The sequence below is a fragment of the Lepidochelys kempii genome, chromosome 1 (assembly GCF_965140285.1).
Source record: "Lepidochelys kempii isolate rLepKem1 chromosome 1, rLepKem1.hap1, whole genome shotgun sequence".
NCBI lineage: Eukaryota > Metazoa > Chordata > Testudines > Cheloniidae > Lepidochelys > Lepidochelys kempii.
In genome coordinates, this window is record NC_136380.1 from 156,314,825 (window position 1) to 156,386,913 (window position 72,089).

At 43.3% G+C, this 72,089-nt stretch overlaps 1 protein-coding gene and 1 long non-coding RNA gene across 4 annotated transcripts; one reads left to right on the top strand and one right to left on the bottom strand.

The window, feature by feature from the left end:
- Positions 1-25,547: 25,547 nt before the first annotated feature.
- DIPK2B (divergent protein kinase domain 2B) lies at positions 25,548-48,705 on the bottom strand. 3 transcript variants are annotated; one of them, XM_073359062.1, is made up of 5 exons: positions 48,240-48,705; positions 39,355-39,565; positions 31,061-31,234; positions 27,700-27,988; positions 25,548-26,489 (listed from the first exon to the last, which is right to left on the bottom strand). In XM_073359062.1, the coding sequence occupies exons 1-5, from the start codon at positions 48,464-48,466 to the stop codon at positions 26,149-26,151; spliced, it is 1,242 nt and encodes a 413-aa protein (XP_073215163.1). In that variant the 5' UTR covers positions 48,467-48,705; the 3' UTR covers positions 25,548-26,148. The 3 variants fall into 3 exon arrangements, with proteins under 3 accessions (XP_073215163.1, XP_073215153.1, XP_073215172.1); XM_073359052.1 differs by having other exon boundaries at positions 39,355-39,619; XM_073359071.1 differs by lacking the exon at positions 31,061-31,234 and having other exon boundaries at positions 39,355-39,619.
- On the top strand, positions 48,259-56,530 carry LOC140917069 (uncharacterized). The gene is made up of 3 exons (XR_012160708.2): positions 48,259-48,445; positions 53,501-53,957; positions 56,235-56,530. It is a non-coding gene; the product is annotated as an uncharacterized LOC140917069 (long non-coding RNA).
- Positions 56,531-72,089: the final 15,559 nt, after the last annotated feature.

Consider the following 72,089-nt stretch of genomic DNA (forward strand, 5'->3'; position numbering starts at 1 on the left):
GCCAGTCTCTGCTCCACCGGCACCATTCACCCTCCCATCAGTCGTCCTCTCAGCGCAGATCTCAGTTGCCTGCCCATGGGAGCGCTCTCCGTCGTGGGTAGGTAATCATTTTTTCTCTCTAGTGAGAGAGATTTCTTTAGCTGATGCTTCCCTAAAGGCCTGGCATTTTTCACTCAGAATGATGTCCTCTAGTTCTGTATCTAGACACTGTATATGGCTTCACCCTTAGAAAGCTGAGAGTTATTCAGATCTGTGCTTTTCCAAATTCATTAGTCTAGGATTTTTCAAGAAAACCTCAGGAAAAATTCATTGTGGATAATACCAGCAAAACAAAGCCCTCGGTGCTGGCTCTACATATGGCCCATGAAACTAAATTCAAACAATTATACTGCTCAGAACAGTACTTTAGGGTCCAGCCCTCCACAAAGACATCTTCCAACTCTAAAAGATTCCAGCTGCCACAAGTACTGGAGAAATCACCCAGCTGCAATGCATCAAACACCCCCAGGGCCTTAGTTTGACAACAAGAGGATGGTCTCGGGCCAGAGCTGTGGCTTCCTGTCAACTTCTTCCAGCAGTGGCAGGCCTCCATGACAGACAAGAAGGTCCTGGAAATACGTTAGCTGTTCTGCTGTCAGCTGCATTAGGGGCTGCCATAGAAACAGAGAAATAAGTCAGGTGGTTCCAAGCAGCTTCCCACAATATCAGATGTATGTCCACACAAGGGAACAGAATGCCTTTGGAGTCGTATAGCTTTTCATCTTGCTCTTTACTCTGCCTGTGTACCCTCTCTACTCTCCAGTCCATCCAGTGTCTTCTCTTCCTGCCCATCTAGTTAAATCTGGTTTTTATAACCGTTTAGAAACCGTTCGTCTGGTAAAATCCCTCAGGCACATGGGTGCTGGAGTACAATGTCCTGTTTGGAGACTCACTGCTCACATATTCCAGCTACATCAAGCACCGTAAAAAGCAGTTCTGCTGACTCTTTGTGCTCTGTTTCACTTTGGCTTTTATCGTATTTTCTGAGACTTCCTGATCATCCACTGTTTATGGTTTGGGCTCCCTTTAAGGAAAAATAATCCCTTTCACTGGAATTTACCAGTGTTTTAAGATTGGTGTTTTTCATCTGGAACCCTCTTCTCTTCTGTTCCTCCTTCCCAAAATTAAAGAATGGGGAATTTGTTTGAGATTCATTTTTTAACAATGGGAGTTCTTTTTTGGTTCAGTTGGGTCTGGTGCTTCCTTTGACAACTCAGTGCCTGTTACACTTTTCAGGTAACAAAGATGAAGGTTTAAGCCGGACGTAGGTACAGTTAACTTTCCACATCTTCTGTAGTGAAGACATGCAAAGAAACTATTTGGCTTCTGTGCAATGTCTCTTGGTCTTTTAACTCCCTGATGGTTCAATGGACACACTAACTACACCGTCTGTGTCCTGGTTTTGGCATACTGAAATAAAGATTTGTTTGTCTTCAGCTATTTGCTCTTCCAGGTCTTTCTTAGCCCTCCTAATTTCCACCTTACATTTTATGTGCAGTAATTTATGCTCCTTGATATGGCTTCATTGGGACTGGATTCTGTTTTCTGAAGGGTACCTGTTTAACTCAAATAACCTACTTGAACCTTGCCATTTTACTGTACTGTGGGGTGTTTTTCTTGCCTTCCAGCTTCCTGGTTTTAGAGGTTTCTGTGCCTTCTTGTCTCGTTTATGGTATGCTTCAATAGTCTCCTCACTAAGTCAGGGAGAGATGGAGAGTTGCAAGCCACCAATCCATACCAAAAGTAGTCCCGGGTATAGCCGGCTGAAATTCAGAATTGCCGCTCGGCAGGATATTTGGATGTTTTGAACTTTGGAACGAAATATATATATATATATATATATATATATATATATATATATATATATATATATATATATATATATAATTTTAATTTCCCACAAACTGGAAATTCTGCAAAATGTTCCAAAACAAAATATGCCCCCCAGGTCCCTGGCAGTCACTGGCTGACATTGACATAGTTGGTGTCAGCTTTGCTGCTACCACCCACCACTGAAGAGCAGCTGGGAAACTGGCAATAATCATATCAGTTTCAGTCAACAGCTGCCAGAGGTCCCAGTGTCTGCAATTCTGAGGCACCCCATTATGCGGGCTGCCCTGGAGCTGAGGACACGCAGAGCAGCTGGTTTACCAGGCTATGGGAGTCAAGCAGTCGGAGGAACCATCTGTCCCAGGCGTCTGTAAATCCGAAGGTCCCTGGGACAATCCGCCAGGTGGGGCAGCCCAAGGGGTTGTGAACCCTGGAAGCCTGCAATCTCTAGCAGCCCATCAGGCAAGCTGGCAGGAAACCAGGCAGGGTTCCATTAGAGGCCCACCTGAGGTTTGTTGACAGTTCAATGAACTGATACATTTCTGCAAAACATTTCAGGTTTGACAAATCAACGTTTTCCAAAGAAATTCTTTTTGTCAGAAAATTTCTGACCAGCTCTGGTTCTGGGGCCCCTTCTGGAGAGGGGGTTAGAATATTCAAATCTATGCAACAGAACTCAACATTTTCAGTTTAAGAAGCTTGTGTGAATCAAACATGGTGAGCTTTGCACAGCCCAACATTCTATGCCCAAATTCCCAAGAAGAAAAAAAGGTGGGTGAATGGGCTGTGAGTATCGTGTGTGTATTTTTGTACAGGGAAGCAATTTTCACAAGTTCAGCTCCTGGGTTTACCCAATGCCTGCTTATAAATCGTATTTTAGGCTGTGTTTCCAAAGCTAGCACCAAACTGGTGGTGTGTGAAGGCAAATCTTTTTCACATCTGAACAAAGATGAAAACAAAGAGCAAGCTGTGAATGTACGTTACTTTGTGTACAGTATTTTTAATCATGCAAAATGAAATAATACTTGGCTCTCAGGAGTCCTGTTCATCTGTAAAGCTTAGTATGTTAAGGTAACAGGACTTTTTTCTTAAATGAACATTTTGTTTGACCTAATATTCTGTTGTCTGGTACTCTAAACAGTTATGTCATTTGCTCAAGAAAACAGGTTAAATGTCTTCGGAAGTTCCTTTGACATTCTTAAACTATTTTGGCTATAGAATTCTGCTATGTTTTATTCAGGTTTATGGATTTGTAAAAAATATTCTTCTGCTTCTGGAATTCACAATTACGGCTTTCTTGTGAAGTTATATCTGTTCACTGCTTTGCAGGGGGGGGACTTGGGTGGAGTGGGTCTTATTAAAATTTTGCTGTTTTGCTGCTTAGCAAACTCTGCCTCGATGGGAGTTTCTGTGAGACTGTGCCGAGGAGGAGGATGAATGTATTCCTAGGGCACAAGGAAGTGTAATTTGGCTTCTTTACCTTGTCTGCCTCCTTAGCACAGGGAGACTCAGACTTGGAAGCTGGGTCTTATTAAATATTTGACACCCAATCCTATTTGTTGCTGGAATTTTTAGTAGATAGTGTTGCAGACATATGCATATGTGGTTTTGGAGAGTATGAATGTAAAATTAAAATTAACCGTTTATGTGGATTTTCACTGGGACTAGATCTGTGAATGTTCCCTTCTGTTGGGATTCTTTTCTTTGATTCTTTTTCATTGTTGTTGCTTTAAGTGAGATGTGTACTGTATTTGTGACAGGGATTTACCACAGTGTACGCCCAACACAGTCTTGGTGTGTGCTACTCAGGCCCTTGAATCTGTCTAGATTTTCCAGAACTTTAAACGCTATATTTCTGGATACCGAAAGGTTAATACAGAGGCATTTCTAGGAGTGAGAATTTTAACTAGTAAATAATTAGTCTTTTGGGGTTTGGGCAACTGTTTTAATTCCTTGCCCACCTGCTGCAGGAATTTTCAATTTAACCCATTATAAAGGATGCAGTTTGCTGCATTAAGTGGACATTTTGCCCCCTTTAAATGACTGCTTAAATACTTGTAATAGTTAACACATAATAACTAGGAGATTATGTTTGATACAACTGCTATACCTGATGGCACAGTTCTTCCAGTGGGCAACAGCTGCTTCCTCTCTTCTCCTGTCCCTAAGCAATCATCTCCTTGCTTTGTTTCGTTAGCAGATACAGTTCCATACATTTAATGTTGTTTTCTTTTAAATGTATCCACCCTGTAGAAAATTGATGGGGGAGGGAGAATAATGCTTAAATTTGTGGCTGCATGTTTTATCCAGAGCAGAGTGAATGCCCAAAGGTGAATTTGCTTCTTATTCTTCATATATACAAGTGTACACAAATAATAGCAGTGTGGGAGGCTCCAATCCTGTAAGAGCAGCTCTGGTCATTCCTACTGGTCTGATGATTTTTCACAGAATTTAAAAAGCAGGTCAAGTGCATTTTAAGGTATTGCTAGAGAAATTAAATTGACGTGCCTTTATCAGATTGCATGTTTAAGTCTGAAAATAAATATTAAAATGTTGGCATGACTGACGATCCTTTTTAAAACACGCAATGCACCGAATTTTATATGACGTGTCTGTGGGTGTTAGTCATAGAAGCTATCTTCATATGTAATGTAGCAAATGAACGATGTGAGGCAAGGGTTGTAGTTATGTGCATTGTTGCTCAGTAGTAGTGTAGGATTGTAAAACCTGCCTCACATGTTCCCATAAAAGCTGTGTTGCCCCTGGGAATATACTGACGTATTCACTTTCTCTTTTAAACAACTGCAAAAGTCTTGGCCTTTTCTAAAAATCACAGTTGCAGTTTATACTTTGTCACAAAAAGAATTTAATGCTTATGACACTGGCTAATCCTGAGAAGTTTTAAATTCAGAACTGACCAGTTTCTAAGGGCTCAGTGAGGCCTGTGTGGGCGTTATCAAGAAGGGTTTGTGACTGGAGGAGATGGAGTCAGGTCAGTTCTCTTGAGCAAAGCTAAGCTTATGTCATCTCTCCCTGATAAGGAAAACTTTTCTTTCCTAGTTCCCATGGTTCCACTGGTCCTGCTGATTACTCCTGGGGCCAATGTGAGTCATTAAAACCCTCCAACCTCGCTGCTAGAGTGGTAATTAAAAAACAACCCACTGTATTTCAGCATTTCTCTGGTAGCAAGCGTGGCCCCCAGGAGTAAAGAATATAATTGGTAGAGGTTAAATTATCTGGGAATAAAGATTTCCTCAGCACAAAGTAAAGCCCTGTGGACAAAAAAAACTTCCTCAAACTCTGCTCCAGAAGTGGAGGAACAAAAAGACAGCAAGAAAAATCAAACTATAGGAACAGGTATTCTTTTCTAGACAGAAAATTTGTTTACTCAGACTGTCCCTTTTCCTCTTATAGCATTTCTGTGGGCATATATATTCAATATTTTCCCCTCATTCATCCACAAGAGAGCATTCTTCCATCCCATTGCATTCTCTTTTAGGAGGCTCTCTCTTTTTTCATGATGAAAGGTGTGGTCTGCTTTGGTGGTTGGATTGAATGTAACCCACTCAAGCCATGGCTAAGAGCCAACCCTTCTGGGCAGTTCTGTAGTTATCTTGTCCCATTTTCTAAAACATGATAGACTGGACATTGAGTTCTCAATGGAAGCAGTCATTGGGTGTGGTTGTTTTCATCTAATTCTCCTGCTCCCTGAAATTCATTTTAGTTAGTTTGTTTTTCACTTGGGGATTGCTACAGAGATCCCATCAGTTTTGAATTAGTCACTGAGGGGATAAAAATAGCAAAAATTACCAGTTAATCGAATTCATGCATCTAAGTGAACAAGTTCAAAATCATGCAGTGTTGCCAACTCTCCTGATTTTATCATAAATTTTATGTTAGTCTTAAGGCCCTACTTTCCAGATTCATATGACTGTGAGAATCTCAGCTCTTTCTTTCTTTCTTTCTTTCTTTCTTTCTTTCTTTCTTTCTTTCTTTCTTTCTTTCTTTCTTTCTTTCTTTCTTTCTTTCTTTCTTTCTTTCTTTCTTTCTTTCTTTCTTTCTTTCTTTCTTTCTTTCTTTCTTTCTTTCTTTCTTTCTTTCTTTCTTTCTTTCTTTCTTTCTTTCTTTCTTTCTTTCTTTCTTTCTTTCTTTCTTTCTTTCACTCCTGGTTACGGGCAATAGCTTGCAAACATGACCCAAATACATCCAGAAGGCAAATAAAAAGCATCTACAGTTTATTATTGATAAAAATCTCATGATATTTTGGGTCTGATTTAGGATTTTATAACTCCTGGGGGTTGAGAACTCTGAGAATATCCCATTCTGCAGAGAACTAAGTAAAGATGCAAATATTTTGAAAGAAGTGGTTTTGCTGTATGTTAGGTTTTCCTTAAATTTAAATGGCTCTTTTTGTTTCCCATGATATTTGTGACCTTGAGGGGAAAGGCTTATAGCCTGTATGACTATTATTGCTTCCATTATGGGGAAAAATAGAATTGCTTTTGACAGATGTACTTGTTGCACAAGTATGGAAGGTTAAACTGGTGACGAGAGCAGGATATGGTGAAAGAAACTCTAGAGGGCTGACAAACTTTTATTCTAACTTGTCCAAATAAAGAAGGAAGAACAATCGATCATTTCTGAATTAGTCATTCAGTGAGAGATACAGAAATCTAATTTACAGGTTAAAAATGTAATTCTTTCTGAATAATTTTAAGCACTTCCTTGCATGCAAATAACTCAAAAACAGATTCAGTTCTAGGAGACCCAAATGTAGCATGTATTTTAGTACTAAATGAGTTCCGGTTGCTTTGCCTAATTTTGGAGAAGAAAAAACTTTCAGATGTGTAAAGTTTACTTGCAGATGATGATGTCACCATGTGCATCACTCCATCTTAGTAATATTCAGACTGATATTCTAGATTAAAGGTCTAGAAAACATGACCTATGAGGGAAGATTGAAAAAATTGGGTTTGTTTAGTCTGGAGAAGAGAAGACTGAGGGGGCACATAACGTTTTTCAAGTACATAAAAAGTTGTTACAAGGAGGAGGGAGAAAAATTGTTCTCCTTAATGTCTGAGGCTAGGACAAGAAGCAATGGGCCTAAATTGTGGCAAGGGTGATTTAGGTTGGACATTAGGGAAAACTTCCTAACTGTCAGGGTGGTTAAGCACTGGAATAAATTGCCTAGGGAGGTTGTGGAATCTCTGTCATTGGAGATTTTTAAGAGCAGGTTAGACAAACACCAGTCAAGGATGGTCTAGATAATACTTAGTCCTGCCATGAGTGCAGGAGACTAGACTAGAAGTCCTCTTGAGGTCCCTTCCAGTCCTATGATTCTATGATAATACATAGCATATCTCAAAGCCCTTTGCAAGAACCCAGGATACACAGAAATACTTGGCAAGGAGGATTTTTCAGAGCCAGCTGATATCATCAAGGACTACATTTTATGAGCACAGTAATATTTATATTACCTCCTGCACATAAGCCAACCTCAGAAGTCAATCCTAATGTCTTTCCTCCCCTAAATGTTGGCTATGTTTGAATGGAAAAATTAACCTGAAGAGTGGGAGCAGTAGGACTGAACATTATTTCAACTCTCTATAATTGAAAATTAAACTTGCGTATCTAGGTGATGGGAATATTGCATGGTTCATAATGGAAGTTATCAGGCTTGTTTTACTATGTGTACTATTGTATATCTTCAGTACTGAAAGACAGATTCCAAAAATATTTGCATGATGCACATTTTAAAAACTATATAAACAGAGGAAAGCCATTCAAAATACTAATACTGTTTTATTCTACTTCTTTCCCTTTCCCTCTCTCCTTCCCCATCCAGGGACTGACAGTCAGAGAGACATAGGCATCAACTTTCCGTTATGCCAGGAGTGCTCAACCCCAGGCCCTGTCCCAACTCCACCCCTTCCCTCAAGGCCACAACCCCGCCCCACCTCTTCACACCCTGCCCTGCCTCTTCCCGCCCCGTTCCGCCCCCTCCCCTGACCATGTTGCATCCTCGCTCCTCCCCCCCAGCTTCCTGCACGCTGCAAAACAGCTGACTGAGGTGGGCAGGAGGCACAGGGAGGGAGGGGGAGGCGCTGATCGGGGGACTGTCAGTGGGTGCTACGCACCCACCATTTTTTCCCCGTGGGTGCTCCAGCCCCGGAGCACCAATGGAGTTGGTGCCTATGCAGAGAGAGATCATATTTCCACTTCTGGAAACCATTTTACACTGGTAATTGTTGGTCCAACAGAAAACAAATCCATTGCATTACTTAATGGAAGTGTGTCTTCTTTAACACAATAAATGAATAAGTTACAGTACAATATACTATAACAGGGGCAGGCAAACTTTTTGGCCTGAGGGCCACATCGGGTTTCCAAAATTGTATGGAGGGCCAGTTAAGGGAGGCTGTGTCTCCCCAAACAGCCAGGCGTGGCCTGGCCCCCACTTCCTATCCGACACGCCCCCTCCCCGCTTCTCACCCTCTGATGGCTCCCCCGGGACTCCTGCCCCATCCAACCCCCATGTCCCCTGACGGCCCGCCCAGGACTCCTACCCCATCCACCACCCCTGGCTCCCTGTCCCCTGACCACCCCTGGACCCCCCCACCCCTGACTTCCCCCTGCCGCCCCATCCAATCCCCCCTCTCATTCCTGACTTGCCCCCCGGGACCCCTGCCCCATCCAACCACCCCTTCTCCCTGTCCCCTGACCACCCCCAGAACCCCTGCCCCTGACAGCCCCCTGCCATCCCATCCAACCCCCCCTCTCCTTCCTGACTGCCCCCCGGGACCCCTGCCCCATCCAACCCCCCTGTTCCCCACCTTCTGACCACCCCACCCCCTATGCACACCCCTGCCCACCACCCCCAACCCCTCCTGCCCCCTTACCGCACTGCCCAGAGCACCGGGTCAGGCTGCAGCTCTGCAACTGCGCTGCCCGGCTGCCCAGAGCGCTGCGCTGGTGGTGCACTGATGCTGCGGGGGAGGGGCCGAGGCTAGCCTCCCGGGCCAGGAGCTAAGGGGCTGGGCAGGAGGGTCCCGCGAGCCAGATGTGGCCCATGGGCCATAGTTTGCCCACCCCTGTGTTATAACATGCTCCATTCAAAGACCCACTTGAACAAATGCTGTTAGCATATGCTGTCCATTCAGCAAAAGAATGGTCTATAAAAGACCATTGTACATTAGTGGCTGGGACATTGCATTGGTAACTATCTTTATCTTAAAGAGTTGGTAGTGGGGGTAAATGGGTAACTAGCTTAACAGTAAGAACATCATTGAAAGAACCCACAAGAGAAGAGGCAATTATTGATTTAGTCCTAAGTGGAACACAGGATCTGGTCCAAGCGGTAACTATAGCTGAACCACTCAGTAGTAGTGACAATAATTTAATTAAATTTAACATCCTTGTAGGGAGGATAATGTGTGTGTGTGTGTGTGTGTGTGTGTGTGCGCACCCTCCACCCCCCAAAACCCAAACCCATCACAGTAACATTTAATTTAAAAGGGGGAACTTCCCAAAAATGGGGACACTTGTTAGATGCAAATTAAAAGGAGCTGCCACAAGGGTTAAATGCCTGCAAGCAATATGGAGACTATTTAAAAACAGCATAATGGAGGCTCAGACTAAGTATATACCCCCTGTGACATTCTGTACCTCAGGGGAACATCCTACACCCCCACGTTCATCCTTGTAATATGATTGTGTGGTAGCCAATGCAAAGTTTGTCATGTTGGGTGTCTTTGGAAGGCTCATGATGCACTGAGCATTTTTGTTATAGGTTGTAACTTTGTGTATCTAGTTATAAGGCTGAAAAGGCTGAAAAAGATAGCTTAAAACAAGCCCAGGCAAATACTCTCCAAGAGCAGTGGGGCAGTTCACACCTCATCAGAGCATGTATGGGACAAACCCAGCCCAGCCTCACAGGAACAAAGGACACTGGCCTAGACAGCAACAAAGGATCTGTTGGACTCTTGAGTGAGTCACCCCCATCCTTTGGTCAGTTTGGGACTGTGATGAGGTAATGCTCACCTGACTCTGAAAGGGGGGGTGCAAAGCCAAGAGGGAAGAAATGACATGATAAAAGGGAGAGACTTTTGACATGCTCTTCCTCTGTCTTCCACCTCCATCTACAGACATCACCACCAAGCGACTGAAGTGCTGATCAAAGGGGAGAGCCTGGCTGAAGGGAAACCAGCCAGCTTGTGGTGAGAAGCATCTAAGTTTGTAAGGGCACTGAAAGTGTTAAGAGCAGCTTAGAATGCATTTTGCTTTTATTTCATTTGACCAAATCTGACTTGTTGTGCTTTGACTTATAATCACTTAAAATCTATCTTTGTAGTTAATAAATTTGTTTGTTTATTCTACCTGAAGCAGTGCATTTGGTTTGAAGTGTGCACGAGACTCCCCTGGGGATAACAAGTCTGGTAGATATCCATTTCTTTGTTAAATTGATGAACTCATATAAGCTTGCAGCGGCGAACGGGCAAAACTGGACATTGCAAGGCAGAGTTTCCTAGGTTTGTGTCTGGGACTGGAGATATTGGCTAGTGTCATTTGGTTACACAGTCAAGCAGCTTACATGCCAGAGGCTGTGTGTGGACAGCTCAGGTGTGGGGGTTCTCACAGCAGAGCAGGGTAAGCCTGGCCCCCAGAGTTGAGGATTGGAGTGACTAGCAGATCACTGGTCCAGATAACACCAGGGGAACGACACACCCCTCAAATCAGAAAAGACGGTAAGAGGACCAGAAGAATACCACCATGACTAAATAGCAGAGTAATGGAGGCCATTGGGGGCAAAAAGGCAACCTTTCAAAATTTTGAAGTCAAATCCTAGTGAGAATAATAGGAAGGTGTGCAGATCTTTTACACTTCACCAGTAAAGATGCAAAAAGCAGGCCAAGAAAGAATTTGAGAAGGCACTAGCTAAAGACGACAAAAAATAGTAGTAAGAATTTTCTTAAAGCACATCAGAAGCAGAAAGCCTGCCAAACAGGTAGTGGGGCTGGCTGCTAGATGACTAAGGTGTTAAAGGTTTCAGAGTAGCAGCCGTGTTCGTCTGTATCCACAAAAAGAAAAGGAGGACTTCTGGCACAATGCGTCCGATGAAGTGAGCTGTAGCTCATGAAAGCTTATGCTCAAATAAATTTGTTAGTCTCTAAGGTGCCACAAGTCCTCCATTTCTTTCTATTGCAGAAAAGCTAAATGAATTCTTTACATTGGTCTTCACTACAGAGGATGAGGGGAGAGCCCCTCATCTGAGCCATACTTTTTAGGAACTGTCCCAGATTGAGGTGTCAATAGAAGTGGTTTTGGAACAAATTGATAAATAGTAATAAGTGACCAGGACCAGATGGCATTCACCCAAGAGTTGTGAAGGAACTCAAATATGAAACTGCAGAATTACTAACTCTGGTATGTAGCCTATTGCTGAAACAAGCCACTGTAGCAGATGACTGGAAGGGAGGTAATGTAACACCAATTTTTAAAAAGGGCACCAGATGAGATCACAGCAATTACAGACCAGTGAGCCAACCTTCCGTACCAGGCAAATTGGTAGAAACTATAGCAAAGTGTAGAATTATCAGACACACAGATAAACATGATTTGTTGGGAAGAGTGAACAAGGGTTTTGTAAAGGTAAGTCATTTCTTGTCAATCTAGTGGAATTCTCTATGGATGTCAGCAAGCATGTGGATAAGGGTGATGCAGTCAATATAGTGTACTTGGATTTTTAAAAGCCTTTTGACAAGGTCCCTCACCAAAGTCTCTTAAGGAAACTAAGTAGTAATGCGGTAACAGAGAAAGTTCTCTTCAGAATCAGTAACTGGTTAAAAGGCAGGAACCAAATGGTTGGAATAAATGGTCAGTTTTCACAATGGAGAGAAGTAAACAGTGGCCATATACTGGGACCTGTACGGTTCAATGATCTGGAAAAGGGTATAAATAGGGAAGTGGCAAAGTTTGCATATGAGACAAAATTATTCAAGATAGTTAAGTCTAAATCTGACTGCGAAGAGTTAAAAGGGGATCTCATAAAACTGGGTGACTGAGCAACAAAATGGCAATTGAAATACAACATTGATAAGTTCAAAGTAATGCACATTGGAAGAAATAATCCCAATTTTACACACATGGCGATGGGTTTTAAATTAGCTGTTCCACTCAATAAAGAGATCTTAGAATCGCTGTGTATAGTTCTTTGCAAACGTCAGCTCAATGTGCAGCAGCAATCAAAAAGGCTAAGAATGTTTTGAACGATTAGGAAAGGGATAGAAAATAAGACAGAAAATAATATAATGCCACTGTATAAATCTGTGGTGCATCCACATCTTGAATAATATGTCCAGTTCTGATCACCCCATCTCAAAAAGAATATAGCATGTGACAAAGTTCCTCCTCTACCTTGGTGGGTCTTCACTTATTGGCGGATTTGCTCGCCTCCGAGCTTCATGGCAGCCCTCAGTTTGGCCATTTTCGTGAACCCACAGTCCAGGTCAACTCCTCCTGTGTCTGACCAGGAGTTGGGAGGTTTGGGGGGAACCCGGGCCCACCCTCTACTCCGGGTTCCAGCCAAGGACTCTGTGGAATGCAGCTGTCTAAAGTGCCTCCTGGAACAGCTGTGCGACAGCTACAACTCCCTGGGCTACTTCCCCATGGCCTCCTCCCAACACCTTCTTTATCCTCACCAACTTCCTCCTGGTGTCTGATAATGCTTATACTCCTCAGTCCTCCAACAGTATGCGTTCTCACTCTCAGCTCCCAGCTCCTTACATGTGCACCACAAACTGAAGTGAGCTCCTTTTTAAACCCAGGTGCCCTGATTAGCCTGCTTTAATTGATTCTAGCAGCTTCTTGATTGGCTGCAAGTGTTCTAATCAGCCTGTCTGTCTTAATTGTCTCCAGAAGGTTCCTGATTGTTCTGGAACCTTCCCTATTGCCTTACCCAGGGAAAAGGGACCTTCTTAACCTGGGGCTAATATATCTGTCTTCTATTACTCTCCTGTAGCCATCTGGCCCGACCCGGTCACATATTGCCCCCCTCTCTCCCGCTCAACACTACGGGATTGGGCAACTTGGGACATCAGGCAGTGTACTCGTGACAAGCCATCTGCATTGCCATGGTGGCTTCCAGCCTGGTGTTGTATGGTGAATTGAAAAGGTTGTAGGGACAGGAACCATCTGGTCACCCTTGCGTTCTTCTCTTTATTTCGCTGCATCCAATGGAGGGGTGCATGGTTGGTCACAAGGGTAAACTATCGTCCCAGAAGGTGGTAATGTAGTGTTTCCATGGCCCATTTCACAGCTAGGCACTCTCTTTGAACCACAGCATACTTCTGCTATCTCTGGAGGAGTTTCCTGCTGAGGTAGAGGATTGGGTGTTCTTCATCTCTGACCAGCTGCGATAGGATAGCTCCCAATCCTACTTCAGATGCATCTGTTTGTAAAATGAATTCTTTGTTGAAGTCTGGGGCTATAAGCACAGGGTTACTGCAGAGGGCTGTCCGTAGATCCATGAATGCTTTCTCTGCAGCATCTGTCCACTTCACCATGTCTGGACCCTGGGCTTTTATCATGTCTGTCAGGGGATTTGCTCTGGTAGCAAAATGGGGAATAAATTGTTGGTAGTACCCCACCACACCCAGGAATGCCCGGACTTGCTTTTTCCAATTTGGCCGGGGCCAATTTTGGATAGCCTTTAGTTGGGGCTTGACCATGCCCCTTCCTACAATGTAGCCAAGGTATTTAGCCTCGGCTAGTCCTATAGCAAGGGTGGCTGTGAGGCCATCCTGTCTTAGCGTGTCCAGAACCGCTTCCACCTTTCCTAAGTGGGTTTCCCAGTCAGGAGTGTGAATAATCACATCATCCAGGTATGGTGCTGCATAAATGGGGCCATAGGAGCTTGTCCATAAGATGCTGGAATGTGGCAGGTGCCCCATGCAGTCCAAAAGGAAGAAAAGTATATTGAAACAGACCCTCTGATGTAGAGAATGCTGTCTTTTCTTTAGCATCTTTGGCAAGGGGAATCTGCCAGTATCCCTTTTTTAAATCAAGGGTGGTCAAAAATCAGGCATTGTCCAGGCAATCAACTAACTCATTGATACGGGGTATGGGGTATGCATCAAATTTGGATATCTCATTCAGCCAGCAAAAGTCATTACAAAACCTAGTAGTGCCATCGGGTTTGGGCACCAACACAATCGGGCTTGACCACTGACTGTGGGACTCTTCGATGACTCCCAGCTCCAACATCCTTTTTACCTCTTCCTTGATCTCCTCCCTTTTTGCCACTGGGACCCGATAGGGCCTTAAAGTTACCTTTGCCCCAGGGTCTGTGATAATGTGGTGATATGCTTTGGTGGTCTGACCTGGTTTGGTTGAAAACATGTCCTAGTATTGGTTGACCATCTCAGTTACCTCCTTCTTCTGGTTTGGTGTCAGATCAGTGGATATCCTGATCTGCTCCTGCATGTTATTTCCCTGGATTGGGGTCTCTTGGGCCACTACACACGCCTCTTGTTGGTGCCAAGGCTTTAAGAGGTTAATGTGATAAATTTGTTCTTGTTTCCGGCATCCTGGCTGCCGCACCTTGTAGGTTACTTCCCCCACGGGTTCAACCACCTCATAGGGCCCCTGCCATTGGGCCAAAAGCTTGCTTTCTGCTGTGGGTACCAACACCATCACCCGATCCCCTGGTTGGAACTATCAGACTTTTGCCTGGCGAATGTAATGGGTTCACTGGGCCGCCTGCACCTTTTCCAAATGTTTCCGTACAATAGGGGTGACCCGGGCTGTCCATTCTCACATCTGCAACACATGGTCAATTCTATTTCTCCCTTTACTGGGTTCCTCTTCCCAGATTTCTTTTGCGATATCTAGTATGCCATGGGGGTGGCGTCTGTATAATAATGCAAAGGGGAAAACCCAGTTGAGGCCTGAGGTACCTCCTGGATTGCAAACATAAGGTAGGGTAGTAGGGTCCCGACTTACCACTTTCCTTATCATTGCCTTGAGGGTTCGGTTAAACCTTTCTACTAGCCCATCAGTCTGCGGATGATAGACTGAAGTTCTCAGGGTATGTATATGGAGCAGCGTACAGAGGTCCTTCATTAGCTTCGACATAAATGGGATACCTTGGTCTGTTAATATCTCCTTTGGTAGCCCCACTCGGGCAAAGATCTCCACCAACTGTTTAGCTATTGTTTTAAAGGCCGAGTTCCGCAGGGAGACGGCTTCTGGGTAGCAAGTAGCATAATCCAGAATGACAAGTATATATTGGTGGCTCCGGGCTGTCTTCTCCAGGGGTCCCACTAGGTCCATGGCTATTTGCTCGAAGGGGACCTCTACGATGGGAAGGGGTACTAAAGGTGCCCTCAAGTGGGGACGGGGACTGTGCAGCTGACACTCCAGGCAGGACGCACAGTACTTCCACACTTCTTCATGTACTCTGGGCCAGAAGAATCGTCACAGGACTCATGCCAGGGTCTTCTCTACCCCCAAATACCACCCAAAAAGATGACTATGGGCCAGACTTAATACAGCACTCTGGTGTTTTTGAGGTACTAGGATCTGCTGTAACTTCTGCCCCTGTAGTGGTGCAACCCGGTGTAAGAGATTCTTCTTCATTATGAAGTAGGGTCCTGGTCCCTGGGTTTTCCCTTCCACGGGGACCCCATCTATTTCGGTCACCTCCTTCCTAATGTTGTCGTACCTTGGTCTTCAGCCTGGTCCCGTCCAAAATGTCCTCTCCCGGGGCTAATCTGCCCGACATCTAGGGGGCCAGTCTCTGTTGCCTCTACTGGTTCAGAGGCGTTAGGATGTGGGTCAGACTCGGGTGCTTCTCCCTCCTGGGTGGCCTCCTTTTCAGCTGCTTGGGTCCACCTACCTACGAGAGCGACCCTCTGGCTTTGGACCAGTATTCAGGTTCCCAAGGCCTTAGCTGCCCTTCTTTCCCTTTTCGTCTTTCTACGCTGTCTGGGAGTGGAGAACAAATCTGGGGACATTTCAGAGTAGGCTGGGGGTTGACAGTCTACTGTGGATGCCTCATTACTTTCAGGGCTTCCCCCTTTCTCCAATTCCCCTACCGGGAGTAAGTCTTCAAACCCTGGGAAGTCCCTCCCTATGAGCACCGGGTATGGGAGTTTAGGGACTACACCTGCTGCTACCTCAGTAGTGTTCCCCTGAATCTCAATTTTTACTGGGATGGTGCGGTAATAACTAACTGTCCCATGGATGCATGTTATCCCCATATGCTTAGCCCACAACAGCTGACTACGCTTCATGAGCTTCCCTGAGACAAGCATAATAGCACTCCCCAAATCAACCAGTGCTGTGGTTTCTAACCCATTTAGCTTCACTGGTCTGGTGTACATATATGGGGTTAGTGAGACCCCCACAAGGTGGATTAGGGAGCATGGGTCTGCCCAGTTCCCCAGGTTACACTGCATAGGCTCCTCGGCATTGGAACTCTGTGCAGCTATGTGTCCCCACTCCCCACAGGCATAACATCTATATGGAGCCCTAGGTGTTCCTTGGTCTCTTGGTTTGGGCAGTCTCACATCACAATCCTCTTCCCCCTCAGTGCTCCAACTCTTGGTGGCTTCTGGTGGGCCTTCAGCCCCTCTCTTTTTCCACCTGGGCTCTCCTGGTGGCCCAGTCACCCGAGCTCTAGGGCTTGATGCTGCAGGTTTAACCCGGGGTGCTTCTTCCTTAACTGGTCGGGTCAGCTCCATCGCCGTCCTTCGCCTTTCTACCAGCGCGACAACCTCGTCGTAGGTGGAGGGTTCGTTCTGGCTTACCCAGGTGCAAAGGTCTGGCCGTAGTACTCTCATGTACCGGTCGATGATAAGAACCTCTAGTATCTCCTCCGGACTCCAGGACTCAGTTCGTAACCACTTTCGTGCGAGATGGATGAGGTCATATAATTGGGACCGCGGGGTTTTGTTTTCCTGGTACCTCCACTCATGATATTGCTGGGCCCGCGCTGTGGTCATTACTCCAGATCTGGCCAGGATCTCTCTTTCAGCTGGGGGTAGTCTGCTGCAGCCTCTTCAGGCAAATCATAGTAGGCCTTCTGGGCCTCCCCACACAGGAATGGAATGAGGATGCCAGACCACTGTTCTCGGGGCCAAGCCTCCTGCAGGGCTGTCCTCTCAAAGGCCAGGAGGTATGCCTCTACATCATCCTCCCACATCATTTTCTGCAGCCAATTGCTGGCCAGCATTATCTGCATCCCGTCATGGCCGCAGTTCAGCTCTGTAAGGGTCTTTATCTGATTTACCAGTTTCCACAACATAGCCCAGTCTTGAGCAGCCTGGTCCATCTGCAGGCGATTAGTCTCTTGTTGCAGCCACGCTGCCTCCTGTTGGGCAGCTGCCTGGACACGGATAGCCTCCTGCTGGGCAGCCGTGGTTTGCATCAGTGCCCGCACTATGTCCTCCACTGTGGTGGAAAAAAAATAAACCCTCTCCCTTCCCCCGCCCAACACCCTCTGTCTTCCACCGCGCTGTGCACACCAGATCCCACTTCTCACACCAGTTGTGACAAAGTTCCTCCTCTACCTTGGTGGGTCTTGCACTTATTGGCAGATTTGCTCACCTTGGAGCCTCACAGCAGCCCTCACTTTGGCGGTTTTCGTGAACCCACAGTCCAGGTCAACTCCTCCTGTGTCTGACCAGGAGTTGGGAGGTTTGGGGGGAACCCAGGCCCGCTCTCTACTCCAGGTTCCAGCCCAGGGCCCTGTGGAATGCAGCTGTCTAGAGTGCCTTCTGGAACAGCTGTGCGACAGCTACAACTCCCTGGGCTACTTCCCCATGGCCTCCTCCCAACACCTTCTTTATCCTCACCATAGGACCTTCCTCCTGGTGTCTGATAATGCTTGTACTCCTCAGTCCTCCAAGAGTCCACGTTCTCACTCTCAGCTCCTAGCGCCTCTTGCGCTCAGCTCCTCTCACGCGCACCACAAACTGAAGTGAGCTCCTGTTTAAACCCAGGTGCCCTGATTAGCCTGCCTTAATTGATTCTAGCAGCTTCTTGATTGGCTGCAGGTGTTCTAATCAGCCTGTCTTAATTGTCTCCAGAAGGTTCCTGATTGTTCTGGAACCTCCCCTGTTACCTTATCCAGGGAAAAGGGACCTACCTAACCTGGGGCTAATACATCTGCCTTCTATTACTCTCCTGTAGCCATCTGGCTCAACCCTGTCACAAGTGGGACTGGAAAAGTTTCAGAGAAGGGCAACAAAGATTATCAAGGATATGGAACAGCTTTCATACAAGGAGAAACTAAAAAGGTCAGAGCTGTTCAGCTGACAAAAAGAGACAACGAAGGGTGCATATGATCGAGGTCTATAAAATCATGAATAGTGTGGAAAAAATGCATACAGAATTGTTTTTACCCTTTCCCACAGTATGAAATCCAGGGGTCATCTGATGAAATTAAGAGGCAGATAGTTTAATACGAAAAAAAAAAAAGGAAGTACTTTTTCATACAGTGCATGATTAACCTGTGAAACTCATTGTCATGAGATGTCCAAAAGTGTAACTGGGTTCAAAAAAGAACTACATAAAGTCATGGAGGATAGACCCATCAATGGCTATTAGCCAAGATGATCATGCAACTCCATGCTCTGGGTGACCCTAAATGTCTGACTGCCAGAAGCCGGAAGGGTGGGAGTGGGGGATGTTGGATGGCTCACTCCAACTGGATGCTCCCCTGAAAGCTCTGGTAGTGGCCACTGTCAGAGAAAGGCTAGTGGGCTTAGCTGGACCATTGGTCGGACCCAGTATGGCTGATCTTATGTAACTGAGTGAAATTTGGAAGAACAAGTTAACGGTTTAGGAGAGCAGTGAAGGAAACCAGTCAGCTAGGGTGGATGAAAAAAGGGGAACATCACTTGCTAAAGGTTTGTATACCCAAGTGCTGTCCCAGAGAGACATGAGCTTATTGGAATATGCCATTAAAAAAAGCTGTACCAGGAAAGCTGTATTTGTATAGGTAGGCTCTGTTACCCCAAAGCCCGCTTTTAACCCAAAAACTGGGACAAAGTACAGTGAGAAAGTCTCCAGTAGAGCTAAGACTCAGGGTTTCTGCTTCCGGGGTAAATCTCAATATTTCACAGTTTGGCTCCATTCTGAGTCAGAACTAAATCTCATTTTTCAAAATTTCTCACAAACGGGAAATCCTGAAAAACAAATCCATTTCAGAAACACTGACACATGCTACAGATCCTGGAAGCTGTCCCAGGCCCTTCTGGCAGGGGGCCTGGAAGCCCTGAGAGCACTGGCTTGAGCACTTCCCTGCTGCTGAGCCAGAGCTCTCAGGGCTTTTGGACTCCCAGCTCTGCAGCAGGTTGCTTCAGAGTCTCAGATCCTGGAAGTCCAGGGTCCTCTGCCTGAGGGCAGTCCACAGAGAGTTGCAAAATGTAGGTGCCTGTGTATAAAGGAAGGATTCTGAAGGAATGCCAAGTTACCGCAAAAGTTGTTGCATTTATTAGCCCGATCTGGAGACAACAGCTGCTGCTTATCAGACAAAGAGTATTTAAAGTAATGTCAGGAACAGTGTGTAAGACTAGCACAAACTCGCTGTCAGAAACAACTCCACTTTGAGGAAAAAGTCACTTGAGAGAGAACTTTTAGGAGGGGTTAGGTTTAAAATAATTGCCATATAAATGAATTTCACAACCTTTTGGAGCCTGGCTTACTAACACTTCAAGGCCCAATTGACTCGGTTTCTAAAGGGTGGGCAGTGATTCCCAGGTCTGACTGCCAAAAAAAAATTTGGCAGTGTCAAAAGAACAAAGAAACACTCTTCAGAGATTCAGTTTAGGACAGTGATTGCTCTCAAAGCCATAAACTAATTTTGGTGGCTGGCACATCACAGCCCTACTCTTATGTGAGTACAATCTTCCTAAGTCACCACACTTGAAGAAAAACTTATTGGGACCAAAGCTCTAATTCCTTTTTTTTAATCAACTGCTTTGTTACATTTCCCATTTATATTGAGGCAAATCAAGGAAAGCTTTTATGCGTCTGAACCAAAACCCACTGAAGTCAATGGAAAGACTCCTATTTACTTTAATGGACTTGGATCAGGCCCTGTAAGAACAGATGCTGTATGTCTAAAAGCTTCTCTTAGCTTAAAGTTTGTCTTGTGCATCTGGCAATGCAGGACTATTGCAGTTTTCATTTTTGTGTATCATATTTTAGGATACTGTGTTAGCTGGGCTGGTATCTGGGGACCTGATCCTCCTCTCACTGAGCAAATGGAAAAACTCCCAACTATGTCAGTGGATGCAGGATTTGGACCTGAAATAAGTAGATTCCTTTTTGTGACTTATTGTGCAGTACGTGCATGTTATGCAATTTCAATATGACTCACTTGATGTCTGTGAGGTATGCTGCTGATCACAAAACTTCTGAAAGACACTCTCACATCAACATAGAAAATTTAATGTCAAATATTTTTGAAAAGAAAATCTATTTGGAGAAAAAAATAAGGGTACACGAGGGTGGGTGAAGCCAGTGTCTGGCACTCCCAGCTGCTGTTCCTGGTTTGAAAGTAGGGCAAGGAATTGCCAAGGAAGAAAGAGATTTTGCAAGTGTTATGGTGCTGCTGGCCACAGGCTAAGGCTGCGTTATACCATGGCACCAAGTGATTTCTCAAAGAACTTGCCACAGTTCTATGGCTTGGAAATTCTCTGGCTGAGCTCACATGACCTAGCCAAGATCTTTTGCTCACCTCTTCCTTGACATTTTGTAGCCTGCCTTACTCTGTTGAATTGTATTAAACACTTACTTCCACTGCTGATTGGAAATCAGTTTACTACTGATCCTAGAGTTACCTTCACTGCGAACAATTAATTATTTTCTGATAAAACTACATACAAGATTTTGTTCCTCTTTTTAAATGCATTGTTCCCTGAATACAAGATGGCAAGGCAGTTCCCCCTTTACTAGAAAAAAGAACGAGGAGTACTTGTGGCACCTTAGAGACTAACACATTTTTTTGAGCATAAGCTTTTGTGGGCTAAAACCCACTTCATCGGATGCATGCAGTGGAAAATACAGTAGGATGAGATATAAATATGCACCCAGAAAACATGAAACAATGCGTGTTGCCATACACACTATAACAAGAGTGATCAGTTAAGGTGGGCTATTAGCAGCAGGAGAAAAAAAACCTTTTGTAGTGATAATCAGGATGGCCCATTTCCAGCTGTTGACAAGAAGGTGAGTGTAACGGGGGGTGGGGGAAATAAACAAGGGGAAATAGTTTTACTTTGTGTAATGACCCATCCACTCCCAGTCTTTATTCAAGCCTAATTTAATGGTGTCTAGTTTGAAAATTAATTCCAATTCAGCAGTCTCTCATTGGAATCTGTTTTTGAAGTTTTTTTGTTGTAATATTGCAACTTTTAGGTCTGTAATCGAGTGACCAGAGAGATTGAAGTGTTCTCCAACTGAGCATTGCTGGCACATGATGGCATGTATCACATTCGTAGCTGTGCAGGTGAACAAGCCTCTGATAGTGTGGCTGATGTGATTAGGTCCTATGATGGTGTCCCCTGAATAGAGATGTGGACACAGTTGGCAACAGGCTTTGTTGCAAGGATAGGTTCCTGGGTTAGTGTTTTCTTTCTGTGGTGTGTGGTTGCTGGTGAGTATTTGCTTCAGGTTTGGGGGCTGTCTGTAAGCAAGGACTGGCCTGTCTCCCAAGATCTGTGAGAGTGAGGGATTGTCCTTCAGGATAGGTTGTAGATCCTTGATGATGCACTGGAGAGGTTTTAGTTGGGGGCTGAAGGTGATGGCTAGTGGCATTCTGTTGGGCCTGTCCTGTAGTAGGTGACTTCTGGGTACTCTTCTGGCTCTGTCAATCTGTTTCTTCACTTCAGCAGGTGGGTATTGTAGTTGTAATAACACTTGATAGACATCTTGTAGGTCTTTGTCTCTGTCTGAGGGGTTGGAGCAAATGCCGTTGTATCTTAGAGCTTGGCTGTAGACAATGGATCGTGTGGTGTGGTCTGGATGAAAGATGGAAGGAATGTAGTTAAGTTTAGCCGTCAAGAGGTTTCCGGTATAGGGTGGTGTTTATGTGACCATCGCTTATTAGCACTAATAATACTGAAAACCTACTGACCGCTATACTTACCTACATGCCTCCAGCTTTCAGCCCCAACTAAAACCTCTCCAGCACATCATCAAGGATCTACAACCTATCCTGAAGGATGACCCCTCATTCTCACAGATCTTGGGAGACAGGCCAGTCTGTCCATATATCTGTTCAGGGGACACCATCATAGGACCTAATCACATCAACCACGCTATCAGAGGCTCGTTCACCTGCACATCTACCAATGTGATATATGCCATCATGTGCCAGCAATGCCCCTCTGCCATGTACATTGGTCAAACTGGACAGTCTCTACGTAAAAGAATAAATGGACACAAATCAGATGTCAAGAATTATAACATTCAAAAACCAGTTGGGGAACACTTCAATCTCCCTGGTCACTCGATTACAGACCTAAAAGTTGCAATATTACAACAAAAAAACTTCAAAAACAGACTCCAATGAGAGACTACTGAATTGGAATTAATTTTCAAACTAGACACCATTAAATTAGGCTTGAATAAAGACTGGGAGTGGATGGGTCATTACACAAAGTAAAACTATTTCCCCATGTTTATTTCCTCTCTCCCCCCCCGCCACCACTGTTACTCTCACCTTCTTGTCAACTGTTGGAAATGTGCCATCCTGATTATGACTACAAAAGGTTTTTTTCTCCTGCTGCTAATAGCCCACCTTTATTGATCACTCTCATTATAGTGTGTATGGCAACAGCCATTTTTTCATGTTCTCTGTGTGTATATATCTATCTTCCTACTGTATTTTCCACAGTATGCATCCGATGAAGTGAGCTGTAGCTTACAAAAGCTTATGCTCAAATAAATTTTAGTCTCTGAGGTGCCACAAGTACTCCTCATTCTTTTTGCTAATACAGACTAACACGGCTACCACTCTGAAACCTGTCCCCTTTGCTTGAGAAATTTTTGCTGCTGATGGTGGGGGGCAAATGTATTTAATTTGTTGTATAATTATCAAGTAGAATCACAGGCTAAAATTTTTTTAGATAGAAATGGGTTAAAGAAAAACTGTTGGAAACAGATTGCTAATCAGCCTTATGGGTCTAGGAGAACAGTACTTTCTCCTTACTAGAACACAGCCATGGTATAGAAATAGACTGAAGTCATAGAAGAGGGCTGCAACAATTGCTTTTACTGTATATTAAAACATTTCTGCAGTGATAACATCTGGGCCTACAGCTAAATTTGCCTTCAGATTATTTAAAAATGTTTCCACTTCTTAACAGTGAAAAGGTGCACTTACTATTTTGTGTCAGGAGTGATAATGGGAAAGAGAATTCAATGTCATGGGTCTGATTTTCATTAGATCAGGCCTGTAACTCAACATGCAAAAATGGGAGTATATTTGCATGTCTAATTTATGCCTATAATACCCTATTTTAATCTACAGTCATGGTAATCTGTGCACACAATTCATGTTATATGCATTCCTGCTTATTTTCAAACACAGATTTCTGACTCATGGGTAACTTTGCATGAAAATTAGATGTGTAAATGCACTCTGTTTTTCGTACGCATGTAGATGACTGGTCTTTTTCAAACCTTAGCTAGAGGAGGGATGTTCTTGTGGTTAAGACACTGAACTGGGAGTAGGAAGACGTGGGTTTTGTTTCTAGCTCTATCATAGGCTTCTTGCCTAGAGCTGTATGAAATTTTTCAGGCAAAATTCTTTTTCACTGAAAAATGCAGGTTCAGGCTGACTGTGGCATTTTGTGAATTTGTATCAATTTTGGCAAATTGTTGTGGTGGAAACAAACAAGCCATTTCAGAAGTGCCAGAACTGTTCACATAGATTTTTTCAGCCCAGAATCACAAGGTGATTTTGTTACCAGTCACCAAATGGCGGTGGTGCTCTTATACCCAGTGGTTAGGGCACTCACCTGGGATGTGGGAAATCCAAGTTCAAATCCCTGCTCTGGAGTACGGACTTGAACCCTGGTCTCCCTCCTCCCATCTGAGTGTCCTAACCCCAGGTTATTGGCTATTCTGGCTATCCCAGGGGAATGCCCTAGCCAGAGAGAGCCACCCACACACTCAGACCTCTCCTTCCCTTCCCCCGCTCTGTCTCTCCCTGAACAATTCCTGACAAGTTCTACGGCTTGTATTGGCAATTTGTGCAGGTGCTATGCTGTTCCTCCACATACCAGTGGCCGGCATCCAGCCCTCCTGCGGTGGGATCCGACATGGCTCAGGCCTTACCTATGTTTTGACCATGCCTACTGAACTGGACCCACTTATATAGGATAGGCATCCCCAGCCTCGTCTGAGAATCTTGCCTCAGGGCCTGCAGGGCTCCAGCTGGAGTGCGGGCATGGAGCTGCTCACTAGCCCTGGGGTGGCAGCAGTGCTTAGGCAACTTTGCAAATGCCAGCTGGTGAAAGCTTAGGCACAGATGGGCTTAGGTGGCAGCTGAGTTTTGAGACCATCAGTGGTGCCTAAATCAGGTGGATGTAGGCACTTACTTCTCCTTATGGATCTGGCCCTAACTCTATAGATGCCTCATTTTCCCCTTTGGTAGAACTGAGATAATAATACTTCCTCACCGCGCACGGGTGTTGTGAGGACAAGTTAATCATCTATCTACACATCTGCCAAGGTACAAATGCCTTGAGTTAAACCAGAGGTGGCCACCCTGTGGCTCCGGAGCCGCACATGGCTCTTCAGAGGTTAATAAGTGGCTCCTTGCGTAGGTGCTGTCTCCGAGGCTGGAGCTACAGATGCTAACTTTCCAGTGTGCTGTGGCGTGCTCACTGCTCAACCCCCTGCTCTGCCCCAGGCCCTGCCCCCACTCCACCCCTTCCCCCTAGACCCTTGCCCCTTCCCCTGAGCCTGCCATGCCCTCGCTCCTCCCCCCTCCCCACCAGAGCCTCCTGCGCACTGGAAAACAGCTGATTGATGTGGGAGGGAGAGAGGGGGAGGCGCTGATTGGCGGGGCTGCCAGTGGTTGGGAGGTGGCGGATGCGGGGCTGCTGACGTATTACTGTGGCTCTTTGGCAAAGTTCATTGGTAAATTCTGGCTCCTTCTCGGGCTCAGGCTGGCCACCCCTGAATTGAACCATAATTTCCAAAGGAAAAGAGATTTTTCAATGCAAACATGAGGATTTAACTAAATGGAGATTTACCTGAAGCCAGATGGCGTCTGCCTTCAACAGAGTTGCAAGTGAAATACAAGTATTTTGACTGTTTTGAAAATTGTACTGGGATTGTATTGGGGGAAAAGTGAAAAATAAACATTAGGTGAATCAGATCTGAGGGCTTTTCTGTCTTAAAAAAAAATATATATACATTTGTTAGAAAGAGGACTATGGTAATGCAACCTTAGGTGCCTTTTCGTTTGCGCCAGCAGCGTACCCACAGGGCAGTTAGACGGCAGGTCTTTGGTGTGCTCTGCAATTCACACCTGTGTCGTGCACTACAATGCAGTGTAGACACAGCCTTACATGCCAGTTACCATCGCGCAACCCAGCAAAGATTAAAAGTTGTGCTATGCACCTGGGAGTTAGAGAAATGAAGACATAAAAGAAACGGGAGCTTTCAGCTCTTTAATGCTATCTATTGCCTCTTTCCATCCCATATAACATCAAATTAATTGGCAATCATAATAGTAACATACTGATAGCAAACTGATCAGATAGTTCAAGTCAGAGAAGATAATTTTATGGCATTAATATAGCCCCGCAAGGACAGTATTAAATGTTTCCATTCATCTCATATTATTTGTATAGTCTTTATCAGCAGGGTCTGTGTTATCTGCCAGTATGCTACTCCACCTAGTAGTGACCAAGATGGCTTAGTATTTAATTTTTCTTTATGGCTACCATGGAAAATTCCTCTAAGACCAAAATGCATTAATAAGTTTTATTCATCTCTTAACACAGGTCATTCATGAAATGTTATAACACTTAAATAAAGACTTCACATCATACCAAACACACCAATGTGATAAGTGTGTCTGAGTCAGATGGAAACCTCGGGTGTGTTATGTTGCCTCTCTCTGTTATCCTACTAGAAAGCCAGGGTTTCTATGAATCCCCCTTTCATCTCCATCCTGCAACCTCTTCGCTTTCTGTGAGAGCTGAGCTGTGTACACAGCACTCCAGTCTTTCAGGAAAAGCTTTCTCTCAGCTGTTAGTATTTGTCACTGTATTTGCAGTCAGGGTAGCGGTAGGCAAAATGGGAATCGCAAGATTGCAAAGATTTCAAGAGCTCTATCAACTTTCCAGCGGCATCACTGACTTCCTGGTCTGCTCTGAAGCTGTCTGCACAGAGCCTTAGGAACCTGTCTATTTTCTCCTGAACAGGTTGGAGGAATTTTCCCTTTAGGAGCTTAGGCAGAAGCTCTTGACACACCATGACGAGGCTCTGCTTCTCTCTGACTGAATTACAGTTGGGAAATGCAGACTGGCAGTCCGAAGCCAAACAGCTAAATATGTCTTTATACTCTTGTTGCCCATCAGTCATCTGGAGACCTAATAAAGGCAATAAAAACATTTGTTAGAAATGTACAAATCTTTTATAATCATACATGTTTGCAATTTTGGTAAGAAAATGTCATTTAAAATAGTGTATACCTATGTGAATAATAACCTAGGTTAATTTAGCACCTTTCGTCCCAAAGCACTTTGTAGGCTGTATGTATAGGGTCATTTTCCACACTTCTGAAATGCATCTATGTCTCTGAAAGGATGAGGTGAAAAGAACTCAGTGCTACCCCGCCGTGTTTTATAGACGGGGGATAAGAATAATGCATTCGATTAAAATAGCAGAAGAACTCCGGTACAACATAAATACTGAGCTGAACTTTGAAGTTCCTATAGAAATTGCCACAAGTACTTAAGGCCTCAATTTTCCATTTCATCCAAAACCAGTAAGACTCAACAAGAGATGACCTGGTTGGAAGTGGACCAATAATACAAAAGATACATAACTGAATGCTTCACTAGAAGATTTTCACAAAATCAGTATAGATTTGTGAATACTTGAGAATTATTCAGATGACTGCATAAACGGAATGAATTTTTTTAAGTGTGGGAAAAAAAGTGAAATGTGTTAAGTTTATTAGAGGAATGCTATTTGCCCAGCTCTAGTTTTGGTGCTGTATTACGTCACCGTTTGCTTGGTGAAAGGCAGAGCTTGAACTGAGGACAAACTGACAAAAAGGGGTTTTCCTTTGTTGTTAATTCTAAAGTCAATGGGATAAAATGGCCTGGAAGGATCTAAATATTTGCCCAAATATTTAAAACTCTGATAGGCCTGTAAAGTTTGTCTGCAACTTAATATTTTGTGATTCCAGTTTTTAAGGAAAGAAGTGGAAGCTGTTGAATATTAGCATTCAAATATTGCTGTGTCTACTGTTGCTAGTCACAGATATTACCAGTGTCTCGCTGTGTAGTGACAAAAACTGTTCCAATGCTCTTTAATCGTAGTGTTAGTCACAGCGCCATTTACAGTACCAGTGAAAGGTGTGTAACATTCTGAATACAGAACTAAGCATTGCAGGAGCTGGTTCTGTTTTTATTGGCAGTAAATATCTCCTCTTGAACTTTTAATTATCCAATTTACTGAGCAATTTTTGATGTTTTAAATAAAACTAGCATAGCAGGTGAAAGATTTTTTTTTTCCTCCTGCTTTGCTAAATCCTCCTATGACAGATGCTTATTCAGAGATCATACTGAGTACCTTCCTGCTTGTCAATGATTCCCAGTGTGCTGGCATCCCGGATGAACAGAAGCCCATTGTTAAAAATACCAAATGTGCCAGCATCAACATGGACGAAATAAAAGAAATAGTTCATGTCATTATTCCTCATGGAATTGACAATAGAGAGGAGCTGGAAAGCCAGATCTGCTGCCACCTCAGGAGGAGAGCTGTAGAACTCCTTTAAAGGCCTTGTGCCTGCAGTGACAATGAGCCGGCCACAGGACCCCAAATACTTTGGAAATGGCCATCCCTCTGCTTCTGGGAAAATCTGTGGGAAGAGAAGAAAAATAATGGATCTAGTCACTGAAAATACTGAGGTGCGTATGTGGTGTTACACACATACAGAGTCTCCAGGAATAAATACGAAGTAAAGTAAGTGTGTGTGTGTGTGGGAGAGGGAGAGAGAGAGAGAGTTTGTATGGTTTCAGGTGGGTGGTGTGCATGAGAGAAGCCAGCGAATGGAAAATGAAAATGTTTTTGGGTGGTGCACTGTCTATTGCTACATTCTCAAGCTCTGCTGTGAGGGCTCTGATTGCATTACAGGATTATTGGATTCTTTAAGAAATTGTGTTCTAAACTCATGATTTTTATCAGGAATCTTGCAATTTTGGGGGTTTTCTTAAAGCCCCCAAATGGTGGAATTGTGTTACTACCTGAAAGTTGACTCACTTTTTATTTTTTTTAGAAACGTTTCTAGCCCTGATGGCAGCAATGAAATATCTCAAGACAACTAAAAATAGCCCTACATTTATTATTCTTAAATATCTCAAAAGCGTGAAGCCAGTGTAATGATTTTTTGGGGAGAGGCGGGCCTGATTCTATATTTTTGAACATTTGTGATTGACAATACTGTGGTCTCATCATAGTGTTGCCAAGTTTTGTTATAATTAGTGTTTCTTCTTAAAATGCCAGCTCCTGGAGTCATGGGACTAGGTGAGGTCCGTTGGCTGTCACTTTTTAAAAATAGTTCCTAGCACTCGTGGTTTAATAGAAAAGCATGAAAATATGACTCGAGTGCACGTTAAAGACTAAACACTGAGAAGCAAATAACAAGAACCCAAAATGTATTATTTTTTTAATCATGACTTTTGGGGCTGCCTAATGATTTTTGAATATGGGGCGTTTGGACAGCAATACCAGATATATGTCTGATACTACAATATATACTCTGCGCGTGCGTGCATGTGCACACATCCAATGCTCCTGAGATAAATAGCAATTGCAGCACTATTTGATAAACAGCGGAAGCCTGCAATATATTTATCATGCACCTTTGGCCATATTACTTCACCTCTGCCTGCTAATCCATCTTCCACCCCCAAGACAACTTCCACCATTCCAAAGCCCTGGGCTGTTTCAAACAGCTGCTCTTGTTCTTTTAAATCAATCTGCTGCAAAATCAGTCTGCTGCTGTTTTCCTGTTTTTCATCCCCCAGCGTGGAGTTACTCTCCTAAAATTACCTGGAACTGAGGCCCAGGGATGGGCATGGACCAGCTACTCATTTTTTTGTGTCATAAATGTAAAGTCTGAGATCTCATGACCCAGAAGTTTTATACCATTAGGAAAGGGAAACTCAGAATGCTCTGAAAAGGCCAAGGTAATGATCTACTTTAAAGTCATGACATTCTTAGGCACAGAAAAGTGATTTTTAGGTTATTTTTGGATGGCTCCTGCTGCGTCCCATGCAGTTGAAGCCATGGTAATTCAGGTAAGGGGCAGAAATAGTTAAGTTTTCAAAAATTCTCTAAACCATTTATAAAATACTTTCCTGTAGCATCCCCAGAATACATGGCTTTGTGATATAGCATAAAGATTCCGTCTGCATCCATGAGGATGGACTCCTCTCTCGCAAGCAATGCAGTTATCACACCACATCACATCAAGAGGGAATCTCTCTCTTTCTTAACCTCACAAAGCCAAAGGTTTTGGTTAGATGATTACTTTTCAAAAGTAACTTTCTTTTAGGCTCTCTAATGCATTCTGAAACAGGCACTGTAGAGACAGAACTTCTACTTTTGATTAAGCAGACGTCCTGGTATGCCAGTTCTGTGTTCCTGAGCATTATTAAAGGCGGCCGTTCCCTTTGCTGGAAAAACATTTAGAAAATGAAATCAACCCAGAAAGATTTAATTTTTCTTTTGTCAAGTGTTTTTTTTTAGCTACTAAATTTTGAAGTGGACTAATGAGCTTTGTTGAGATAAAAGCTTACCCTAAATGCTCCCTAGTGTACACCGTCATAGTGAGCTAGCAGGCTAAGGTAAGCAGATCTCCATGATGACATAAGCGAAGTTTGCTGAGAATGTCAGAGATGATCTGAACAGAGGCCACTGGCAGAGTGAAGCATAAGACAAGTGTCTGCTAGTGACCAGGAGCCAGATTTCAAAAGAACTTGGCACCCACCCAACAGCTCCCAGGTGGCAGCAGAGTTTCAAAAGTGCCCAATATCTGGCACCTCCCACTGAGAGCAATAGGAGCAGATGGGTACTGAGCATATTTGAAAGTCTGGTCCTGGAGATCAGCCTCAAACCTGCAGTCTACCCAGATTCTAGAGGTCACTTCTGGGCATGAGTGAGAGTGTGGGACAATGCTGGCAGGGTGTATGGATCTGAGACGACTGACAAAGATGGGGAGTCAAAAAATAACTTGTCCTGGGAAGGGTGCTGTAGGAAAAAGGATAATATAGGGGTTGATATGAGTTGGCCATGAGGAGTAGGAAAGAAGTGGACAGTGCCGTGGAGAAGGATTAGAGGTTCCCTCTGAAATGGCTCTTAGGAAGAGGAAAGAGGATGATGCTAATCCAGTCAGCCCAAATGTAGCACCGGATTTTGGTTCAGTCCTAGTGTGTCTGATGCATGTAAAAAATTAATATTAATGCAGCATTAAGGTTGGGGAATAACATAGCAGAAATGCTCAACCATAACTCTGACCCCTTGTGCTGATCCATTAGTCTGGGTCTCTCTGTTTAGATGATAAATTATTTGTGATTCAATGCAATATATTAACAATACAAACGGAACCCACTGGAATTTTGTTGTTTCCTTGCATTCCAATCCACATAGGTTCTGATTGTTAGAGGTGTTGAGCCCCTGCAGCTTTCTCTGCCTTCAAAGGGAGCTTAAAGAGCTCCATGCCTACACAAATCGGGCACAGGTACTTCAGGGTTAGCTTAATTTTTAAGCCTCAGTGAGGTGCAAGGAACAGTAGTGGTCCATAAAGCTTAGCAGGATAGTGAAAGTACCTGCTGCATGTCCTGAGCAACTGGAGAACATCATACGCACTATCCACAGAAGGGCTTGAGATTGGTTTCAGGAAATTTCATCCTAGGGAGAGGCACCGTACCTGTAATAGGATGGGATGTGTATTCACTGACAGCGTGTAGAGGAGGCGTAGTTTGTCCCGGTCTGTGAGGTGACCCATGTAGATACTGCCAGCATCTGGCACCTCAGCATAGCGGCGTACTATTCTGTCTAAGAGCCGCTGGGAGGGACAGCGCAGCATTGGACTAGGTAGCCCCTGGTAGGAAAGAACGAAGGTACTTGGGATGACTATACTTGGCACCTGCAAGTTTGTATTAGGCTGAAATATGGTGATCTGCTCTACACGCTGTTTGAGAACTCTGCCAGCAGGTTTGTACCAGATCCCCATTACAGCTACCTTTTTATAAAGGGTTCCTCTCAATTACTGTTAGCAACATGGAGCAGTTTAGGGATATTCTACAGTAGACTCTTCTTTAAACCCTGAACTACCTTGGGTATAGTCCCATGTTTCAGACTTTCCCTAAAATATGTATTCATGCAGGTATCTCAAAATGGCACACTGTTTCTGAAACAACCAATCCAACCTGGAGGTCTTGCTCCTGTCTGCCTCTCTGTCAGTATATTGAACTAATTTTGCTTCTCTGGTCTGTGCCCCTCCATGCAAATCTCTGTAGTGGGTGGTGGTCATTCACTTGTACTCTCCATCTTTCTGGAGCCCTCTCCCTTGAGGAAGTCACTTCCTTCTTTCAAAGAGCATCTTCCAAGCACATCCCAGTTCACCTTAGCCTATGGCTGATCTTTTTCTATGATATTATTCAATAGGGATGCTAGATGAAATGTAAAAACTCCTATATACATATTGTATGTAGGTGCCTGTATAGGATGTATTCTCTTTCTGATGAGGTTTACATATAGGTTTAAATAATTTACATATAGGTTTAATGTCTTGCTTATACTTTCTTGTAGATACCAGCAACAAATGATTTTCAGGTTTATGGATTCATCACACGGTAAGTTGCATTTTCTATATTTGAATATCTGAGTTATGAAAGTGCATAAAAATCTGCAGCTGGTATAAATAGCAATGTTTATTTACACTGATGTACTTTGACATCGCTTAATTTTTAAAATACATGCACTTTACTTGGTCAGTTATGGAGAAATGACACAGAGAATTAATTCTCACAGTGTCTAAATGTTACAAGTCCTCTTACGTTTCTCTCTTCCAGAACAGCATTAACAAGAAGATATTTATTCTTTGTCTAACACAAAACTAAGCAGAAAAATGGCAATTCTGTCTTACAGTTCTCTGACATGTTATTGCTGACTTTGAGTCACTTTTCCTTTGGAAGAGGAGTGTGGGGGGGGGAGGGAAGAGCCAAGCAGAATTGTGTTAAATGGTTGATAAGTGGTGACAAAGTTCTCTTGCAGCTGAGAGTATGTAAATATTTGCAGCCAAAGTTAGAAAGCCCTGCTGCCTACAGGAGTTTGTAATGCAAATGTCGAGACCCATAACTACATGCTGTAGGAGCAGAAATGGTGATACTTTAATGCAATTAAAAAAAATGTAATTTCCAACTTCATAGCTCATTCTATTATACAAAGTTGGTGAGGTGATCAACACTGTTCGCTTGCCATGGAATTATTTTGGGGATTTCCTAATTAAAACTGTGACAGGCACTTTTTCCAGTACAAAGATCAGAATGCTATGGCTGTGTCATTCACACTGTTCAGCAGGGAGCAGATAAGTGAATCCGAAATATAAGTCAGTGTGAACATGCAGGAGTATCCAATGTATGTTTGTCATTAATTTGGGAGCCAGAACACACCCAGTTGAGTTAAATGATCTTCAGACGGTGCTCATTCATACTTTCTGACCTGAGGCCAGTTCTATTTATGGCATGGAAACAGAATGAAGAGGAGTAAGGCTGGAAGCTGAATAGGTGAAGTCCCTGTTTCCCACATTTATATCGACAATTAATATAATTTCTTAATAACTTACCGAAGACCTCGGTCCAGCAAAGCACTATTCATGTAAATAGGCTCCATGAGCTTTGATAGGTGTACTCACATGCTGAAAGTTTAGCACATCTTAAGTGCTTCACTGGAGTGGGGCCAACATTTTTAGGGGGAAAGAACAGTGCCATCTCTGCGGCTGAAAAGAGAGCCAATTTAAAAATTAAAATCTAACCTTGTAAAATTGTCAGACAAAATCCACTGACTGGACACACACCTGAAGATCTTGCCATTCAAAGCACTGGAGATAACTGGTTTATCTACAGTATGTCTTAAGTCCCTTGCAATGTCTTCTCACCCTGGAAACTGAGGCTATGTCTACACTACAGCCTATGTTGGCATAACTTATGGCGCTTGGGGTGTGAAAAACCACCTCCCTGAGCGACAAAAGTTACGCTGACATAAGTGCTCCTGTGTACAGCAGTATATAGGCAGGAGAGCTTCTCCCACCGACACAGCTGCTGCTGCTTGTGGAGGTGGTTTTCTTGTGCCCATGGGAGAGCTCTCTCTTGTTGGCACCGAGCGTCTAAATGAGATGTTCTGCAGCTGCGCAGCTGTATTGCTGTACGTATAGACATAGTCTTAGACATGCCAACTCATTTGACAACATGTTTGGCGCTGAGTCGCAATGCTTCTCATTTAGCTTGGTTTAAAAAAATCACATGTTTGTGTGTCTAACAATGGACTGACCCAGCTATATCCACTTTCACTCAAACGGAATTTTTTCTAGTCCATAACGTGCAGCGGAAATACAAATTGGTGTGTGTGTGCTTATTTGTGCAAACACACTCAAAGCTCTTCCTGACATGGAAGAGACCTCTGCAGCACAACTGTCCTGTCTTTATACTACCACAATCGCAAAGTACTACCAAACAGTCAAGGAAGGGATAAACTCAATCCTGAATCCTTACTATCTGCGGTTCACGCTAAGGATTGACCGCTAGGTATATTATGTGAATTAATACAATTAGAAATGAATCCAGACTGCAAAAAATTTGAATCTGGATTTCAAACCACCCATAAGTTTTGGGTGTTTGAATCTGAGGGTTTGGTTCAGCCCATGACAGAGCTAGAGGTCTATTGCAAAAATCAGGATCTTGTTCCAGCTTCAGATTCCAGCATTATCCTTCTCCACTTCAAGTCCAGGCCTGTTCAGACCTGGAGGTCTGGTTCAGGCACATCTCTAGCAACAAGGCAATAAGTCAAAAGGAGATTGGTCTGGGAAATGGCTACGGCTCAAAAATACTTTCCTACAAAGGAGCAGGCATCAGATGAATGAAATACTTGCTGACATTTAATGAGCAAAGTGAGGCTTTAAATCTTGCTTCTCAGGGGCCAGATACCCAAAGGTGGTGGTTATGTGGTGGGAGCTGGACTATCAGCCTGATTAACAGCTTCACATTGTAACTTATATGTGCAAAATGGGCAAGCTGAAAAACTTGAGGGTTTTTTCTTGTACTTTGATATTGTTCACGTCTTTGTGCCTCAAGCCTTTCCTTAGCTGTTCTTCGTTGTTAGAATTAGAAATTTGCCCTGCAGGAGACCTCTGCTGAAACTAGCCTGCTTTTTTTATTGTTCACCTCACACCGGAAAACAAACCAGCAGCACATGATGTGAACTCTGACGCTGAAAGCGATGAACTCTGGAGCTTGAAACGCAGACAAAACAGCATGTCGCTATTACTACGGTGTAGGCTAATACGTGCAATGCCGTGATGCACACAAACACCGAGTTAAATCAAGGTTGTCTCTGGGGCAAGCATGATTTCAGTACTGAAGCATTTGTAGCTTGCAATAAAGATTTTTGCTGTGGCAGATGAAATAATCATTGTGGCAGGCAGCCCAATTGATAGTTGGGTCAGGCTGGGCAGTCAGTGAAAAGAATCAAAATGACAGGCCATGAAATAATGGTTTTCACAAGTATGTTAAGGTTTGTCATAATTTTCTGTTCTATAAAAGAAAATTACTTAAGCCCAGTAGTTTCTGTCAGATCTCTTATATATCCGAAGCTACAGGGAGGCTGGTGCAGCCACCAGCTTAGTGACCATAGTTTGATGGGAAATACTGCTACCTTGACTACATCAATAGAACCCTGATCATGACCAAAAATGCCAGTCACTGAATAGTTCTTGTATTAAGTGTTTTCAGTTGTTTATCATCTCATGAAACAAAGCATTCGCCCCAACATGGATTTGCACTGCAAATACCATACCACTGAAATCACAGCTCAGAGGGGACACACCTCTGGAACTCTTGCTGTTTAAATCTCAGGAGGGGTATCTGAGAGAGCTCCAACCTCCTGCAGCTGAACAGGTCAGAGAAATGTGCAGAAAACCCCTGTCATTCATTTTACAGTGGGACTAAACCAGAAAACTTGGCTCTGAATTTCAAACACCACACATTTCAGGGATGTTTGGTTCCAGGTTTTTGGTTCAGCCCATTATAAAGAGTGGCCATTTGCAAAATTTGGATCCACATGTGGATTTTAGGGGAGGTATTGGTTTGGGCCCACTTTTACTGAGAATTAAAAGTGAGGGGGAAAACAACTGCACTTCTAAATGGGACCAAGTTTATATTCCATTAAAACTCAGTGATATCAGTTTGTTATTCTGCTTCACTTTCAGATTCAAAGACCCATGCAGCTGTGAAAGCTGCAATCCTAGATCAGTGTGTAAGGTCTGTTTTGTTGATTGCAGAGTACTGTGCCCTGCTTTGCCCGATAGGACCAGAAAGGTTTGAAAACTTGTTGAAATGTGCTCACTGAGTTTGTTCTTGAGTTTGAATGATGCCCTGGCCTTGGCACCAGCAATTTGGTTCTCGGGCATGAGGGAGCCTACGTAAGTTCAGCATTCCCAAATGTGCACAGAGGAAATCCTAGACTATAGGAGAAAGTAGGCTGCAATGCTGGGGGTGGGGGTGGGGAGGAGGCCTCAAACAGAATTCACTGTGTATTGGGATTTTGCTTTGTGTGACGTGTGTTTGTGACACAGTCCAGCCCAACTGAAACTGGGTTTCAGAGAAACTGAGGCAGTGTGGGAGGAGCGAGGGGGCTTTATGTAGTGGCAAGGGCCTTTGATAAGACAGGGTCCCCAAGGAGAGGAGTAGGAGTTGGATAATGAAACATCTCTATAGCAGGTCTCAGGAAGAATTTCTCCATTTTGACACATACAGGTTTCCTGAGTTCAACAGATAGATATTTTAAGCACTTCCATTTGTTTGGCCATTGATTTAAAGTAATTCTGCCCCACTGTCATGACAGTGCCCAATTTTATACACAACCTCCCATGAAACTTGCTCACCAGACGGGTGTCACCAGCTTGCCCTGCTCTACTATTGGTTTTCCTACCTCGGCACCAGTAAAACACTCCACACTGCCATCTTGTGGAGAGAGAGTGCTTTAATGCACATGGGAAACAATTCAGGGCAGGATTTCAAAAGAGACATTCATGTAAAGCAGCTGATGAGAAAATGTGAATTTTAGATCAGGAATATTTTTGAACACTTGCTGTAACCTCCGGTTGCCTTTCCTTCTCCTCCTTTATAAGACTATTAGACGAAGTACAATATATCTTCCAAAAAGTGAGTAGCCTTTTCCCAAAGAGATGTTCTGTTCTGTCCCAGGTTTATTTTATCTTCCAGCTCAAATGTGCTCATTTGTCTAGCTGCCGGCTCTGAGAGTCACACTGGGCTCCCTCCACCTTGCTGCCAGTAATAAAGGTTCTGCTGAACTTATTAGCCCCACAGTGACACCTGGGTAACTCTTGTGCTGTCAATGGTTTGCACAGGTGCCCCGATCACAATTTAGTCAACCCTATTACCGATGATGCCTATGGATTTGCAGCTCACTCAGTCTGAGCTGTGCTTGCTCTGCAGGCTAGCAGGAGTAAAAAGCAGCAGAAACTCCTTATTGCTAGGAGTCAGCAGAGCTGAGTGAATGTGCCCAGGGAGCAGATCTGGTGGGTTACAGCTGACATTTTGATGAGGTTCCTTTTCAAAGCAGATCCCCACTTTAGAGAGGTTTCAGAGTAACAGCCGTGTTAGTCTGTATTCGCAAAAAGAAAAGGAGTACTTGTGGCACCTTAGAGACTAACCAATTTATTTGAGCATGAGCTTTCGTGAGCTACAGCTCACTTCATCGGATGCATACCGTGGAAACTGCAGCAGACTTTATATACACACAGAGAATATGAAACAATACCTCCTCCCACCCCACTGTCCTGCTGGTAATAGCTTATCTAAAGTGATCATCAAGTTGGGCCATTTCCAGCACAAATCCAGGTTTTCTCGCCCTCCACCCCCCCACACAAATTCACTCTCCTGCTGGTGATAGCCACTTTAGAGAGTGATCTTTCTAGAACAAACACTCAGCTGAATGATCCTCCTTCCATCCCAGCCACCAACCAGCTCCTTTCCCTCCTTTTTTAGCAGTCACTACAACCCTTTGCTCAGGGGGGTGGGCAGTGTTGGTCTCTTGTCTGAAAGCCATCCTCAGCAAAAGGCAGCACCCTGCCCCTTGGCTGGAGTGGGAACGGCGCCTTCCTCACACACTCTGCAGCAGGTGCTCAGAGCTCAGTGCTTCTCCAGACTTGGTCTGTTTAAAACCCGCTACCGCCTTTTCTGCTGCCTGGTTATCAGCTTGCACCATAGGCTTTTTATCTCTCTCGTCTCCTCCCTCTCCGTAGTGGCAGTAACCACCCGGCGGCTTCCCTGAAGCTGAGGCTGACACACCTGTCTCCCCTCGCTTACCCTGTGACATTTAAGGATTCCAATAAAAAGGCCAGCAAACTTCCTCTTGCATGACACATGTTGCTATAGATGGCCTAGAGATTAAGAAATAGGAATCCTAGTCCGGAGCCTCTGGGCTCCTTCCAGGCCCATGAAGTGAGTCCTGCAGTGCCCTGGTGACAGGATGCATGTGCCCTGTCTCTGAGGGAATCTTGCGTGGCCCCTCAGTGTGGTGCTTCCTTTTCATGCACCCACAGTGTGCATTGGGATCAGCTGAGAAGGCAGGTGTTCCCTGGCCCTCTGGGAGGGAGGGAGGGAGGGAGTTAGTGGTGGTGACAGACAGAGAATGACAGAGAATGGTACTACCCTCACCAAGGGCTGCTGCATGCTATAAATCCCCTCTCTAGGAGTGGGGGGAAGGCTAACCTTTCAGAGGAAAGAAACAACTGAAAAGTGCAGTTTTTAAAAAAGCCTAGTCATTTATCCAGTGACAAGGGGAACCGATAAATAATCATTGTAGCAGGGTTCAGTACTGGCAACTTTCTTAAAGCCCCAGCTCCTCAAGTCAAGTGATTACATGAGAATCTCAACTTTCATTCAAGAAAATAAAGTTTCTAGCCTTCATGGTTGCACAGAAAAGCTTAAAAATGTGCCCCTTAAATCTCAAACCTGGGGGGGAGGTTTAAAAAAACATTATTGATAATATTTATTTATTTTGAAATCTCAGGATTTTGGGGGGCTTGATTCATGATTTTTGAATGTATGAGGTTTGCCATATTGGGGTGTTCAACAAGTAGATGGCTCAGACAGCATCCCAGTTTGGATTACAGATCAAAGCTTGAACCTATTTCTCTAGGGGGTCATATCTGATCCCTGAATTAAAGTACCCCAACCAGTGGGAAGATTCAGATTTTGAGCCCTTGCAATTAGGTATGTTTGGATCTGGACTTTAGATTCTGCTCTATTATGGGCTAAGTCACAGCCTGGACAATAGAGACTTGTAAGATCAGCACGTTTCTTAAAAGTTTGCTGCACATCTGTTCCCTGCTCACTTTTCATAGTCCCAGGGTTGTCCCAACCCTCCTTCACTTTAAAAAGAATCCTAGTTTTAAAGTCCTAGGTTGGTTCATTCTACCTCTCTTCCCTGGGGTTTAATCTTGTTCTCTCCCGCCATTCTCCACCAGTACTTCCTGGCAATCATTTCCAGTGGGATGCTTCCTAAGGGGTTGACGGACCAGTAGCGATCAGCAGAGAAGGCAGAATGGAACTGAAGAAGCTTTGTAAAAAGCTGCCAGTTCTAGTCTTGATCATTACAAAAGAAAGTTAAAATAGACTGGTTTGGATATTAACCTCTGATTTCATTTTTATGTGAGAATCATCCATGTGGCGCTGAAGACACTTTCCCCCTCTTCTTGTGTCCCCACTACAGTGCTCTGAGAGTGTCAAAATCTTAATTCTTGTGGAGCCCTGCAAGCTTAGAGCTTAGGTAGCTCCAGTGAGTCACAGTCCTTGATTCTTTATGAAGTTTAAAAAATAAATGAAGCAATCAGAGATTCCCCCAGACTCTGTTACAGGAGGTAACTGCAGTAGCTGCCAAATCGGTGTGCTCCTCATTAACAGGACCTTGCCTACTCACCTGCACGAGGTCTGGTGTGAGGCGCTTTGCTTTCAGCCACTTTTGGAATCTCTCCGTCTTCCTCAAGACACGCTCGATGCTGCAGGTCTTCGTCTTGGAAAGGGAAGCACAGATTCTCTTGTCAGCTTGGTCATGCTGGTATTTGGTGGTTAACCTGGAGATCTCAACCAGCCGCCAGCTTTTGGCATCATCTGTGTAGTTCCCAGAGTAACTGGGAAAGTAGTTGGGAGGCAGTTTTAAATGAGAAGCGAGCCAGTTGTCAAACCTGCCAAAGCAAAGCAAGTTCCCAGAGGAGATTCTGTTAATAAGCCACATGGACAATTCAAGCACAATTGCCGGTTTTCTTATTTAAACTCCAGGGGCTAGAAAAAGGATTTGATCATTTCTAAAATGTTTCAAATTACGTAAATTTGTGTGTGTGCATGTGTGTTGTGTTTTGTTGAACAACAAAATCTCAACCCAGTAGCCTTGTACTTAGAAACAGCCCTACGCTAACAAAAGTGTGCACGTTCAATGGAGGAAAAACACTTTTGGTAACTAAGCAGATTCCCATTTCGTGCTTACAGCTGGTAGTCACAAACAGTGGAGGAACATGAGAGTTGTTATAGTGCTAGGCATTGGGTAGTAGCCCTTTAAATAGTTTAGGAGCACTCTAGTAGCCACCCTGTCCTGTAATGCAGAAGCCACCAGAGCCCTAGGAGTACATATTTAGCTAGGCCAGGTATGCTTTTGTGTAGTTAGTAAACACTGTTATTCGGAACCCAGCTGGGTCCTTGTAGTTTCAGCGTCTCGTAATGCTGTGCTGAGAACAAAGATGCTACAGTTACAAACGATTAAAAGGTTTAAAGCACCCAAGAATTATGCAGTACCACAGTGTATGGTGCTGCTGTGGAAAACAAAAGGAAAACTCTAGAGTCTCAAGGTAGCTGTGGAAGAACACGTAGGTCTGTAAGTCTCTGTCACTCTGTCCAATGGTGTTGGTCCCAGGGATATGAGAGAGACAAGAGACAAGGTGAGGTAATACCTGTTACTGGACCAACTTCTGTTGGTGAGAGAGACAGGGTTTGAGCTGACACAGAGCTCGTCTTCAGGGCTGGCCCAGATCTCTATTATCCCCTCCATTAAAACTGTTCTACAGGAACTTTAATTTGAGCTGCAAAGGCAGCATGGACCTTTCTTTAATATCTCATTGGAAGGATTCAGTGTATCAGCCCCTTGTCGTATTGCACTTTGGGGCCAAACTTTCAAAGATGTGTACCCCAGTGCCATGGGTGATGTGTAAGTCTTCTGTTGCACACAGCTAGTTAGACCCCTTACTAGTGGTGTGTGTGTGTGTGTGTACGCAAATATCTGATTTACATGTCTAATTGTGTTATGTGCATTATTAAGCCCCATATATCTTTGATGTCAGCTTTGGGTATGAACCCAAATCTGAGTTTATGTTGTGAACACACAATCACTTGTCCACGAATCAGGAGTATTGCCAGTTAAATGCTTTTTTGTGGACTTCCTGCATTATCACTGCATCATCAATGTCTCGCTGTTGTCTCATCACTACAATTCCTAGGATAGTAGTGGTTGTCACTGCTGGTAGCAGAATGGATATGTCCCAGTTCCATTCCAGATATTCCTACAGTTGTGATACCATAATGATTGGCCATGCTGCAGAGGGTGGTGATTTTGTAAAGTGAACAAATACCCGCCGAGGACTGAACTGTGTTTTTCCACCCAGAAGAAAAGTGCATTAAACAGCATCAATTAGTTCCTATTTGAATTGCTAATTAACTTCCTTTGCGCCCCTGTTTTTTTCCCTCCAAATCACTGTGACTGTGTGTATGAAAACGGATAGTGCAGAGGATTCCCCAGCGGCCGTGAGCCATGCTGTGCAGGGTGGAGGGAACAAAATCTGCAGCAAATGCCATGGTGAGGTGCTCTAGATGGAGAAAAGGACTAGGTAGCAGAGCTGGTCAAAACTCCGTTTCTGTTGTGTGGGAAATTGACATTTTGACCTTTTCTTTTCATCCTGAAATGGAAAGAAAAAGTCAAAATTTTCCACAAAAAACATTCTGAAATGTTGGGTTGGAAATACAGAAATGTCCTTATTGAAATCACCCGGTGAAGCATGCCTGACCACATGGCATCACTGTTCGTTTACGCATGGTCGAAGCATTTCATTTTTACTATTCTTATGTGAGTTTTTTTATTTTTGCTGAATGAGTGTTTTCCGATGGAAACCTGTTCCATTGAAAAATTCCAGCCAGCTCTATTCTACTCCCTGCTCTGGGTAGCTGGTTTTCTGCCCTGAGCCTATGGGTTACCCAAGAAAAATGGACAGCCAGAAGAAGGCGGAGCCATGGTAAATGGCTGGCTTCACCAACCTCAAATGAGGAAAACCTTCTGAAAAATTAACATTGCTTTGGACAGAATTAACACATACTGAGCCCTGGAAGTCTCCTCCTCAGCAGTACAGGGCACAGCTGGAGTCTGGCGGCCTCTGACACCATGGCTACTGGTCCTGCTGTGCTCTCATAGCTAGGGCGGGGTGCCTCATGGGAGCGCAAAGGGGAATCCTTTCACAAAGTTGGACAGGAGTTGGAGGACTGGGTGCCTGACCTCCCCACTTCTTTGGGGGCAGGGAAGTGGGGGGAAATGTTCTGGGTATTCAGCTTCAGTGTAGCTATGGAGATTTTTCACTAATTTGTTCCCCTCCACACAATATTGCACAGGAGGGGAGCATATGGGCCGTGTAATTAGATTCTGAAGATTTTTATTCTATCAGCCCCCTCAGCCCTGCCCACACACATATTTTATATGTAATAATTTAGGGGCACAGCTGAATATTTTGCAAGTAACACACTTGAATAATGTGGCGTGAACGCTAACTTTTTGCTAGCCTAATGTCAAACATGCGGTGCCAATAAAAATTTCCTAATTATAATCATCCCTGAGAGCATTGGAAAGCATTTCCTAATTGCACCTCCACATAAGTTAAAGTTCATAATTTGAAGCTAAAATAGGATTGGCAAGAGTCTCCATTGGGGGTTGGGTGAAATAGATGAAATGAAGTTAACAAAATACAGTAAGTTTGAAAGCTACAGCGGAAACCTTTTTGACTTTCAGTCAGGAAAACAGCACAGAGAAATAATGAGGGAATTAATTAGCTTGCCTCTGCTGTAGGATCCGACTTCAAATATTAGTATATTTAATCCATTCCTGGTTGGTGATTTCTAGAGCTGAGAGAATAATTTGCCTCATAAAGAATTACACCAGAATATTAGCCTTTTTCTCCAGTAAAATTCCTTCATTTTATTTGTTTCAAGCAGTATCATCATCCCTCCCTGCCCCTGCAAAAATAAAGTTTTGCTTTTGTACAAACTTTCATAAGAACTCATTTAAGTTGAGAACATAGGTAGGGTAGAAGGGAGCACAAGGGTGATCTAGTCTAACCCCATGCCAAGATGCAGGATTTGTTGGGTCTAAACCATCCAAGACAGATGACTTTCCCTATCCTGCCTCCTTTTGAAAACCTCCAGTGAAGGAGCTTCCACAAGCTCCCTAGGCAGTCTGTTCCATTGGCCTACTGTTCTGACAGTTAGGAAGTTTTTCCTGAGATTCAATCTAAATCTGCTATGCTGTAGTTTGAACCCACTGCCTCTTGTCCTGTCCTCTGTGGCAAGAGAGAACAACTTTTCTCCATCTTTTTTATGGCAGCCTTTCAAGCATTTGAAGACTGCTATCATGTCCCTTCCTTAATCCCCTCTTTTCCAAACTGAAGATACCCAGTTCCTTCAGCCTTTGCTCACATGGCTTGCATTCCATCCCTTGGATCATCTTTGTCTTTTACCTCTGGATCCTTTCCCGTTTCTCTACATCCTTTCTATATATTGGTGACCAAAATTAGATCCAGCACTCCAGCTGAGGCCTAACCAGTGCCGAGTAGAGCGGTACTATCACCGTTCATGACTTGCATGCTATGCCTCTGTTAATGCAACCTAAAACTGCATTTGCTTTTTTTTGCAACAGCATCACATTACGGACTCATGTTGAGGTTGTGATCCACCACAACTCCCAGATCCTTCTCCAGGTCAGTTATCCCCCATTCTGTCTTTGTGCATTTGGTTTTTCGTCCCTAAATGTAGCACCTTACATTTGTCTTTGTTGAATTTCATTGTTTTCTATAGCCCAGTTCTCCAATTTATCAACATCCCTCTGAATTTTAGCTCTATCCTTCAGAGTGTTGGCAACTTCTTCCCCCGTCCCACGGCTTTGCGTCTTCTGCAAATTTGATCAGTGTGCTCTCTATTCCTACATCCAGGTCATTAATAAAAATGTTAAAGAACACCAGACTCAGAACAAATCCCTGTGGGACCTCACTTGAGACCTCCCTCCAATCTGACATCATTCCATTAATAGTTACTCTTTGTTTGTGGTTGTTTAAACCAATTATGTATCCACTTAACAGTAGTTCCGCTGAGCCCGCACTTCTCCAGCTCGCTTATCAGAATGTCATGTGGGACTCCATCAAAAGCCTTGCTTAAGTTCAGGTATGTTATGTTATTGCATGCCCCCTCTCCAAAAAACCAGTTACCCTGTTGAAAAAGGAAATCAAGCTGGCTTGTTCTTAGTAAATCCATGCTAGCTGCTAGTGATTACCCCTTCATCCTCCAGGTACTTGCACACTGAATATCTTGTACATTGCTCTAGTAGCTTCCTGGCTATTGAAATCTGGCTGACTGGTTTATAGTTTCTGGCTCCTCCTTTCCCCCCTTTTTAAAGATGGGCACTATGTTAGCCCTTCTCCAGTCTTCTGGGACCTCTCCTGTCATCCATGATTTTAAATTATTATTGACAGTGGCTATGAGATTTCTTCAGCTAGTTCCTTCAGTACTCTTGGGTAAGTAGAATTAGGCCCCCCAGACTTGAATTCATTCAAATTGGTCAGAAGATCTCTGACGTGTTCTTACTTATCTCAATCTGCAACCTTTCCCCTTTATTATCTATAGTAACTAGATGAGTCATCTGGTCACATGTTTTTTTGTAAGAAGACTGAAGCAAAGTAGGTATTGAGCAGCTCTGCCTTCCTATCATCTTCCGTTACCAGCTCACCTTCTCCACTGAGCAGCAGACCCACACCATCCCTGATCTTTCTTTTTTGTCTGATGTATTTGAAGGACTCCTTCTTGTCTCTAACATTCCTGGCCAACGGTAACTCATGCTTTGCCTTGGTTTTCCTGATTTTGTCCCTACATGCTCATGCTATTCCCATGTATACTTCCTTGGTGACATTCCCTGTATCTGGCCTGCCTTGTCAAATGTCATGGCTTACACAATCATGAGCCTTTTCCTCATAGTTCTTCAGCTGTGGTTAGTTAACACAAGATTCTAACCAAAGGCATGCTTAGAAAGGTTAGCATTAGAGGTGGAGTTTGGCTGGAACTTGAGTGTTCTAAACTCTTATGCTTGTAGGACTTGAGGTTCAGGGAAATGTGGAGTCTAAACTTGGTCTATGTTAGGGATTTTTGTCAAATATGAAATCAAATCTACATCTGTACCTCAAATCCCCAATCAATACGCAGCCCCATTGTGCGAGGTGCTGCACAAACACAGAAGGACATAAGCCCTGCCTCAGACAGTATGCAATGCAGGCTAACACAGCCACAATTGGCAGTAATTTTTAAAAATTTTTGAGCACAGGTGTGCTTTGTGATTTGAATAATTCAAATATGCGTGTGCATTGGACCTGGTGCCCAAAGGATCATACAGCTATAGTCAAACGGCTGCCTCTTCAACTGAGCAATATACAGGCGCATGAAGTCCAATACTGATCATTAGTTTGAGTATGAATGAATGAAAGGTTCCTCAGCAAATCTTAAGGCATAGTAACACAATTCTGGGGAATCTGACTTTGTTTTAAGTACTCCTGTATTTGACATCATATATAGCTAGCACACTGATGGCATAATGTACTTTCCAGTTATAAAGTTTCATCAGTGCATGGGGCCACAATAATAACGTGCTTTTCTATAATGCCTTTCTGCTGAGGATCTGAACGTGCTTTTCAAACTAATTAAGCCTTTCAACATACCTGGCAGGCAGGGATTAGTACCTTCATTACAGACCGATACATTTAGGCAAAGCTAGGTTAAGTGACTAGCACAAGACCAAGCCGTGAGTCAGTAGCAGTGCCGGAAAGAAAACTCAGGCATCCTGTTTCCCATCCTCACACACAGATCACATTTCCTTGATGGTTAATCCAGCATGCGGGCAGGCAGGAGCTCCCCAGACTGATGGAAAAAATGAACTAAGCATGCTGTAACTGAAATACATACATTGCTTAGCTGATGATGCTGTGTAACTTATATGTGAGGGTTGGGGGGAGATTTTCAAAAGCACCTAGAAGATTTAGGAGCACAAGTCCCATGGACAGTCTCCCCCTATTTCTCTTAAGAATAGCATTCCTGTGTTGGGAATTAGTTACAGGACTAGATTGCAGCTAGTTGTTCAAAAAACCTTGTGGCTAGGAAGCCAAGTGGAGAGGCAGTGTTAACCACTGCAGGAAAAAATAATGTTTAAAGCTAATCAGAGTTTTACATTTAAATGTTTGTTCTTTTCAAAATGCTCCCAGCACAGACATGTCTTGTTACCACTTTGCAGCACTGAATTGAACAAACTGTAACTACCCCAGAGAATTTAGTCATTTTTGCTTCACTACTTTTAACGAGACAAATCCCCACTTGGCAAGCCAGCAACGAACTCCTCCTTTAAAGAACATGCACCACGCTATTTGTAGATTTACAGAGGGCTCATAGGAGAAGAGCTCTGACATTATGGAGCCTCTGCATAGTTCTCAAAGGCAAAGTGGATAGTGAAAATGCCAGTTACAACTCTGCTTAGGCGCCTCTGTGCTAGACTTTTCAGGAGGAAAGGGTGTAAGCACATTGCCAGTCCTCTACTCCTATTACTGTGAATAACCCAGAGGAGTAAAGGAAATGTGTAGAACTTCTTTGGCAGGCTACACAGCTGAGCAATCTTGTACTAAGGTATCAGCTGGGCTGTCACACAAATATCTAGAGTTTATGCATGCTTAACCTGCTACAGGCAGTGCTGGTCTTAAAAGGGGTGCATGGGAAACCGTTCTGGCCCCTCATGCCAACATTCTCTGTCTCCTGGGGTTGTGGAGGGGTGATTACTAATACTCCCACCCCAATGGCTGCAGAGTGCCAATGTTATTACTAGCACATAGATTTAGAGTGTGGGTGCTGGTGGTGGCCTGTGAGCTGCAGGCAGTCAGACTAGATGATCCGGTGGTTCCTTCCAGCCTTAAACGCCATGCCTGTATGTGTGGAAGAGGCAGAACAGTCTCCATGTGCTCATCCAGCCTTGGCACCGGATTAATTGTCTGTGCACATGAAGGTTAGAGTGCTCCTCGTACGTTTTAAGACTGCTGTTATCCTAGGGGCCAGATCCTCAGCTGATGAAAATCACTGTTACTTAATTGAAATCCGTGTGGCTATGCTGATTTATACCAGCTGTGGATCTAGCCATATGCTTTTTGGGGCAGGGACTGGACTTCATTTGTCAACTGCCACAATGGGGCACAGTCCTTGTTGGGGCTGCTCTGCCCTACTTTAGTACAAATAATTGGACAATAAGGCTCCTTTCTGCTTCTCCTTTCTGCTACTCTTACATTGAGTAGTACCTTATTCTGCTTGTGGTCCCATTGACTTGCTGGGTTAGGGGCTAGTCAATGTAGGAATGCCAGAATGATTAGGATTGTAAGCTCTTCAGGGCAGGGACCATCTTTTTGTGTGTGTTCGAACAGCACCTTTCACAGTGAGGCCTTTCACCATTACCACAGGGCAAATAATAATCATCGATGATCCTATAGTATTGCTAAGCCTGTCTGAGAAAAATCTTTATGGTTTTACTATAGCACATTTTATATAATAGCTTAAAGATAAAAACAGTAATTTGTCTAGCATTACTACACTTATATTACTGTATTAAAACTACAATTTTACTACAATAATTTCCTCCACGCCTGGGGCTCTTAGATCTATAAAAGAAAGAGTGCTTATAAATCATAATAAAAACAATAAACCTTTCCCCTGTAAATCTCCATTTTTTTCCCTCCTCCTCTACCATAGTAACATTTTTTCCTAGTGTCATATGGTGTGTTATGCTTTTGAGTCTGAAAATTGAAAGATCAATCTAATAACTGCTTGGGTGCATGTTTAATTCATCTAGACATATGTGTAATATCTGCAGTTGTCCTCAAGTTCTTAATGAAAACTCCAGATGCAATTGGCCCTTTGTATCTGATGTGCAAAAGTACCTGTTGTCTTCGTGCTTGCAGATTTATATCTTGGTTGAACTTAACTAACAGGTGCATGAAATTCTACATAATTCATGTGGTACATATGGTGCTAACATTTCAAAAATGTAGCTCTTAATGTTTATGCCATGTTTACAGTGACTCAATTCAGTCTATCAGTAGCTTAAATTTGTAAAGACAAATTCTCTTTGGTCAGTTGCTTAGCAGAAAATAATTCCATAGACAGCTAAGTAAACTGGCATACTGTTTCTCTCCCCCCCACCCCACTATTCTCTTGAATTGATTCAATGCCAACTTATCAGCAGAAAGTTAATGTTTAAAAATGTAACTTACTTTACTTTAAAAATCATATTCAGGGCTCAAATTTGGTGGTGATTTTGTCTTCTTAAAAATACTAATCTACATTATTTATAACAACTTGACACTAATGGAAACCTGGGGATAAGTTACATTTTGAGTTCTTTTTCACTAAAGTACTTGGAAGTGTTAACAGTCACTTTTCATGTTACTATGCAGAATGTTTTCAAAATTATTGTGCTGAGTTTCTGACCTTATTTCTTCTTTAAAGAATTTCTTGCAAATCGATGTTCCAATGCAGGCATTACATTTATCGAGTCCCAGGAAAGTCCGTCCAAAACTGTAGCTGGCTTTGACGTGGGGTACAGAAGAAGGAAAAACTGTTGCTTCTAAGAAAGGACTGCAGCTCAGGGTCAAAAACTGAAGCAGTTTCAATAAACCGAGAACATTAGAGCAAAGGTAATACATCCAGAGCCCCATCTGTGGTACCTGCAAGCTCTGCCTTTTTTGGATGCTATCCTACCCTTCACTCTTTGTGCTTTAGATGATCTCAGTTTGCAATTGAGAGTCCCTAAACACTGAGAGAGGGTCTTGATCCATGAAAGCCAGAAACTGTCCGCATCCTGCCAGCTGGTTGATAGTTCTATAAGTTTGTGTTCTGGGCGGGAAAGAATATGGGGTGTGGGTGTGTGTGTGGGGAGAGGGGTAAGGAAATGCATGGAGGATGCAGATAACTTGGGTTGCCATAGTTACCTTTCCTCTGCTTGGTGCAGCTGTTTCAGGCTCTGATGCTCCACCCATCACCACATTAGAAAATAACAACAAGAAGTTCTCATCTGTACATTATGCGGACAAATGAAGGATATCCGTAGCACAAGCGTAGGGCATACAAAGGACACTTACATTGGAACTGCCTCAGCAGGAACAACAGTGCACCAGAGGCATGAATTTTAACATGAGCAAAACGTTTAAACATCATGTTTTGTTAGTTGAGTTTGTGTACATGGGAAAGGCACACGTCTAAGACCGTTGCTGAGCTCTAGATTATGTCGTTCCTTACAAATCCGCTCTGCTCACCTCTCCCCTTCTAACAGTGGAACTTCAATGGTGGTTGAAAAGAAGAATTGCTCTTTTATTGTTTCTCAGTAATTGAAAATCTGCAACCTGGTAATCTTTTAAACAACACAAATTGTCCTAGAAGTAAAGGAGTACTTGTGGCACCTTAGAGACTAACAAATTTATTTGAGCATAAGCTTTCATGAGCTACAGCTGTAGCTCATGAAAGCTTATGCTCAAATAAATTTGTTAGTCTCTAAGGTGCCACAAGTACTCCTTTCCTTTTTGCGGATACAGACTAACACGGCTGCTACTCTGAAACCTGTCCTAGAAGTGAATATTTTGTGGTAAGTAGGATAGGTGCTTTTGAAAATGTTACCGCTTTTTTTTAAATGGCCCAGATCCTCAAAAGGATCTAGGCACCTAACTCCCATTGAGTCAGTGGAAAGTCTCATTAAATTAAACATGATAATGAAACCCCATACAAATCATAGAATCATAGAATATCAGGGTTGGAAGGGACCTCAGGAGGTCATCTAGTCCAACCCCCTGCTCAAAGCAGGACCAATCCCCAACTAAATCATCCCAGCCAGGCCTTTGTCAAGCTGACCTTAGAAACTTCTAAGGAAGGAGATTCTACCACCTCCCTAGGTAACCCATTCCAGTGTTTCACCACCCTCCTAGTGAAAAAGTTTTTCCTAATATCCAACCTAAACCTCCCCCACTGCAACTTGAGACCATTACTCCTCTTTCTGTCATCTGCTACCACTGAGAACAGTCTAGAGCCATCCTCTTTGGAACCCCCTTTCAGGTAGTTGAAAGCAGCTATCAAATCCCCCCTCATTCTTCTCTTCTGCAGGCTAAACAATCCCAGCTCCCTCAGCCTCTCCTCATAAGTCATGTGTTCTAGACCCCTAATCATTTTTGTTACCCTTCGCTGGACTCTCTCCAATTTTTCCACATCCTTCTTGTAGTGTGGGGCCCAAAACTGGACACAGTACTCCAGATGAGGCCTCACCAATGTCGAATAGAGGGGAGCGATCACGTCCCTCGATCTGCTGGCAATGTCCCTACTTGTACATACCAAAATGCCATTGGCTTTCTTGGCAACAAGGGCACACTATTGACTCATATCCAGCTTCTCGTCCACTGTAACCCCTAGGTCCTTTTCTGCAGAACTGCTGCCTAGCTATTTGGTCCCTAGTCTGTAGCGGTGCATGGGATTCTTCCGTCCTAAGTGCAGGACTCTGCACTTGTCCTTGTTGAACCTCATCAGATTTCTTTTGGCCCAATGCTCTAATTTGTCTAGGTCCCTCTGTATCCTATCCCTACCCTCCAGCGTATCTACCTCTCCTCCCAGTTTAGTGTAGTCTGCAAACTTGCTGAGGGTGCAATCCACACCATCCTCCAGATCATTAATGAAGATATTGAACAAAACCGGCCCGAGGACTGACCCTTGGGGCACTCCACTTGTTACCGGCTTCCAACTAGAGATGGAGCCATTGATCACTACCCATTCAGCCCGACAATCTAGCCAGCTTTCTATCCACCTTATAGTCCATTCATCCAGCCCATACTTCTTTAATTTGTTGGCAAGAATACTGTGGGAGACCATGTCAAAAGCTTTGCTAAAGTCAAGGAACAACACATCCACTGCTTTCCCCTCATCCACAGAGCCAGTTATCTCGTCATAGAAGGCAATTAGATTAGTCAGGCATGACTTGCCCTTGGTGAATCCATGCTGACTGTTCCAGATCACTTTCCACACTTCTAAGTGCTTCAGAATTGATTCCTTGAGGACCTGCTCCAAATGCCTGGGTGATATTATCAAAGTCACACTGAAATAAGGCAGGTGGACAGGTTTCTGATGCAGCGTTTCCACCAACAGAGAGAGATGGGGGAATTGTCTGCCTGGTGCACCCCCTTTGTTTCACTCAGGTGCTGCAAAGGGAGCAGAAACCTCCCTCAGCTCCCTCACTTGGCATAGAGGGAAGTCCCCATGGAGTCAGCAGAACAACTCCTGTGCTGCTCTGTCAGCTCCCTGTGCAGGAAGAGAAGGCTTATGGGGCAGTGAGGGTGAGGGGAGTGGCTGAAGCACAATGTAATCTAGCAGTCCACAGGCTGCTCTAGGTTGTGCTGTGGCAGAGCATCACTGACCTCTAACTGGGTCCCTGACCGACTGCTCGGTGGAAACTGGGTGCAGCAGAAATCTGTCCCACAATGCTGTCTTCCCTTCGGCGGTGGGCAAGAAAGGAGTAAAACAATGCAGTGTTGAATGCTTTGGTGTGCATGTTAGTCCTGACCATTTCAATTTGTTTTTAACGGTGTGCCCAATCCGGCAGTGTATTTCTATTAGCAGGGAATGCAGTGTCATGACAACCCTGGAGAGAACGTGAATGGTGACTATGCTTTGTGAACATCGTCCCTCTTTCTTTCTTGTGCGATTTCATCTCAGAGCTAAGTTTTTCATTTGCTCCTTTACTGAATGCTGGGACAGGTACAATCCATTAGCATCATCCTTTCCTCAGCTGTTATCAGTACATATTGCAGCAGCCCATGGCATGGTCTGACCTGCCATCACTAAGTTACATTTTATACAGGAATTCACATCTTCCAAGTACTAATTTGTCATCTCAGCACCTGTGTCAGACAAGTAACTATTCCTCCAGACCCCACCCTTCCCAAATACCAAAAAATACCAGAGGAGCCCTACAGGCTGCTCTGAAGATCAATAGATTCAGGCTGTTTTGAACTGAGATGCGGCCCATAGTGGAGGGGCCCTCATGGTGTCAGAAATCCCAGGTCTGTTCTATCAGAGCGACTCAAGCTTGAACGTCATTTGACCCTGCTGCTTTCCATAGCTCAAGATTTGTGGCCGATAAATGTTCTTCATTTCATCTGTAAATTGGAAATGAAGGTGCATAGCAGGAAACACACATCCCCACCTGCTCTTCATAAACCACTTGGAAATAAGGATGGACGATACAGGTTCAGAGCAATGAAGGAAGTTGCCTTCCCATACCACAATCCCTCTCCTTCCAACCAGGAGCAAACACCCCATCCTTTGACGAGCATTATCAACTATATTTCTAGGAAGCCAACTAGCCTACTATCTCAGTGCCAAGTGACCTGTTTATGAGGCTAGCTCCTGTAGTTCTCTTCCAAGGCCAAAACGTACAACAGCAATGTTGCAGTATCAGCAGAGGACTGGGTTGTTGGGCAAGGGATCATTCACCTGGTGGGCTACAAGTTTGCTGCATCTCCTGCAACATTCATGTACCAAAAAATAAATAAATAAAAAGCTGGAGTGTTGCTGTTGGGTAGTGAGGTGCTGCTCTAGGCCCACTGCCCCTGCCTGTGTCCACACCTCCCTCCTGCACCTTACCACCTGGCCCTTGCTCCCTGAATAACCACTGCAAGGCCTTGGGAGATGAAAGGGCAAATCCATTGCACAGTATGTAAGTCAGGGCTAGGGTTGCCACCAGACCCTTATTACAGGGAACGTTTTTTCATCTCTATACAACAAGATCAGGAGTTGGTGAATGCTGCAAAAAGTAGCACGAAATACCCCTGGTGAATGTAGGTGAGAACTCCTTAATAGTAATAATGATAATATCAGGAGGAGGGCAGTGGTGGGGGTGCTAAGAAAACAGTCCCTTACTTTTGGAATGCTGTACAATGTTGGCAGTACTCAGGGCAGAGTCTGGCATGGCATGATGATTCTAAAAGTGCTTTCAGTAGTAATCTGCTTCAAGATAGTGAAGTGCTACCAAGTGACCAGTACAGATTCGATATCAGACTGCTTCACACTTCCATTGTGAATCAGGCATGATGTATAGATTAATAATTAGAGCTGCTTGACAATTTTTTTGTTTGTCAATGAAAAATGGCTTTTTGAGTGCTATGAAAATGAGAACATTATGAATGATAAAAACATTTTTAATGAAAATTTTCTTCAAAATTTTCTAATTTTTTGACTAAGCGATTCTAAATGAATCAATTTGAAGCAAATACATTTGTTCTAATTTGCACTGAAATAAAAAAAAACTGTTTTACATTTTTTTGTCATCCCCTCCTCCCCCAGCATTTCTTTCCACCTTTTCCCCCATAAAAGGGAGGGAAAAAGACGAAAGGGAGAGGAAAACAAACCAAAAAGGAAAAGAGAAAGGGGAGTGGAGTGGAGGGGAAATCCAAAAATGAAAAACATGAAATTCAGAACAGTTTTTTTCATTTTGAATCACTGAGCTGGAAAATCAGACAAATCCACAAAACATTTCCAACAGAGCAAAAATTCTTCATTTTTGTTTAAAAATTTTTGCAGGAAATAATTCTTGTTTGGCCATCTTTATACGCAATTCCTCAATGGTATTAATAACCGGAGGGAAACAAAATGACAATCATTGCTGTTCTGTTTCTCCAGGGGAATTGACACACCATAACCTGTCATTCCTCCTTCAGCTTATCTTGACATCCAGCTGCTTCTGCTGCTGAAGGGGAAACCTGCTGTTCTGAACTCCTCTGCCCCCCTGCTGGAAGGCAGCTAAAGGAAGAAGTCAGATGTTGGGGACATTGTGTGGCCAATGAAGGCCAATTTTAGTCTGCAGGAGACTGAAAGACTGGTACAAAAGGCCACCGAAGACTCTCAGCTACTGTTTTGGCTGCAGATTCCAAAGGAGATCCTGCCAAGAAGCTTAAAGTGTGGAACAGGATCCTGCATTTGTCTACGTCAGTGCCCTTAGAGACTGAAAGTGGGATATAGGGATCTCAAGCCCAGGGGACAGTGGAAAAGGATAGTGAAAAGAAAGTTGGCAGAACATCCAACAGCTGTTCAAGCAACTGTTTGGGAGTCAATGCAACCACTTCTTATGCACACAGGCTTACTGGTCACTAGCCGTCCTTGAACAAGCCATACAAGGTAAGAGGCAGAGAGATGGTATATTGAAAGAAAAACTCAGTTTAGCATCAAGGGAAATTTGCAATACCAATGGGCAATAGGCTGTTCCCAAACAACAACTGCACATATTCTAGTGAACCAGACATTTAACAGAGCAGTTATTCGTTTGTAATTATAGTTATGGACATCTTGTAAGTACACATGATCACAGTTGAAACTACTTGCATACACATGGATTAATTCATTGAACAGTGTTATGACAAGGCAGCTAACAAATCACTGGATCCCTTCCCAAGCAAAAATATATTTAAAAAAAACAAAACCCTCCTTCAAGATAAAACAAGAAGCATGTTCCCTGCATCATATTCCCGGGGAACAGATGTTCCCACAATATTTTTCTTGGAGCTATAGGATCAACTCTGTGTTCCAACAGTTCAAAGAATTAAAAAGAAATATTGAAGCCTTGGATTTTTGGCATCAGAACTTCAATTTCATCCTTAAGGCAGAGGCAGGGTAAAACAAATGCGCCCTTCTAACGTGAAAATAGTACAGTGGGGAGGCCCCATGACAACCAGGCTAGTTAATGGAATAGAACTGTTACAAGAATGCATTTCTTGTTGGAAACCAGGCTACATATAGGCTACTGCATGCAGAACTAAAAGGAAGCCTTCTAAAGTAATGACCTGTCAAAGGAACAACTACAATAAAAATGCAATAAAAAGATAAAATAAGACCCTTAACCTTGTGATAGGAACACTGAACTTTGAGTCATTTAGGCTCCAGATGTGAGCTATCTAATAATAATAATTTGGTAGGCAATGTCTGCCAGATTGTAAATCTGTTTAGTTTTTTTGTGGGGGAGGATTAACCCACAAGTATCATTGATTTCACGGCCGTCTATCTGTGAATGCAAGGGGGCTCCTGGTGGTGTATGAGGTGAGAGAGAAGAATTAGCAAGAAGAAAGCTACTCGGACTTATCCCAGAAGACTGGCCTGGTGCATAGCTGAGGGTTGGAGGAGTTCAAAAGTGATATTTCACCCCAGATAGCATTGTGTGTTCCTGCACTGTACCAAAGGATCAGGCTCTATGTTGCTGTATGCTTTTAGTGTTGTCAGCTGATGTTTACCAGTAACTCTGAGGAGGCCCCTTTTCCAGATGTAATGACTATTCTTGGTCATTCATGAATTCCCATCAGTGCAGAACCAGAGTCGATATACACTTGTATCTAGTGTAAACGGAAATATCCTGAAATTTGGCTTATTTGAAAAGTGTAATAATTGGATGTGAAAATCTATGTGGATATTAAATACATCTATTTTCTTTTATATCTTTCACGTCTCTCCCAAAACCTGAGATCTATTCTTTCAGAATGTGTTCCTTACACTCACTGAGATCATTGGACAAATGCTAAGGCAAAGCATTTAAACGTGCTTAAAGTTAAGCAAGTGCATATGTGCCATCGACTTCAATGCGGGACTTATACACATGCTTCCAGGCTTTGCTAAATCAGGGTCTAAATGTCTAGACCAAGATTTTCAAAAATAGGTGACTAAAGTTAGGCTCCTGCACCTGACAACTGAAATTAGATCAAAGTCTTACAGTCCACGGGAGACCAGACTCTTATGTGCCACAGGCAGAGAATGGGAGGCACTGAGTTGCACCAATGCCCAAGACCCCCACTATGGCGGGGAAAAAATTGAGATATGCCCAGATAATTCTGGCAAGTGATCCACGTGGTGGAGAGGAAGGTGGAACCACCTCCCCCCCCCACACACACACAGTCACTGCCCATCTGACATAAGGGAAAATTCCTATTGTGACCCCACATACATATAAAATGTACTTTGAAGTTTTTTGGATCTACTAGTATTCCCACTAGGAGCTTATGCCTGGAGGATGAAATCCTGGCCCCACTGAAGTCAGTGACAAAACATTCAAATCAGTGGCACCAGGATTTCACCCAGATGATTTTAGGTCTCCGCAATCCCCAATAATGCCATGTGGATGACTCTTTTTCTCACAGCTTTTCTGCCCTCTGTAGCCTGCTCTAATTGCCCTAAAGTGAAAAGTAGTCCTACTTGACTTTCTCAATGGAAGAAAAAATCAAGTAGCTTTGGCAACAACACAATGGGTGTTTTAAAGAATGCTACTACTGACAGAAGGCATGTGGCAGGTATGGTGGATGATGTGTTAGGGATCTGCTGGTGGGTTCCTCAGTTCAAATTTCAGGAGAGCTATTTAATTCTCTTGTAAATTAGAATTTTAAACATTTTTATTGCAATTTACTTTTCTTTCAGCTGTCGGGTTGCCTTACTGTTTCTCATCATGCCTACTATAACAACAGTATCTAGTTAGCATCCTGACTCAGGGTAAGTGAAGCAGCCTGATTTGCCACCAAGAGACGTGACAAACCGAATACATAAAATAAAAAAACCTGCCTTTTTTTTTTCCTTTCTAAAATCGCATTCCTGTGAAATGTAGCATAAGCAAAATATGCGGTGGTGTATTGCGGTAAAATGTTTCTATTGGCTGTTCTTTGGCATGGTCTGCATAACTCACCCCAGGTTCCACCATCCCATGAGTAATGTTGTCTTCTGCCAATAAACACTTTATATCATGCCTTAACATGTTCTGCATATATTAAACAGTGTATGTTATGAAGTACTGACACCCTCTGACAGGTGCTCTGTAAATCAATCAATAAATTAGAAAAAGTCACATGTCCCCACATCTGACTTGGTATAGGTTTTCAGCCAAAATTTCACTGTTGTTTGACTCAGGATGAATAATTTTCCAAATACCCACGAGAAGCCAGAGAGGAGGAGGTGCCATTTCCTCCAGTTGAGCTACTTTGCAACCTGGCCCGCTTGCTTCCTATTTCTGTCTTAATCCTCATGGTTAATTCATCCCAAGAAAATAAACAAGCCTACCCCTTCCTTGTGCCACAGCCACACTCCTGCTTCCTTTCATCTCTGCTGCCGCTATCTTCATTCTCCCTCTTCCCACTGGGAAACGCAATCACAACACAACATCCTGAACCTTGGGCTGGCATCAGTAGGACTAATTGCAGAAGTAAGGGCCCTACCTGCCTGGATCCCATTGTAGGACCGGATCCTTTTGGGGGCATATGACTGACCAACTTGAGAACACAGTGGCCTCTCATGTCCTGGATCCCAGTGGTGATCAGGTGATAGAACACAGAGATTGGTCCTTGTTTTCACTCTCAGCAGTTGGGTTTCGGCTGGTGCTGGCATCAGTGAGAACCAGAAAGTGAAACTAAAGTCAGGGTTAATGTCTTTAAAAATCATATTTGAAAACCTTTGCTTTGTTTTCACTGATCTTATATCTGTTTCCATGGAAATGGGAGCAGAACAAGCCAAACAGCCGTGTAGCCAATTTCAGTTGCTGGCTTCCAGTTCTTACCTCTTACTTCTGTTTCCAGGGATGCCAAATCAGCAAAAACAAGACAACTGTTTTAAAATGCTCCCGTTTTAGATGATTGTCCTTATTTAACCTTCATCAGAAAGTCTGCTGGTAGGAACAACCAGCTAGCAAGCACCAGTGACAGCTCTCATGGCTGTGTTCAGCCTATGGAAATCTGCCAAGATGGGACTTACAAGCCAGCTGTAGATTTTAGCAGCCTTTTGTAACATTTCCTGGTGATGCCAAAATCACAAGATTGCTCCTCCCTTCCAAAATCTTGAGACTTTTTTTAAAAAAAGGTCTATATTGTGGGGGGTTTTCACTCAAATTATAACAAGCTTCCACTCGAGATGACCATTGAGTCTAAGAAAGTCCTTTTTATTACTTTACTGCCTGGCTTCAAATTAGATAGTAAAATCTCCCACTGGTGAGTAGAGGCAGAAAAAAATTAAAAGACGTTGGACAGTTAAGAAAAATGAACATGCTTCTTGACAACTTTCTGCTGCACATACTCCAACCAGATTTAAATAATGCACAGAGCAAGGCACATACACAGCATAAGGATTTATGTTCTTTATTCTTGCTTGCAACCCACTATATACACCAGACATGCTAGTGGCATTGTCGTACGACTGGCCACGGCAGTTTGCGATATGTAATCCATTACAATTCAAAGTTGAAAGTACAGCATCAACTAACTGTTCTGATTTGCGGCCAGTATTTGGTTAAAAAAAAAAAAAACCCAACAAAGAAACCTCTCTATTGGTATGCCATCCTCATTTACATATCTCCGTATAAAAGCCAATTGATCAACATGAGCTATGTCGGGAGTTGAGTCAACGCTTATCGAGAAATATTTGGCTTTTTACTTCTTTAATAATGTTTGAGATCACATTTGAAACCATCAATTTTATAAATTCATTGCATATATAGGATGAAAGACAAGATACATTACCTCGACCTTCATTCCGTAATGTGCAATGTGATTAGCTAGAAATGGATTGAATTCTGTGACAAGCTCAAGAGCCATTATAAGGTGATCCAAATTTTTCCACCTTACCTCTAAATGCAAGTCCTCTACTTGAAAGTTTCTTTACCACAGCTACAATCCTCTTCAACACATTTCTCCAATAAATAATGTCTTCTTCCATTTGAAATTTTAAATTCGTATCAATTCTTCTGGATATCTTCCCTCTCTTCACCATTGTCAGTACACATGTTTTAGGTTCAGTCGAATTTTCATGTTCACGTAGTCGAGCTGATATGTTTTTCCAGTCATGGTATCCACTCGTCGCCAGACTAGAGATCCCTCCGAATAATCGACATGGGGCACAAAACATGGCTCCTTTGCTCTCCGAATATACAAGATATTGCCATGACTTTACTTCACCGTTTAAAAGATGTCATTCAAACACATTTTTGTTAGAACATGCATTTTATCAGTATATTGTCTTTTTGAGTTAGTAAAATCACTATCAATATTTTGTTTAATACCATGCATTGATAAATACTCAATTGTAGCATCATTCAATATCCATTGGGCTGGGTCATCACTTATGGTAGATATTTCAATGTCAGATTGAATTTCTGATTGACATGATTCGCAAATCTCTGCAGTATTGTCAAAGAGATCCAGATCAACGTGATTCCCGGTAGTCTCTGATATGCTAGTACTTGGAGCATTTTCTTCCACACTAACTGCAGCCAGAATTTCTTCCTTAGTTTCACTATGTACTTTAATCACATCAATATTTTCAATATCAACACCAATATTTTCACTTTTTACTTCACTACTACTTTCAAGTATTTTTTCTGTCTCACTGTTGGCACTAACTGATACAACAAAGGAATCCATTTTGCGCATTTTTGCTATCATTTCATTTTTCATAGAATCATAGAATATCAGGGTTGGAAGGGACCTCAGGAGGTCATCTAGTCCAACCCCCTGCTCAAAGCAGGACCAATTCCCAGTTAAATCATCCCAGCCAGGGCTTTGTCAAGCCTGACCTTAAAAACTTCTAAGGAAGGAGATTCTACCACCTCCCTAGGTAACGCATTCCAGTGTTTCACCACCCTCCTAGTGAAAAAGTTTTTCCTAATATCCAACCTAAACCTCCCCCACTGCAACTTGAGACCATTACTCATTTTTCCTTTCTTTCTTTTGTATAGCATTTTTTTTAACTGAGAACCGCTTAATTTCTTCCTTCTGGTCATATTGTTAATGCTTAGGATTGTCGCGAGCATGTTCTTTACTAAATGACGTCACGCCATCATGGGTGGTTTCAGTACGCGCTATGATTGGTAGAATCGCAGTGCGCGTCACTGATGCTGTGATTACAAAAATGCTGCTATTAAAAATTTGCTGCCCTGGCAAACTTGCCACCCTAGGCCTAAGCCTTGTCGGCCTAGGCGATAATACACCACTGGCAAAGACTTAATCTCTATTGGAACTAAGGTAAAATAATGTTTCAAGAAAGCAGCAGCATGAATTTTAAAGAGGGTTGAGGGATCCACCACTCCCCCAAGTATGTTTGTAATTAAAAACGCTGGGTCGTTTCTGCCCCTCCATTGTAGACTCGGTCAAATAATTTAGGCTTGTAACGGTGTCTCAGGCTCTCTCTGTTCCTAACTCTTGGAAAAAAACAAAACATTTGGACAAGTTTTAAATATGGTTTTGACATTCAATGTGTAAGCAGTGTCAGGATGAGCTCCACCCTGACATCTGGTGGTCATGTGTGGCAAGTTGTGGAAAAGAACTTCAGGGGCCGATTTCATTTGTATAGGCACACCCACCCCACCTAGAATGAGGCCATAGCTGCCCAAATGGTCACTTTGGCTGCTGTGGGATCCCCAGTGTCTCTGTTATTGGGGCAGGAAGAATAAATTGTTATTACCCTGATTATGGGAACTGTGCTTGAACTGTACTTGGCCTTTTGTTATGATGGAGGGACTCACCATCAACTAAGTGGCACTCGCTAGACAAGGGTCATGGGTTCCAAAACTCTGTGAATTGAGAGAGGCTGGGGACAAGTATTAATACTTGGTGGCATGGGCCCTTTGGTGAGGGCCTTACATGCTTAATTGCACAACTGCCCAACTTTTCTGTAAATTGCTCCTAGCACCATAGCATGACTCAAGGGAGCATGAGAACAAGCTACATGATGTAGCTATACAAATTTATGGCAAGGTCTGACTTGTAGGCCTCACAGCAAAATGACATGCCTGCACTTGCTGAGAGTTTCACAACATTTGCAAAGCAGCCTAAAAGTTTTTGCTTCATCAGGACATTCATTGGCATGCTGACAGTACAGACCTTCGCTTTCTACTATGTTACCTTAGGGTGCCTCCACTCTACTGTACATACAGTCCCATTGACATCAATGGGATTTATGCATGGGGATGCAGGGATAGTCTGACAGCAAGACAGCCATTATTAAAAGTGTGTGTAAGTTAACAACGGTGCCAACCCTCAGCCTTTCCTTCAGATCAAACCCAACACTTCCTATGGGTCACATCAGAACCAAATATCTCTCTTCTAGCCGCCAGCCCCATGCAGCCCCATACTGCGTTGATCTTCTTGTGAGGTCTGATGCTTTCTGTTGTGACTGATATGTTGCTCTAGTCAAATTTAGCACACTCCATGGTTTCCCGGGGACCACACTGGAGCTGGGAGGGGGTGTGTTCTATTATACAGGCCACTGGCCTGGGAGTTTAGAGACCTGGGGTCTATTCCTGGCTCTGCAATGGATCCACTGTGTGACCTTGGGCCAGTCATTTAATATTGCCAGCCCTCTCTTATCTCCATCTGTCTTTTTTATTTAGACAGTAAGCTCTGTGGGGCAAACATTTTCTCTCACACATGCTTGTATGGCACCTAGCCCAATGGGGCTCCGGCCCCAACCCCAACTGAGACTGCTTAGTAAGAGTGTGATACAAATGAATAATAATAATACACAATAACATGAATGTGTCTGAGGAAGCTGCATGGACTGTGTGTCCAAATCAACCTTGACTGAAATTTGAGCTTCGTCCAGGACCTCTTCAGTAGAACTTTCTCTGAGAACTGCCTGTAGAAAGAAAGTTAGTTTTTGTGATTTTTCTCTGTTCTGTCTGGATACCTGCAGACTTTTCAGACTACTGCTGAGGTGTATTTTGTGTATTAGCCTGGTTCACTGGCCCAGTCACAGGATAAAAGGACTGCATGGTATTTCTCCTGTGTCCCTGACTGGATAAGGCTATCCCACGTGTGGCTATGTGGACTACTGTCATGGATGGTGTGACAGGGCAAGGCCAGATGGCTATAGAAAAGTAGTGGGAGACAGATATATTAGCTCCAGGCTAAACAAATCCCTGTTACCAGGATAAGTAAATGGCAGCTGCTCCGGGTCAATTAGGACACCTGGGGCCAATTGAGATCTTTCCAGAAGGCAGGGAATATAGCTAGGTTGATTGGGACACCTGAAGCCAGTTGGGGGCTGGCAGAAACTTGTTAAAAGCCTCCAAGTTAGTCAGTTGGCCGCATGTGGCAGGAGCTGTAGGAGGAAGCCATGCTGTTGGAGGAACTAAGCAGTACAAACCATATCAGGCGCAAGAAAGGAGGCCCTGAGGTAATGGTGAAGGAGATATTGAGTGCGGGCTGCTGTGGGGAAGTGGCCCAGGGAATTGTACACGTCCTATTTCCAAAAAGTCAGCTACCATAGCTGCTACTATTAGGGCCCCTGGGCTGGAGCCTGGAGTAGGGGGTGGACCTGGGCTCCCTTCCTTCCCTCCCGATTAATCACTGAGAGTGGGAGACAACAGAGACTGTGCAAGGGAGGGAGGCTTCTCCTGACCTCCCTTGCTGGCTTATGATCAAAAATTGCTCCGTAGCCTGTGACCCTTGCCTCTAGAGAGAGAAGGGCTACGTGGAGGGTCACAGTGAGCCTCTGAGGCTAGCCAAATCCACCAGGAAGTGCGGGGCCCACTGAGACAAGGACAGAGCTTTGTCACAATGGATATAAACTGTTCAGGAAGGACAGGCAGGGCAGAAAAGGTGGGGGAGTTGCACTGTATGTAAGAGAGCAGTATGACTGCCCAGAGCTCCAGTATGAAACTGCAGAAAAACCTGAGAGTCTCTAGATTAAGTTTAGAAGTGTGAGCAACAAGGGAGATGTCATGGTGAGAGTCTGCCATAGACCACCAGACCAGGGGGATGAAGTGGACGAGGCTTTCTTCAGGCAACTAACAGAAGTTACTAGCTCTCAGACCTGGTTCTCATGGGGGACTTCAGTCACCCCAATATCTGCTGGAAGAGCAATACAGCATTGCACAGACAATCCAGAAAGTTTTTGGAAAATGTAGGGGACAATTTGGGTGCAAGTGCTGGAGGAACCATCTAGGGGCAGAGCTCTTCTTGATCTGCTGCTCACAAACAGGGAAGAATTAGTAGGGGAAGCAAAAGTGGATGGGAACATGGGAGGCAGTGACCATGAGATGGTCGAATTCAGGATCCTGACACAAGGAAGAAAGGAGAGCAGCAGAATACGGACCCTGGACTTCAGAAAAGCAGACTTTGACTCCCTCAGGGAACTGATGGGCAGGATCCCCTGAGAGAATCACGTGAGGGGGGAAGGAGTCCAGGAAAGCTGGCCATATTTTAAAGAATCCTTATTGAGGTTGCAGGAACAAATCATCCCGATGTGTAAAAAGAATAGTAAATATGGCAGGCAACCAGCTTGGCTTAACAGTGGAATCCTTGCTGATCTTAAACACACACAAAAAAAGCTTACAAGTGGAAGATAGGACAAATGACCAGAGAGGAGTATAAAAATATTGCTCAGGCATGCAGGAGTGAAATCAGGAAGGCCAAATCACACTTGGAGTTGTAGCTAGCAAGGGATGTTAAGAGTAACAAGAAGGGTTTCTACAGGTATGTTAGCAACAAGAAGGTCAAGGAAAGTGTGGGCCCCTTACTGAATGTGGGAGGCAACCTAGTGACAGAGGATGTGGAAAAAGCTAATGTACTCAATGCTTTTTTTGCCTCTGTCTTCACGAACCAGGTCAGATCCCAGACTACTGCGCTGGGCAGCACAGTATGGGGAGGAGGTGACCAGCCCTCCGTGGAGAAAAGTGGTTCAGGAATATTTAGAAAAGCTGGACAAGCACAAGTCCATAGGGCCGGATACACTCCATCCAAGAGTGCTAAAGGAGTTGGTGGATGTGATTGCAGAGCCTTTGGCCATTATCTTTGAAAACTCATGGCTATCAGGGGAGGTCCCGGATGACTAGAAAAAGACTAATGTAGTGCCCATGTTTAAAAAAGGGAAGGAGGAGGATCCGGGGAACTACAGGCCAGTCAGCCTCAGCTCAGTCCCTGGAAAAATCATGGAGCAGTTCCTCAAGGAATCAATTTTGAAGCACTTACAGGAGAGGAAAGTGATCAGGAACAGTCAGCATGGATTCACCAAGGGCAAGTCATGCCTCACTAACCTAATTGCCTTCTATGATGAGATAACTGGCTCTGTGGATGAGGGGAAAGCAGTGGACATGGTATTCCTTGACTTTAGCAAAGCTTTTGACACGGTCTCCCACAGTATTCTTGCCAGCAAGTTAAAGTAGTATGGGCTGGATGAATGGACTATAAGGTGGATAGAAAGCTGGATAGATCATCGGGATCAATGGGTAGTGATCAATGGTTCCATGTCTAGCTGGCAGCGGGTATCAAGTGGAGAGCCCCCAAGGGTTGGTCCTCGGGTCAGTTTTGTTCAATATCTTCTTTAATGATCTGGAGGATGGCATGGATTGCACCCTCAGCAGGTTTGCAGATGACACTGGGAGGAATGGTAGATACTCTGGAGGGTAGGGATAGGATACAGCGGGACCTAGACAAATTAGAGCATTGGGCCAAAAGAAATCTGATGAGGTTCAACAAGGACAAGTGCAAAGTCCTGCACTTAGGGCGGAAGAATCCCATGCCCTGCTACAGACTAGGGACCGAATGGCTAGACAGCAGTTCTGCAGAAAAGGACCTAGGGATTACAATGGATGAGAAGCTGGATATGATTCCACAGTGTGCCCTTGTTGCCAAGAAGGCTAATGGCATTTTGGGCTGCATAAGTAGGAGCATTGCCAGCAGATCGAGGGAGGTGATCCTTCCCCTCTGTTCGACATTGGTGAGGCCTCATCTGGAGTGTTGTGTCCAGTTTGGGCCCCACGCTACAAGGAGGATGTGGAAAAATTGGGAAGAGTCCAGCGGAGGGCAACAAAAATGATTAGGGGGCTGGAGCACATGACTTATGAGGAGAGGCTGAGGGAACTGGGGTTGTTTAGTCTGCGGAAGAGAAGAATGAGGGGGGATTTGATAGCTTTTTTCAACTACCTGAAAGGGTGTTCCAAAGAAGATGGCTCTAGACTGTTCTCAGTGGTACCGGATGACAGAACAAAGAGTAATGGTCTCAAGTTGCAGTGGGGGAGGTTTAAGTTGGATATTAGGAAAAACTTTTTCACTAGGAGGGTGGTGAAACACTGGAATGGGTTACCTAGGGAAGTGGTGGAATCTCCTTCCATCCGATGAAGTGAGCTGTAGCTCACGAAAGCTTATGCTCAAATAAATTGGTTAGTCTCTAAGGTACCACAAGTACTCCTTTTCTTTCTCCTTCCTTAGAGGTTTTTAAGGCCTGGCTTGACAAAGGCCTGGCTGGGATGATTTAGTTGGGGATTGGTCCTGCTTTGAGCAGGGGATTGGACTAGATGACCTCCTGAGGTCTCTTCCAACCCTGATATTCTATGTGGCAGGGAGGGCTGCTCTGTAGCTCCTCCTGCGGGGCCAAATTTGACACTGCAGTCTTAGTCCTGGTAGCCTGGTCTGAGTGGGTTTTCCTGAGTAGGGGATGTCAGGGTGTCGATACCATAGGCTGTAGACTCCATCAGAGGCCGGTATTATCAACTTGCCCAGTATTAAATTTTTCATTATATGTACTAATGATATTTATTCTACATTTTTTTTCTGCTCAACAATTAGACTGTACTTTTCAAAGCACAGATGGAGTTGAAAATACTATAATCACAGAACAGGATACATTGTCCATGTGTGGGTAAATTAGACTTTTTCCAGGAAGCTGTTAAATGCATTATTTAGCATTTACAAAGAAAGGGATAATTAGAAAATACGCAAAGGAGGTTTTATTCTTGTAATTATTTTCAAAGTTGGAAGTTCCCAGGTGGTCAATGCTGAATTAAAGAATTGTGGGGCCCTTCCCCCTTTTTCCTTAAACTACATAGAGCACGTGATACAGTCTGTAAATATGAGAACTCTATTATTAGTGGAGTTAGATCTTTCTCAGTAGAAAACACTGAAGCACCTCTGACAGGGAAAATATTCTGTGTTTTTATGCCAGAAGCTGGGAAAGAGTGACAGAGGATGGATCACTTGATGATTACCTGTTCATTCCCTCAGGAGCACCTGGCACTGGCCACTGTTGGAAGACAGGATACTGGGCTAAATGGACTTTTGTTCTGACCCAGTATGGCCGTTCTTATTGTATTCTGAGTATGGGAAAGTACAAGCAGAGTCTGAATATAAGAATAAAAATTGTATAAGCCCCAATGAGTGAGAAAAAACATTACAGTATTCTGAAATGGAAGAAAACATGTGTTTAATATATTTTAATGTGTTTGGGGTTATTTTTGGTTAATATTACAACTACGGTTCTCAATTTTTTCCTATTTTTTAGTTCACTTTGTTACATTTTTTTTCAACAAACAATTATTTTTTATAGAATGCTTCAGAACACAACATATACTTGGTGTACTTAATTAAATTGGGTTATTCAATTTTCAAATAAATCATTAAATCCAAACAATTAAAACTGACATATTAACATACAACAAAGAGTGGCCTTAATTACAGTTCTACAAAGGCATCTTCCACAATTGGAGGCTAGTAGAATACTCTTTGATTATGTCACTAAGTCCAGGCTTTGCATTAAGGCACTCTCCTTTGAAGAAAGAAAAGGAGTACTTGTGGCACCTTAGAGACTAACCAATTTATTTGAGCATAAGCTTTCGTGAGCTACAGCTCACTTCATCAGATGCATACTGTGGAAACTGCAGAAGACATTATATACACAGAGATCATGAAACAATACCTCCTCCCATCCCACTCTCCTGCTGGTAATAGCTTATCTAAAGTGATCACTCTCCTTTGAAGCAAGACACTACGTTCTGGACTGTCCCACCACTGAGCTTTTAATTCTGCTTATCTGCGAGAATGACTGTTCTGCCTCAGCATTTGTTGACTGTCAATTTAGGCAAATCTGAAGAGGGATGTCCACATTTGCAAAAGTGGATTCCAGGTGATGACTTTTCAACTGCTTTAATAGGTTAACTGATGATTTGCACTCTTCATTTTTTTGCAAAGGAACAAAACTTTCCCAACTCCTCTTCAAAAATTCCTTCAAGATCTGATAGATATCAAGAGCAGAGGTGAGCTTACATAGATGTTCCCGAGAGCTCTCTCTTTTACACACTCCTTTCAGAATTAATCTGTTTTATATTTGTTAACTTGGGATAGGGCCTATTCTGAATTTTATTAGCTTTCATAGAGACCTTTCATACGTGACTTTAATAAGGGCTATTTGTGATAATTCCCAATGCACTATGGTCTTTTAAAGGTGGCATTGGTACCTTTTGAGTATGTATTTCTTAATACATTAATTTAGTTTTTCTATGCAAGAGCTTCCCTTTTCTCTTTCTATTATTTGCTGCCCTCTAGATCACAATTTCTTTGCATGTGCTTTTCTAATATGCTCTTAGGGCAATTGGTGCTGCATAAAGCCTTCTGGGAGCAGCTCTTAGTAATGAGGGAATTATGACAAAATAATTTGGACGTGTGTCTTGAAGATGCATCTTGTGCAAGTGATCATGACATTCTTTGCTTTCCCTCATAATGTGTAGCATTAAAGCATCATTTTTCAAGTTCTGATTTGCATTTTTTCTGCCTTTTCCAGGTTTCTCTATAGCTGTCATTACAAGATGTAATTGGTGTAAATAAAAAGAATGCAAATTTTGTCCCTTTTTTGTTGAAATTTTAAAGTTTCAACAATAGTTGTTAAATCTTTGAGTTTCAAAGTTTTTTGATCAGCTGGTAAGAACATGGGATGACTTTTTTTGCACAAGTTTTCATTAAAAATTTCAATTAGCTTTTCTACCAAAATTGAAAACTGGCAACACATTTAATCAGAACTGCAAATTTTGAAAGTTTTTGCCCATCTGTAGTATTAAGAAGTAAACTAGTAAATCACTGGTTCTCAAACTTTTTGTACTGGCGATCCCTTTCGCGTAGCAAGCCTCTGAGTGTGACACCCCCCCCCGCCCTTCTAAATTAAAAACACATTTTTTATATTTAACACTATTTGAAAGTGATATTTGTATGTTTGTTAATATCACTTTTCACAGCAGACTTACTAGCTAGCTGGGAGGCATATACTTGCAACCCTCACGGAATAACCTTGTGTGACCCCCAGTTTGAGAACCTCTGCGCTAAATCCTCAAAAAGAAAAGGGGTACTTGTGGCACCTTAGAGACTAACCAATTTATTTGAGCATAAGCTTTCGTGAGCTACAGCTCACTTCATCGGATGCATACTGTGGAAACTGCAGAAGACATTATATACACAGAGACCATGAAACAATACGTCCTGTTTAGTTACTGCACAGTGCCTGCTCTCTGTTCTCAGGGAAGACTGGGCAATTCTTAGCATGTCCAGGAAGGAGGCCTGCTTTCCTCTGTGCATCACCCTCTATGCAGTTTTCCGGAATAGAAGTCTGGCTGCTACCTAAGCAGCAGTTTTTCCCAGTGAACCAACTCACTGTTCAATTGTAGCGAAATCTCTTACTCATGAAGAGCCTGATTCTGCCACCCTTATTCATGTTGAAGAGCACCTTACCCCATGCTTAGTCACATTGACTACTTCCAGAGTAAAGTATGGTTCCTTGTGAGTTAAGAATATCAGAATCTGGTTCTAAGCTACTTTTCCTTTGAAGTTTGGTTGCCTTTCTGTAGCGAGAGAAACATATTTATCTTTCTCCAAGTCCCGTGAGTATGGTTATCACTCAACACTAAACCTATTTCTTAAATCATTGTGAATATTCTTCAATTAATATTAACCTTGTTGCTGTGCTGTTTTGTGTTAAGGAGCATAGAGGTGTTCAGAAAGATAAGCTTGCCCAAGCATTGGAGGCTTGTTCCAACCCCTTTGAAAAAGTATGCAGTTCAGAAGCAGTGTATTGACTTTCAAGAGACTTCAGTCTCTGAGAGACAAGGTGGGTGAGGGTAATACTAATATTTATATTGAACCAACTTCTGTTGGTGAGAGAGACAAGCGTTCGAGCCTGAAGAAGAGCTGTGTGGCTCAAAAGCTTGTCTCTCTCACCAACAGAAGTTGGTCCAATAAAAGATATTACCTCACCCACCTTGTCTCTCAAATATCCTGGGACTGACACCGCTACAACTTCACTTCAGTCTGTGATACCCACTTAGCCCTGGTCACAGTACAGAGACTTTTAGAGGTGATGTGCATTCTTTAATATAGCCTGTGTCATTGCTCTCTGAACTAGAAATGGCCAATAAAGTATCTTCTCTTACAGCCAGCTTTTGTATTGAAAAACAAATCTGGCTTTTTCCTTTAGAATTGTTATTACCCAGCTGCGGGCAGATTACTTTTTTCCTAGATCTTAATTTAACTAATGTTTCTGGGATTTCCCATATAGTTAACTAAAAAGTTCATAAGTCTTCCTTACGCTTTCTGGGGCTGGGGGTGGGGAATAACACATGTATAAAGATTTCAGAATCTTGATTACTTCTCTGTTGCTCTTCAGTGTAGGAAACATTCTAATTAAATCTTTGTTCTCTTGTTTGTGGTGCTGCCAGTATACATTTGATGAAGGCCCCTGGTTTCCTGTGGCCCCTCATCCTTTTGTGCATTTTATTGCTGCCACAGCTTGGTACACACCCTATCCCAAACCAACAGCCAGCTGGCAGTTGTAACAGGAAGAACAAAGAGTGGTCTAACTGCAGTGTAATCATACATCTTAAGTATTATTTATAGTACCACACTATTCATTCAGTGTCTTGAAATAGTCAATAACTAATGTCTCGACAATGCTGCAGAAGGAAAATTCTTTTCTACCTACCTGCATCAGTTTATACCCTGAAAGCTCTTCCTTGACTTTAACGAATACAGATCACGTAATGCAATATGTTTCACCTTTTATGTTTTAAATACTTATTTTTCAAAAGGTGTGTTTGACTTTGGTTTGGTATCTTTTGTTATTGCTAGTGTTATCTTTGAAGTCAAATCCAGAAAAAAGACACATGGTCTTCTTAAAGGCAAGGGTTAAGATTTTCAAAAGTGAGTAGTGATTTTGGATGCCTACCCCGAAGGGGTCAGATTTGATTTTCAGAGGGTAGGGACTAGAATTTGTTGAACATCAGGCATCTTTAAGGCATCTCAAGTAGAATACCCCAAAACTGAGCACTCAATATTGCTCCTCACTTTTGAAAATCTTGACCAAGAATGATATTTTTAAGTTGATAATTTGTCATTATACACTACTGAGTAGAGCCAAACTGACAATCTGTATTTTGATTCTATTTCGTGCTGTTTTTTAAATGCCACCATATTTAAGGATTTGAGAACTTTGCATTTTTCTCTCTAACAATTTCAAAAGCATTACAGAGGTTCAGTCAATCCATGGAATTGCTCTGAAACATAGTATACCTCAAGATGGCACTCTTGAACTACAAAGCTTTTAAGGGAAGCTGAATAAGAATTTCTTACAGGACTTTCAAACACTGAATTCAGGGGAGGGGTGGAACCTATGCAGGAATGCCAAAGCAATGATTAAATAGAGCAATCAAAAACCAATCCAAATAATTTTGTTTTTTTACCTCTCAAATCATGGGATAACCAATGATACTCATTTACAGTCAATCACAGATAAGTGCAACAGTAAATACAGGAAGAGACAGTCAAACTAAAATGGCTGTCACTTATAAGAGTGGTTGCCACTGATGTGTGTTTCACTGTGGCTTTTGTGGGTTCTGCTTTAAGCTTCTTCTCTCTGTGGGCAAAATGGCCACTCATGCTATGCTCCCACTGAGGGGAGTAAAGGCTGAAAAACATTCTCTTTTCACCATGTGCAATCTAATCGCCTCATGGGTCACATATCTCACTGTGAGGGGGAGGGCATTATCCACTGGGCCTTTTCTTCTCTTTCCATGCAGCTGGATTGTCACTAGAGTGACCAGATAGCAAGTGTGAAAAATTGGGACAGGGAATAGGGTCCTATATAAGACAAAGCCCCTAGTGTTAGGATGGTCCTAACATTGGGATGTCTGGTCACCCTAGTTGTGACTCTGCTCCCCACCACTCAATGTACTGACCAGAGTAGCTGAGCCAGCCTGGCCAAGAAACTAAATTTCCTGCTTGTATATAGTAGTAGTAGATTGTTCCCTTTGCAATATGTGGGGGAACCAGGGAGAGAACTGTGACTTTCAGACTCAGTTAATTCCCCAGTAGGCTCCTAGGGCAGTGCAGTGTTGTGCTACCCCTACTCTGGGCTGAGAGTACTTTAGCAATCTAGTCCTATATTAGTAAATATAGGACTCAGACTCTATGTTGTGCTCCAGTGTGTCACTGCTGCCTTCAATACTTTCCTTGCAGATGTTCATGTTCTAAGCCACAGTGGCACTTGGGTAGTATGTGATTGTGGTCTGGTGTAGGCCAAGTTCTGTTGTGGATTAGCAAATGCACAGTTGAAGGGGAAGCAGCAGAGGCCAGCTGGTATAGATAGGGTCTTATTCTGGTTGGTACAGTTCCTCAAAGCAGATGAAACACTGTTTGCCCACTTGCATACTGCACGCTTCTCGGGAAGTTCCTAATTAAAATTCTGCACTGTTAGGAGGTTATAATTTATTCAAACTGTTCTGCAATGGTGGTCAAATTTATGAGATAGAATCTATCTCCCTAAACTCCAGATGTGTTGGCCTGTCCCTTACTCCCTTGCAAACAAAAGGAAAACAATATTGATTGTTCATATCAGGAGAGCTCCTAGCAATGAGTTAAAATGAACAGATGCTGTTCATACAGACAGCACATCACCTAATCTGAAATGTTGCTATTTCTTACATTGTAATAATTATCAAAAATAGTAATGACAACACACTTAGGATATGATTTTTCACTTTTCTATATATCATCTCACATCTCATCTCTTTTAAGCTGTATGGACAAGAACCATTGAAAAAGGCCAATAATTTAAAATATCATGCAGTGATCATCTAAGGGCAATAGGAAACTCTTTCAAACGCCACAGCAGAGAGGACATTTTCAAGTCCCTATGGCTTGCGCTTTACCCCTGTAGAATTTCTGTGTAACTTAATGACAGGTTTCAGAGTAGCAGCTGTGTTAGTCTGTATTCGCAAAAAGAAAAGGAGTACTTGTGGCACCTTAGAGACTATGCCACAAGTACTCCTTTTCTTTTTGTGTAACTTAAAGCTACCCAGCCTTGGAGGAGTTAAAGGCCAATTCCAGACCTGAGTTTGGGTCTCCTACTTTATACTATCTGATTTCTGTATCATTTGAATAGTTTCATGTACTTGCTACTGTGGCAACAGTGTATCTCTGAAACGGTTTGTACATACTTAGTATTTCAAATACGTTAAAAAGCAGTCCATTATGAGTGAAATGA

What these genes read in the sequence shown, in the direction of transcription:
- DIPK2B (XM_073359052.1), bottom strand. Translation starts at nt 48,466, where the DNA reads ATGGGGCTCTGGATGTATTACCTTTGCTCTAATGTTCTCGGTTTATTG. An exon ending in TTCTTTAAAGAAGAAATAAG is followed by an intron (nt 39,620 to 48,239) that starts GTCAGAAACTCA and finishes TTGCTTTGGCAG; the next exon opens with GTTTGACAACTGGCTCGCTT. An exon ending in TCACACCAGACCTCGTGCAG is followed by an intron (nt 31,235 to 39,354) that starts GTGAGTAGGCAA and finishes CTTTCCTACCAG; the next exon opens with GGGCTACCTAGTCCAATGCT.